Source organism: Benincasa hispida, chromosome 1 (genome assembly GCF_027475165.1).
Source record: "Benincasa hispida cultivar pf3 chromosome 1, pf3_genome.v1.1, whole genome shotgun sequence".
In the NCBI taxonomy this organism is placed as follows: Eukaryota; Viridiplantae; Streptophyta; class Magnoliopsida; order Cucurbitales; family Cucurbitaceae; genus Benincasa; species Benincasa hispida.
Genome location: NC_143478.1, coordinates 77,465,091 through 77,537,179, shown reverse-complemented (window position 1 = coordinate 77,537,179; position 72,089 = coordinate 77,465,091). Strand labels below are relative to the sequence as shown.

At 35.1% G+C, this 72,089-nt stretch overlaps 3 protein-coding genes across 9 annotated transcripts in view; 1 reads left to right on the top strand and 2 right to left on the bottom strand.

Annotated features, from left to right (window-relative positions):
* LOC120072738 (Tetratricopeptide repeat (TPR)-like superfamily protein) overlaps positions 1 to 27,401 on the top strand; it is a 61,644-nt gene extending 34,243 nt beyond the window's left edge. The window contains exons 9-12 of the mRNA XM_090314300.1: positions 1,931 to 2,038; positions 10,327 to 10,443; positions 21,475 to 21,531; positions 27,142 to 27,401. Coding sequence (XP_090170426.1) covers positions 1,931 to 2,038; positions 10,327 to 10,443; positions 21,475 to 21,531; positions 27,142 to 27,198 — 339 coding nt within the window. The 3' untranslated portion in view covers positions 27,199 to 27,401. The remainder of the gene's footprint in view (positions 1 to 1,930; positions 2,039 to 10,326; positions 10,444 to 21,474; positions 21,532 to 27,141) is intronic.
* Positions 27,402 to 43,637: 16,236 nt separating this feature from the next.
* PUM5 (pumilio 5) lies at positions 43,638 to 54,000 on the bottom strand. Of its 4 annotated transcripts, none has more exons than XM_039027783.2 (10): positions 53,730 to 54,000; positions 51,283 to 51,955; positions 49,375 to 50,810; positions 49,131 to 49,272; positions 48,770 to 48,877; positions 46,593 to 46,805; positions 46,341 to 46,451; positions 45,796 to 45,990; positions 44,480 to 44,651; positions 43,638 to 44,191 (listed from the first exon to the last, which is right to left on the bottom strand). In XM_039027783.2, the coding sequence occupies exons 2-10, from the start codon at positions 51,928 to 51,930 to the stop codon at positions 44,169 to 44,171; spliced, it is 3,048 nt and encodes a 1,015-aa protein (XP_038883711.1). In that variant the 5' UTR covers positions 51,931 to 51,955; positions 53,730 to 54,000; the 3' UTR covers positions 43,638 to 44,168. The 4 variants fall into 4 exon arrangements, with proteins under 4 accessions (XP_038883711.1, XP_090174321.1, XP_090174237.1 ...); XM_090318195.1 differs by having other exon boundaries at positions 51,283 to 52,157; positions 53,730 to 53,954; XM_090318111.1 differs by lacking the exon at positions 43,638 to 44,191 and having other exon boundaries at positions 44,394 to 44,651; positions 53,730 to 53,956.
* Positions 54,001 to 58,427: 4,427 nt separating this feature from the next.
* Positions 58,428 to 62,282, bottom strand: LOC120085484 (Plastid-lipid associated protein PAP / fibrillin family protein). Of its 4 annotated transcripts, XR_005483968.2 has the most exons (10): positions 62,087 to 62,269; positions 61,665 to 61,813; positions 61,461 to 61,574; positions 61,198 to 61,332; positions 60,209 to 60,304; positions 59,820 to 59,900; positions 59,567 to 59,676; positions 59,041 to 59,127; positions 58,897 to 58,952; positions 58,428 to 58,776 (listed from the first exon to the last, which is right to left on the bottom strand). XR_005483968.2 is itself a non-coding variant. In XM_039041470.2 (9 exons), exons 2-9 carry the CDS (start codon positions 61,809 to 61,811, stop codon positions 58,656 to 58,658), a joined length of 837 nt encoding a protein of 278 aa, XP_038897398.1. In that variant the 5' UTR covers positions 61,812 to 61,813; positions 62,087 to 62,282; the 3' UTR covers positions 58,428 to 58,655. The 4 variants fall into 4 exon arrangements, 3 of the variants coding, with proteins under 3 accessions (XP_038897398.1, XP_090168079.1, XP_090168082.1); XM_039041470.2 differs by lacking the exon at positions 59,567 to 59,676 and having other exon boundaries at positions 62,087 to 62,282; XM_090311953.1 differs by lacking the exon at positions 59,567 to 59,676 and having other exon boundaries at positions 61,913 to 62,151.
* Between the last annotated feature and the right edge of the window lie 9,807 nt (positions 62,283 to 72,089).

Here is a 72,089-nt window from a genome sequence, read left to right as displayed (position 1 = left end):
GCCAGCATGAGCCGTCCCTCCTCCCTGCTAGCCCCACAATGCCTCTTGTCTTTCCTCATCTCTCTCTTCTTCTTTTTCATTTTTTATTTTCAGATTTGGGCTTCAGAAAAGAAAATTTTTCTCAAAAAGCAAAATTTATCACATCATTAACCAATATAGAAGCCATGCATCAGAAAGCAAACAGGATTCGAATTTCCAGGCTAAATTATCAAATCCCACAAAATTTCACAAAGCACCAAAATCAAAATCACTCTTCAAAACTCAGTAAAATGATGAATCACCAAACACAAAAGGTTCAACAAAGATATATCTTCAATTATTGAAGAACCTTTTGAACTAGCCACAACAAATTGATTAATTTGAACTGCAAAAAGGATCAACAAAATCTTCATTCGCTGGATCTCAAAATTATGACCCAAGTTCAGTTACTGCCAAGGATCAACAAAATCTCCAAACTGTTGACAGCCCCACTCCCAGTCCCACATGTCTAGGATGAAGAAAAATTTTGCTAGTGGTTCAGATTAACTACGAAAGCAAATTTTATAGTAGGATGAAGTGGAGGAAATCAAAGTGAAAGCCTACATACCATTTTCGTTGAAAATTCTACTAAAATCCACCATTATCCTGTCTTCAGCCCTTCTGATTGATATCTCTCTCTGGTTTCTACTTTGTAATTTTTCGTCTTTATTTTTTTTTCTTTCTTTTGATTTCAATATGGGCTTGGTTTGATTTGTTTGAAGTTTTTTTTTCCCCATAAAACACTTCACTAACAATCCGGTGTTATATCCTTCTTTTCTGTCATATATATTCATGATTTCTCTTTCTCCCTATCAAACACATATTTTCGCTTTTACACTGTTTATTTGTAGAATCGGTACAAGGGGAAGGGAAAGGGAGGGGAATGGGAAGAAGAAGGGAGAAGGAGACAGGAACAAGAAGAGGGAAGGAGGGTTGGAGGGAGGAGGGAGAATTTTTTAATTTAGAATATCATGTCAATCACTAAAATAATAAAAAAAATTACTCAAAGACACTGCTTGGGTTCGTTTAAACCTATTTTTAAAAAAATTTGAGGACTAAAAATGTACATTTTGAAATCTCAAGGACCTAAAACACCTATTACTAAAAACTTGGGGACTAAAAAGTTAACTTTTGCTTTATTTTTTCATGTCTAAAAAGTATATCTACTAATTTTTTGTTCAAAGTAAATAGCTTATACCCTTTATCCCTTATGAACTACGTTTTCTTTCATAAATTGGAATTTATTTAAATATTTTGTTTAACTGATAGATAATATTTATTAGTTTAAATATCTTGTTTCAATTTCTTCTTTAAATTTTGTGTAAATAGATCGAAATGCATTTCTTAAAAAAAATTAGGGAATTTTTAAAATATTTTGTAACTAATACATTTAATTGAATTGAAGTTCGGAGTGGCCACCACTAGACAGGACATGGTTGTTGTAAACTTCTATTTCATCATTAGCATGTGTGGGAGTGGTCTAGTTTTGGTTAGTTTGCTCTTGTTTCAATTATTCATAAAACAGAAATGTATTTTTTGATGCAACATAACATAAATGGAAGAGTATTATTACCCCTAATTTTTCCTTCATCTACATGTTGTGCTACTTAGTAGTCGTTACTCATCTGTCTACCAGCTCGAATAATTAGTGTGCTCCTTTGTTGCTCTTTACGTAATTGCCTTGAAAAGAGTAACCAAAATTAGAGATTTTTTACCCATTGATGCTCGAGTATAGTTTATTTTCAATATGTACGTCCTAAATCAAATACTGGGCGGTTGTAATAGTTTGATTTCTTTGGCTCTTGACAGTAATTGACCTATTGAATCTTGTACATCTTATGGATATAAATTTGTTTGCATTCATGATTGTGTTTAATTCCGTTGATTTCACACATGCATTCTTTCATTGCAGGCTGTTCAATTCCTTTTGGACTGTCGTGAACGTCTTAAAAGTTTAAAATTAGGAAGTATGGCTGAGGGCAAGGAGATGGAAACAAAATTATCGATTGATCCTATTCAAGTGAGTTCAGTCAACCTCAACCTCAACCTTATCCATTGAAATTAACAAGTCAAAGACACATTTGTAGGCTATTTATAAATGGCAATCAATGAAGAATAAGATGAGGCAGCCCCAAAATTGCATCATGTTAGGTAGAAGTCTAAAACTATAAGTGTGTTACCAATTTAGGAAGATATTTTAGTTCCTTGTTCGGTTTAGGTGTACTTAGTTTTTGTTATAATTCTATAGTTAGGGTTTTCCATTCTTGTAAATATTTTGTGATATTTTCCTTTTCTAGGCTTTGTACACTTGTATATATTCATATCTTTGGTGAATGAATAGAGTATTCTGATTCTTTCTCAAACCTAAGTGTTTTACATGGTATCAGAGTCCTCTAAACAAACTTAGGGTTTTGTGAACCTTAGGGTTTGAGAATTTAGAACCCGTTTGTGATACGTTTAGGGTTTTGTGGAGAGGTGTTTACACTTTTGCTCACAGTCGCCGTCTTTGGTTTGTTCGCCGTTGCCGCTGTCGTCGGGAGGGAAAAAAACTATTTTTTCGACACCGCCCAGTCCGTCGAGGAGCCCAGCCGCCAATCTACAAAACCCCAAAGTCTGGATCCCATCTGACCAGCGCATGAGGCTCACGCACCAATCGTTCCTTTTTGCCGTCCGTCCATGTGCCGGCGCGTGTGCCATTGTTTTTGGTTCATCTTTTGTGGGTTTCCTTAGTTTTGTTGACTTTTCTCGGTGGTGTGTTTGTTTGGGATATATAGGTATACTCACTGCTTGTAAAGACACCTCTTCGGTAAATTAGGGTTTGATTCTCTACTGTCCGGTGTTTATTTTTTTAGGTAATGGCTGATAAGAAACCAGTAGTCATGTCTGAGACTGTTCCTATGGTATCAAAAGTAACTGAACACCGTGAAATTGTTGAACTAGTAAATCACTACAAATCAGTCAAGGAACTATTGGAATATTTGGATTTCCTTTATTCAAGGAAAGAGAATATTAATAGAGTGTTTGATGTTTGTAAGACTCTATATCAACCTGATCAAGGAGAAAAATCTCTTACAAGCTACTTTATGGAGGTTAAAAATACATGCACAGAATTCAACGCCTTGATGCCAATCAGCACGGATCCAAAAGCTCTAATGGCTCAACATGAAAAGTTGTTTATCACGAGCTTTTTAGTAGGTCTTGCACCTAAATATGAGATGGCCAAAGATCAAGTGTTGTCAAACTCAAATATCTCATCGTTGGAAGAAGCCTGGCCATACGAAGCGTGAATGCAGAAGATTGCTGAATAAGGGTCAGAGGATGCCATCACCCTCTGCACATGTCACCTCTACTCCTGATAATCTTGCAAGTCAATTACGATTTCTGCAGAGGAGTTTGCTAAATTTCAGCAGTATCAAGAGTCATTGAAGGCATCATCTTCTACTCCCATTACGGCCATCGCAGAGACAGGTAACATTTCTAAATGCCTTTTTTCCTCCACGTCAAAATGGGTCATTGACTCTGGCGCTACAGACCATATGACAGGTAACCCCAGTTTATTCTCTAACCATTGTACATCTACCTCTTCACCTAATGTCACTATAGCTGATGGAACCTCCACTCCTGTTTTAAGATCAGGAACCGTCCATATTACTGAATCAATTTCTTTGTCATCAGTTTTAAATTTACTATATTTCTCGTTTAATTTGATTTCGGTCAGTAAACTCACTCGTGATCTTCATTGTTGTGTCTTCTTTTTTCCTGGTTGTTGCTTATTTCAGGATCTTACGACGAAACAGACTATTGGTAAAGGGCGTGAATTTGGAGGTCTTTACATCTTTGAACCACAAACACCTACGGCTATCACATGCTCAAGCGTGCCGTCTCCCTTTGAAGAGCATTGTCGTTTGGGTCATCCGTCTATCTCTGTGTTAAAGAGTCTTCGTCCAAAACTTCAACATTTATCTTCTTTAGATTGTGAGTCATGTTAGTTTGCTAAATTTCATCGTTTGAGTTTGTATCCTCGAGTCAATAAACGAGCTAGTGCTCCTTTTGAATTAGTCCATTCTAATGTTTGGGGTCCATGTCCTGTTGAGTCCAAAGGAGGGTTTAGGTATTTTGTTACTTTTGTCGATGACTATTCTCGTGTTACGTGGTTATATTTAATGAAAAGTCGTTCTGAGTTACTTTCTCATTTTCGTAACTTCCATGCTGAAATTCAAACTCAGTTTAGTGGTGCTCTTAAAATCCTACGGAGTGATAATGCTAAAGAATATTTCTCTCATATACTCAAGTCTTATTTAGATGCCCATGGCATTCTTCATCAATCTTCTTGTGTCGATACTCCATCTCAAAATGGGGTTGTAGAACCAAAGAATCGTCATCTCCTTGAGACAGCCAGGGCTTTGATATTTCAGATGCATGTTCCAAAATCCTTTTGGGCTGATGCTGTTTCCACAACTTGTTTCTTAATAAATTGCATGCCCTCTTCCATTCTTAAGGGTGAGATACCTTTTCGTATTGTATGCCCCAAGCAACATTTGTTTCCCATTCCACCCAAAATATTTGATTGTACCTGCTTTGTTCGGGATGTTCGGCCTCAACATACCAAGTTGGATCCAAAGTCCTTAAAATGTGTTTTCCTTGGTTATTCTCGTGTCCAAAAGGGGTATGGTGTTATTGTCTTAGTTTAAATAAATATTTCGTCTCTCCTGATATCACGCTTTTTTTAACATACCCCGTTTTTTTCATCACCGTCTTTCTCTTCGAATAAGAGTCAGGGGGAGCATAAGGAATTAGAGGATGATTTCCTTGTCTACACAGTTATTTCTCCTTCCGGTCCTCTTCCTGATTCATCTCTACCTATGGCTACCTTTACTCTTCCACCCATCGTTAAGGTCTATACTCGACGACAACCTCCTTCAGTTCCATGCCCTGTACCAGAGTCTTCTTCGTCATTGGATCTAGAAACGAGTGATGATCTTCCTATTGCTCTTCGTAAAGGTAAACGTACATATGCTCATCCTATTTCCTCTTTTATTTCATATAACCATTTGTCGCCTTCCACATGTTCATTCATTGCATCCTTAGAGTCTGTATCCATCCCTAAAACTGTTCATGAGGCTTTGTCTCATCCTGGTTAGTGTACCGCAATGGTGGAGGAGATGACTGCCTTAGATGATAATTGTACTTGGGATTTAGTTTCTTTCCCTGAAGGAAAGAAGGCTATCGGTTGCAAATGGGTGTTTGCAGTTAAAGTCAATCCTGATGGTTCTGTTGCTCAGTTAAAAGCGCGCCTTGTAGCGAAAGGCTATGCACAAACTTATGGCGTTGACTATGCTGATACTTTTTCTCCTGTAGCAAAAATGGCATCTGTGAAGTTGTTTATTTTATTAGCTTCAATCAATCATTGGCTTTTACATCAGCTTGATATTAAAAATGCATTTCTTCGTGGTGATCTTCAAGAAGAGGTGTATATAGAGCAACCACCAGGGTTTGTTGCTCAGGGGTAGAATGGAACAGTGTGTCGCATTCGTAAATCCTTGTATGGATTAAAGCAGAGCCCTCGAGCTTGGTTTGGTAAATTAGTAAGGTAATTGAAAGCTTTGGAATGTGGAAGAGCATGTCAGATCATTTAGTCTTTTTTAAGAGATCTGAGGGTCGTGTCATCTTGTTAGTTGTATATGTGGATGATATTGTGATTACTGGTGATGATGCTTCAGTATTCAGTCTCTAAAGACCTTTCTTCATAGTCAATTCCATACAAAAGATTTGGGCATGTTGAAATACTTCTTAGGAATTGAGGTAATAAGAAGCAAGAAAGGAATTCTATTATCGAAGAGAAAATATGTACTTGACTTGTTGACTGAAACATGAAAGCTAGGGGCTAAGTCATGTAGTACCCCAATGATGCCCAACTTACAGCTCACAAAAGATGGAGAATTGCTAAAAGATCCTAAAAGATATAGGAGGTTATTAGGAAAACTTAATTACCTTACAGCAACTCGACCCAACATAGCCTATTCAGTAAGTATTGTGAGTCAGTACATGTCATGCCCTACAGTTGATCATTGGGCTGCATTGGAACAGATTCTATGTTATTTGAAGGCTACTCCCCGGCGTGGTTTATTATATAAGGATATGGTCATACTAATATTGAATGTTTCTCAAACGCCGATTGGGCAGGATCTAAAGAAGATAAAAGATCAACCTCGGGGTATTGTGTTTTTGTTGGTGGTAATTTGATTTATTGGAAGAGTAAGAAGAAAAATGTGGTGTCACGTTCAAGTGCAGAATCAAAATATAGAGCAATGACACAATCTGTGTGTGAATTGATTTGAATATATGAACTTCTTGTTGAGTTGGGATTTGAAATCACTACACCGACAAAGTTGTGGTGTGATAATTAAGCAGCACTTCATATTGCGTCTAATCCAGTATTTCATGAAAGGACTAAACATATTGAAGTTGATTGCCATTTTGTACGTAAGAAAATTCAACAAGGGTTGGTATCTACAGGATATGTGAAGACTGGAGAACAATTAGGAGATATCTTGACGAAAGCATTGGATGGAAGATGTATAGATTACCTATGTAACAAGTTGGGCATGATTAACATATATGCTTCAACTTGAGGGGGAGTGTTATAATTCTATAGTTAGGGTTTTCCATTCTTGTAAATATTTTGTGTTATTTTCCTTTTCTATGCTTTGTACACTTGTATATATTCATATCTTTGGTGAATGAATAGAGTATTCTGATTCTTTCTCAAACCTAAAAGTTTTACAAAAGGTGGCTACACGAAGATAACGAAGCTTTGAAAATTTTGCCTTCTTCAACATGATTGATAATATTTTCAAATTTACCTTTATTGATCATATCTGCAACAGTTTTCAAGAAGGGAAGATGCACAGTCTTCCTTATCTAAAAGTGTCTTCAATTTGGTACAAGATGGTAGAACAAGGCATATCAAAGTCAAGATTTTATTTATTGACAAAAGTAGAGAAAGAAAGAAAAAGAAGGAAAAATCATTGAATAACTCGTCGACATTCTCACAAAAACTACACATAGACAGTTTGTGTTTCCACACCAAAAGTTGGGTGTGACCAAGAAAAACCTCAAGGAGGAGCGTTGAATTATGAATTTTTTCTTTTTCACCTTTCGTTTCAAATGCATGAAGTTATTTACTTTATTGTTTGATTTATTTTTCAGTTTTTGATTTTAAGTTATTAAGTTTATGCTTTTAATATGCCTTTAATTTGTAAGTTATTAAATTTATCATTTGTTTCTATAAAAGGGTGATTTCTCATGTAAAATATTTTGTGTATCACAATTTTGTGTACCACATTTTGTGTATCACAATTTTGTGTAACACATGTTGAATATCACAATTTTGTGTACCACATTTTGAGTATCACATTTTTTGTATCACAATTTTAGTATCATATTTGTTATCACATTTCTTTTGTGTATCACCAATTTTTTCCTATTTGTTTGAATTTCACTCTCATTTTCATTTTTCTTCTCTTTGTTTAACAAACATTGAGATATTGATTTGCTTCTGCAAATATTTATTCTTTCCAACAATTTCATTTTTCTCAATAGTGGTATCAGGGCTAATTTTATTTTTTCAATAGTGGTATCAAAGCTAATTTTATCTTTGCAACAGTGGTATCAGAGCTACTTTGATTTTTTCAACCATGAGGAAGGAATAACTTACATTCCTTGAGCAAACCCACATCCACAACCACCATTTATAATCAAAACCTTTCCTCTCTGAGACTTTATCCAAAAAATTCCAATCCACATGGTCGTATGCTTTTTCGAAGTCGATTTTGAAGAGAACTCCTTCCTTCTTTTTGGCTCTAAAGTCCTCAATCGTCTCGTTAGCTATTGGGGCTTGATCTAAGATTTGTCTCCTAGCCACAAAAGCCCCTTGCGAATTAAAGATAGTCAACTGAATTAGCTAAAATTTTAACAAGAATTTTGTACACGCTTGGGATTGGACCAATCGGTCTAAAATCCTGAACCCTAGTCACGTTCTCCTTCTTCAGGACCAGACAAACAAACGTTTCCAACATGGACTTGTTTAGAATGCCTCTTTCGAAATTCCTAAAAGACTTCAATTGAGTCCTCTTTAATCAAATCCAGTTTTCTTGATAAAAGGCCAAAGAGAACCCGTCCGACCCAGGGGATTTAGAACTGTCACTCCCAAAAACAGCAAGCTTAATCTCCTCCACCGTAAAGAGCTAGCATAGGCCAACCCTTTCTCCCTCAGAAATAAGATTCCACTCGATCCTTTGGACAAAAGGTTTTGAAGAAACTTCCGGCCTGTAAAGATTAGAAAAGAAAGAGATGACTGCTTCCTCAATCTTCTCTCATCCCTAATAGGGGTGTTCAAAAAATCCGATAACCCGACCAACCCGGACTACCCAATCTAAACCTTAAAGGTTGGGTTGGGTTAGATTTTTTTTTGGGTTGGGTTGGGTTGAAAAATTTTTAAAAATGCATTTCTAGGTCAAGTCTTGGGTTACTCAATTTCTTGATCGGGTCAACCCAACCCGATCTGACCCGGATATATATAATATTTTTTTAAAAGCGTCAGTGCATCTTCACGCCTCATGGCCACCCACACCCACCCTAAATCGCATTCGCAGTCGCACTCAACGTGTCCATCATCTTCACGCCTCACAAGTAGCAAAACGTCAATGCATCTTCCATCTTCAACTCGTCTGGCTTTCGTCCGTCCGTCCTCAACTCGTCTCACTTTTCATCTATCCTCCGTCCGTTCATTAGATTTTCCTTCCATCCTCAACTCGTCTCACTCATCGGAATCAGCCTCCTTACAGCTTTCGTCCTCCGTCAATCTCGTCTCACTCGATCTCTTCTTCAATGGAAAAGGAAGGAAAAAAAATTCTTAAAAAAAAAAAAAGAAAAGAAAAAACCCGGTGACTCAACCCAACCCAACTTGGAAATATTGGGTTGGTCTGGGTTGGGTTGACCTTTCGAAAGTCAACCTCTCGATCTCTCCTTCATTTAAAACCATCCTGAATTTTCGGGTTGGACCATAAAATGCCTCCAACCCGGCTCATATACACCCCTGATCCCTAATAGTTTCTCTCGTCTCATTAACCAAAGGCCCAATCCTATTTCTGCTCTTCCGACCACTAGCCACTTTGTGGAAGAGATAGGTATTGCAATCACTATCCTTTGCCCAAGCCACCTTAACTTTTGGCCTTCAGCTGCAAGTTTCCTTCCGGACCACCTTCGCGAAAAGAACATTAAGGGAATCTCTTTCGGCCTTCATGGCTTCATCCAGAAGACCCTTCATCTCTTTCTCGTCTAGACCCTTTATCTTAGCCAAAATCTCCTGCTTTTGAGCCCTCACATCACCAAAGACCTCCCTATTCCATGATCTAAGCTTCCCTTGCACGTCCTTTAACTTGCCCATAAAGCAAAACCCTTCCCATCTCCCTTGCACAGGAGCATTCCACCAACTTGGAAACTTGGATTAAAAAGAAGGGTACTGGAGCCACATATTCTCAAAACAAAAGGAACTAGGCTCCCACCTTAGACAACTCGACGTGAGGTTAATAGGCCAATGATCCAACGTAACTCTTGGACCCAACATCTGCCAGAACTCCCCAAATACTTTAATCCAACCTAAAGATAGCAAAAACCTATCTATCCTGCTTCTTACTCTAATTGGCCCAAGTGAACTTACCATTCAACAGGGGAGGATCTACCCAATTTCCTTCGTCAATAAAATTGTTGAACCTCTTCATAGATCTATTTCTCCTCCTCTGAGGGGCCCTCTCAGCATGAGAGTGAGTCATATTGAAATCTCCCACTAAGCACCAATTCGAACCACAAAGGCCAAAGAGGTCGCCCAACTCGTTCAAAAACGGTCTCTTCCTCTAATTCTAGGAGGCCCGTACACTCCCATCACTCAAACACACTCACCATTCTCCCAACTGAACGAGATCGATAGCGAGAAGACCCCCATAATCACTTCCAAGGCACCAGTATTGTATTCTTTGTAGGAAAGTGGTTGAGGGCCTGAACTAGCTTCTTTGGTCGTGACAGTACACTAGATCATTATGGCGTGGGTGTTTTTGAGGCATTTTTCCTAGAGGAGTTTCTTTCCCTTTCCCCCAGTGGGCTAAGGGTAGCAGGCTTTGGTTTGCTTTGTGCTATTTTGTTGGGGTTTGGGGAAAAAGCAACAATAGAACTCTTAGTTACTGCTTGGAATAAAATCTTTGAATAAATGTTTGAATAAATGTCTATCGTTTGGCATAAAATCTTTTGCAGGTTGAGTTACTGCTTGGAAAATCATACTCAGATTGGGGACATGTTGGTGATGCTATATCTGTTTATGATCAACTTATCTCCAGCCACCCTGATGACTTCCGTGGTTACTTAGCTAAGGTCTCTCTCTCTCTCTCTCTCTCTCACACACACACGCACACACTGATGCACACACAAGTGAAGATAAAATACCTCAAGTCTTATTCAATTCTCCAAATGATACAAAGCAGCCCTTTATATAGGGTGCCAGCCGGTTACAATACACTAAAGATGACTGGTCTAGGAGGTAACCGGTTATACAATCAAACTTAAAGGAAAATACAATTAAACTTAAATAACTAACAAGAGATTATGTTTCTACATCAAATCCTTTCCCCTAGGAAGAATAACACGTCCTCGTGTTAAGTAACGGAAATATGTCAGGTACATTGAAGGTTGGACTTATCCGAAGGTCAGGAGGAAGATCCAACTTGTAAGCATTGTCACCATATTTTTCCAAAATGTGAAAAAGGTCCCATCTTTTTGTTTGTTAATTTGTTATGTGAGCTGGCTGGTAATTTGGATTTCTTCAAATGAATCATGACTAAGTCTCCAATAGCAAAGGATTTTGGTTTTCGATGAGCATCAGCAGCTTCTTTATACTTGGCGTTGGCTTTCTCCAAATGAGCTCGAACTTCATCATGTATGTCCTTAATCCGTTGAACCATAAAGTTTGCTTCTCTGCTAAGATCAACATTAGAAGGTAAGAGAGATCAAAAGTGATTCTAGGTAATCTAGTGTATACAATTTTGAAAGGAGACTTTCCTGTTGATCGATTGGCCATATGGTTGAATGCAAATTCTGCTTGAGCTAAAGCAATGTCCCATTGTTTGGGTTTATCTCCACTAAGACAGCGGATTAGATTACCAAGAGTACAGTTTTTTACTTCAGTTTGTCCATTTGTTTTTGGATGATTAGTTGTGCTATAGAGTAACTCTGTACCAAATCTTTTCCATAAGGATTTCCAAAAGAAACTCATAAATTTGACATCCATATTGGAAACTATGGTTTTAGGAATTCCATTAAGACGAACAATTTCTTTGAAGAATAAATTAGCTATATTTAAAGCATCGGCAGTTTTTTTACATGCAAGGAAGTGTGCCATTTTACTAAAGTGATCTACAACTATCAAAACTGAATCATCACCACGTCGAGTTTTAGGGAGACCGAGTATGAAATCCATGGAGAGGTCTTGCCAAATAGTGTGTGGTATAGGTAAAGGTGTATATAAACCTGTGTTTTGGCTAGAACCTTTAGAAGTTTGGCAAATATAACATCTTTTAACAAAGTTAGTTACATCTAGTTACATCTTTTTGTAATTGTGGCCAATAGAAACGGGAATTGATCAAAGTGATTGTTTTATCCCCACAAAAGTGCCCAATAAGACCATTAGCATGAGCCTCCCTTATAATAGATTCTCTAAGGGATATGTGTGGTATGCAAATAGTGTCTCCCTTAAATAGATACCCCTCTACATTGTGGAAGTCTTTCAATGGGATGTGGTTAGCACAATTATTTCAAAATTTTCCAAAATCAAGGTCGGTACAGTATAAATCACAAATATAGTCCAAAGCTATAATTTCACCATTGAGAAGAGAGAGAAAAATACCTTTGTGGCTTAAGGCGTCGGCTACTTTATTATCATTACCTTTAGTATGCTTAATGACGAAATCAAACCTTCGAAGAAATTGCAACCAACGAGCATGCATCCTGCTGATGTATTTTTGAGATTGTAGAAACTTAAAAGAGAAAAATGGTCAGTGAGAAGAACAAATTCTTTTCCTAGTAAATAATGTTCCCAAAGTCTTAAGGACCCTAACTAAAGCATATAATTCTAGTTCGTATGTGGACCATTTCATTAAAAAATTCAATGGGGTGTTTGTTTTGCGATAAGACAGCTCCGATGCCAAAGCCAGAGGCATCAATGTTGACTTCAAATGGTTTTTGGAAGTCCGGTAAGGCTAGAACTGGACTAGAAGCAGGAAGTGTTTTAAGTGTATGAAAGCTGTCAATTTGATCATTGCCCCATTGGAAATTGTTCTTTTTAAGACAATCAATAAGAGGTGTGGCAATGGAACTAAAATTTCTAATGAACTTTCTATAAAAAGAAGCAAGACCTGGGAAATATTGGACTTCCATAACTGCGGTTGGCTGCTGCCAATTACTGATTGCCTCAATTTTCTTAGGGTCTACTGCTATTCCTTCCTTGCTAATTAAAAATCTTAGGAAATGAATTTGAGAACTGAGAATACAACATTTTTTTAGATTGATGATTAATTTGTTATCATGCAATACATTAAAAATTGAATGTCTTGAAAAGTTGGGGGAAAAATAAAAAACACCAAAGTTACGTGGAAAACCCTAGACCAGGGAGAAAAAACCACGATAAGAGTTTTTATTTTTAATTCAGATACACAGTACACAATACAAGAACATGTATAAATAACCAAACAATGAGAAACCCTAGACTGATAAAAGACAAAAACGCCCTTAGGGCTAAAATATAATTTCAACACTCCCCCTCAAGTTGGGGCGTAGATGTCAATGAGACCCAACTTGCTAACATAGGTGTCAAAAGTTTGTCTGGGTAACCCTTTGGTGAGAACATCCGCAACTTGTTAGCTGGACGGAACATAAAGAATGCAAATGCTACCATTATCCAGTTTTTCTTTGATGAAGTGTCGGTCAATCTCAACGTGTTTGGTTCTGTCATGTTGAACCAGATTGTGTGCAATATTAATAGCAGCCTTGTTATCGCAGTAAAGTCTCATCGGGTCATGACTTTCTTGATGTAGATCTACCAAAACCTTCTTCAACCAAATCTCTTCGCATATACCCAAGCTCATAGCCCTATATTTGGCTTCGGCACTGCTTCTAGCCACGACGCCTTGCTTCTTACTTCTCCAGGTAACTAAGTTTCCCCACACAAATGTACAGTATCCTGAGGTAGATTTCCTATCTGTAACAGAACCGGCCTAGTCAGAATCTGTGTAGGCCTTGATACACCTTTCATCATGCTTTCTGAAAACCAAGTCCTTTCCAGGAGAAGACTTCAGATACCTCAGGATCCGTGTGACTGCCTCTATGTGTCTTTCACACGGAGCCTGCATGAACTGACTGACCAAGCTAACTGCGTATGATATATCAGGTCTGGTATGTGACAGATATATCAGTTTCCCCACAAGTCGTTGATATCTTTCTTTATTTACAGGAATATCATTTGCTGACTCTATCAGATTGAGGTTGGCTTCTACGGGTGTATCTGCAGGTTTACACCCTGTCATTCCAGTTTCTTTCAACAAATCGAGTGTGTATTTCCTCTGAGACACTGAGATCCCTTCTACTGATCTTGCTACCTCCATTCCTAGAAAATATCGCAAGGTACCGAGATCTTTTATCTCAAACTCATCTGTCATTCGTTGTTTCAACCTGTTAATTTCTGCTGAATCATCTCCTGATAGTATAATATCATCAACATAGACAATCAATACTGCTATTTTTCCTGGTGCTGACTTTTTAGTGAACAAGGTGTGATCTGAATGCCCTTGAACAAACCCCTGAGATTTAACAAAGGTGGTGAATCGATCGAACCAAGCTCTAGGGGACTGCTTCAGTCTATACAAGGATTTTTTCAATTTGCACACCTGATTGCCAAACTGGGCTTCAAAACCTGAAGGTGGGTTCATATAAACCTCTTCTCCCAGTTCACCATTCAGGAACGCATTTTTCACATCCAACTGATGAAGAGGTCAGTCTTGATTAACAGCCACAAAAAGGAGGACACAAATAGTGTTAAGTTTTGCCACAGGTGAGAAGGTTTTTGAGTAATCCACTCCATACGTCTGAGTGAATCCTTTTGTAACCAATCTGGCCTTATATCTGTCGAGAGTTCCATCTGACTTGTATTTGACAGTAAACACCCACTTGCACCCTACGGTTTTGTGCCCTCTCAGAAGACTAACCAGATTTCATGTTTTATTAGTCTCAAGGGCTCGCATCTCCTCCATAATTGCACCTCGCCATTCAGGGATTTTTGTCCGGAATTATCACATTATCCAGGCTGGTGGTGAAAGCTCTAAATCTCGTAGACAGGTTACTATAAGACAAAAATCTTGTCATAGAGTGTTTGGTGCACAACCTAGTACCTTTTCGCAGAGCTATCAGCAAATCCAAGGTAGCATCAACCTCAATCTCATTGGTCTTGTCAACCTATTGATATGTACCCAACTGTTGTTCATTTTCAGTCCCCTGAGCACCACTGGGCGCTTCATTATTGCCATCATCCCTGACTGCACTGTCATCATCTCTAATTTCACCTGAGTCCCCTATATCACCTTCAACATACTCATTGTCATTATGACTAGGGGTACCTTGACCCTGAGCCGGTTCCGGTTCTGACTCTTGAACACCTTCCGGCGGAGCAATAGGGGAAACAATTTCGGGAACCATTTCCTTTCGGAGATGCTTTCGATAGTAGGTTATCCAAGGCACTTGTTTTGTAGGAATGATAGGTTCATTTGTTTCTGTTTCAGGAATAGGTTCGGGAAACAAGTCTAAGGGAACAGAGTAGGTGAAAGTGTTAGCCTCTTCACTCAAAGTCTCCCCCTGAAAAGGACTAACGAGAAAGAATGGCTTGTCCTCCAGAAATGTGACATCCATGGTGACAAAATACTTTCAAGAGGAAGGCTGAAAGCATTTGTAGCCCCATTGATGGAGCGGATAACCAACAAAGACGCATTTTTGGGCCCTAGGAGCAAATTTACTTTGAGGACCATGATTATGGACGAACACGGTGCACCCAAAAACTCTAAGAGGAACATCAGGGAAAAGGCGAGTGGACGAGATGGATTCTTTAAAATGTTCTAAGGGGGTTTGGAATTTGAGCACACGGGAGGGCATTCGATTTATGAGATGAGCTGCAGTAAGAACAGCATCTCCCCATAGATACGAGGGTAAGGATGCAGGTATCATGAGGGATCGGGCTACTTCAATGAGGTGGCAATTTCTCCGTTCGGCCACCCCATTCTGCTGAGGTGTATAGGCACAGGAATTTTGGTGGACAATTCCTTTCGAGTTTAAGAACTCACGAAGGGTCTGATTAACAAATTCACGCCTATTGTCACTTCGAAGAACGGCGATTTTGGTATTGAACTGGGTTTCGACGGTAATGTAAAACTGTTGAAAGACCGTTGTCACTTCAGACTTGTCTGTAAGAAGAAACACCCATGTAAGACGAGTGTGATCATCGATGAAGGTAACGAACCACCGTTTACCTGATACCGTTGTGACATTCGAAGGGCCCCAAACGTCACTATGTATCAGGTGGAAGGGCTGGGAAGGTTTGTAAGGTTGTGAGGTAAAAGACGCCCTAGGCTGCTTAGCACGGATACAAACATCACACGACAAAGATGACATATTCACATTACGAAATAAATGGGGAAATAGATATTTCATATAATGAAAATTTGGATGTCCAAGACGAAAATGCCATAATAAGAAATCAGTTTCAGAAATAGTAAGAGAAGACCGTAAACAAGTGCTAGATAAACTTCTAAACGAAGCATCGTCGGAAAGAAAATAAATGGGGATAAGTGGCCTTTTCCTGCAACGGGGGCAAATGACCCATCTGCAATTCTTATTCTCTCATTTCCAGCACTTGGATAATAGGAGAGGAATTGGTCAGATGATCCAGTTAGATGGTCCGTTGCTCCAGAATCAAGAATCCAGGATTCATCTCCCTCAGCAAAGAAACTAAAGGAATGGGGAGTACCTGACTGTGCAATACTGCCGATTCCGACTGTACCTGGATCCACCTGGCTCGTCCCTGGAGGGGCACCATCAACAGCTTCACTAACGAAGGCGCGACCGGACTTAGATTTGTCGTTCGGAGGACGCCGCTTGCTATTTGGAGGTCGGCCATGTAATTTCCAACATTGATCTTTCGTATGCCATGGTTTCTTGCAATGCTCACAAATTGGAGGGTTCTTTCCATTCTGTTTGTCATTTTCTGAACCCGATGACTTGACTCCAAATGCAACAGAGTCCAGGGTATTAGGCATTGTACCATTCATAGCGCTAGTTCGATCTTCTTCCAATCTGACCTCAGAGCAAACTTCCATCAGGGACAGCATTGGTCTTTGTCCCAAAATTCGGCTTCGAACACCATCAAACTTCGAGTTTAAGCCAGCCAGAAAATCATAGACATGGTGAGCCTCCTCAATCTTCGAATACTGAACCCCGTCAACTGGGCAATTCCAAACTATTTCCCGACATAGATCCATCTCCTGCCACAACAGTGATAATTTATTGAAATAGGATGTTACGTCGAGTGTCCCTTGCTTGCACTCATGCACCTGTTTTCTCAAGGTATAAAAGCGTGAAGCATTCTGCCTCTTCGAGTAAAGTTTCTGGACAGCTTCCCAGATATCCCAAGCAGAAGCTGAGTAAAGAAGAGGCTTACCGATCTGAGGCTCCATACTATTTATTAAAATTGAGCGAAGGAGAGAATCCTCCCCCTTCCATATTCGTTCCTGAGGATCCCCGGGGTTTGGTCTGGGTATTTCCCCTATTAGATACCCGAACTTGTGCCGCCCCTCGAGAACCATCCTCACAGATTGTGACCAAGAAAAATAATTTTGTCCATTAAGTTTTTCGCCAATGGAAATTCCTGCAGAATTGCCTACAGACCCAGACATAATGTTTGTGAAAGGCAAAATAGGGTAAGTAGTTACCGGAGTTTCTGAACATAACGCAACCCCCGGGTATGTATCTGGTAGAAAATCTGTTGAAGGATTGGCCAAAGATCTAACAGCTGCTCCACGTGCAGAAATTTGGTGTTGAAGGTTTGCCAGTTGCTGTTGAACACTAACAGTCCCACCATGAATCGTTGTAGGTTGTTTCTGCCCATAAACCCCTGAAGATATCGTTTCTGTCGGTGTGGGAAAACCAACAGGAGGAGCTGGCTGACCAGAGGAAAAATAGTGGGAGACAAGAAGTTGCTGTAAAGGGTTCGATTGGACCGGGTTCGGCTGGATTGGGTTCGGTTAGACCGGGTGGTTCAAATGACGTTGTGGGTTCTAGTAGACCGATATATCGGGCACATTCAGAGGGCTTGGAAGATTCGAATATGGAAAACTCGATGATGAAGGAAGACTCGAAGATGGAAGATTCGATGGGTAGACAGAACTAGGTAATGTCGGAAGGGAGAACGACTGACCTGAAACCCTTCCGTCGGCGGGATCTGGAGCAGAATCAGCGGCTGTAAAACCCGGCGGCTGGAAAACATAGGAAGTCGACAATGGACGCTCGTATCTGGGCTGGGCTGACGGCGGATGGTCGAGTCTCGACGGCAGCGGCGGCAGTGTGGTTGAAGTCGTCGTCGGCAGTGGCGGGGATCCTCCGACGGCAGTAACGGCTGGATCGATTAGGGCTGGTTGAATCTGAATCGGTCCAAGTAATGACCGTAGGTATTGATCGACAGTAACCCTAATTTCAGCACTGTTAGAGTTTTCTCTTGGAGTTCCATCCTCTACTAGAGTCGATGACTGAATCTCTTCTATTCCAGTACGTTCTCATCACCAATCTCTGATACCATCTTGAAAAGTTAGGGGAAAAAGAAAAAACACCAGAGTTACGTGGAAAACCCTAGACCAGGGAGAAAAAACCACGATAAGAGTTTTTATTTTTAATTCAGATACACAGTACACAATACAAGAACATGTATAAATAACCAAACAATGAGAAACCCTAGACTAATAAAAGACAAAAACACCGGGCTAAAATATAATTTCAACAGAATTTAAATGTAATAAATGATCATCATAGCAACTATAAATAAGAATATCATCAAAATAAACAACTACAAATCTTTTTATAAATGGTTGTAAGAGTTGATTCATTAATCTCATAAATGTACTTGGTGCATTAGATAGTCTGAACAGCATAACAAGCCACTCAAATAAACCATCATTAGTTTTAAAGGCTATTTTCCACTCATCTCCTAGTTTAATTTGGATTTGGTGATATCCACTCTTTAGATCTACTTTCGAAAATAGGGAAGCTCCTCTTAATTGATCTAGAACGTCACTAAGCCAAGGTATAGGGAATCAATATTTTATTGTGATCTTATTAACGGCCCTACTATCAACACATAATCTCCAAGACCAATCGTTTTTAGGAGCGAACAAGGCTGGGACTACACAAGGACTCAAACTAGGTTGAATAAGACCTTTATTTAGTAACTCTTGAATGTGTTCGTGTAAATGGTGTATTCTTTAGGGCTTATTCTATAGTGGGGAAAATTAGGTAAAGTACTACCAGGAATGAGATCTATTTGGTGTTGAATGTTGCATAAAGGTGGCAATGAAGAAGGCTCCTCGGTTAAAATAGGAAACTTGTCCATTAAAGATTGCACTTCCAAAGGTATAGGGGCAGGTGATTCTTTAAAGACATCTTGTTTTTAAAGGCAACCAGGGGTCTTTTTATTTTCAAGAAATCAGCTTTGGTAGTTAATGTAAAAAGTTGTGACTGATGCTTTGTAGGTTTCTTATCTTCCCCTTTTTCCAAAGGTAGGAGGACAATTTTCTTATCTAGCCACATGAACTCATAGGTGTTGCTTCTTCCCTTATGGATTGTTTGATTATCGTACTGCCATGGTCTTCCTAAAAGTATATGGCAAACGTCCATGTTTATAACGTCACAAACTACTTGGTCCTTATATTAATTTCCTATAGATAAAGGGACAGAGCATAGTTCATAGGCTGAAGCTTCTCCATCTTTTTTAATCCAGCTTATCTTATATGGATTCGAATGAGCTTCAGTTTTGAGGTTGAGGGCATTTACAAGTTTTTTAGACACAACAGTTTCACAGTGACCACTATCTATTATTACTTGGCATACCTTACCATTTACCATGCATCGAGTCTGGAAAAGGGTATTTCTTTATGGATGACTTTCCTTTTTAGGTGTGAGGAGGATCTTTTGAATGATACAAGAAAACTGGTCCCCATCATCTACTTGTAAAAATTTGGCATCTTCATCCGACTCTTGGTGTTCTTGGGTCGAATCTTCCTCTTCTTGAATGGTTAGAGTTCTTTGTGGGCACTTGTTTGAAAGATGTCCTTGCAGTCCACACCGAAAGCATTTACCTAAAGTAGGATAGTTATAGGGGTTAGAATTTTTTCTAAGAGTAGTACCATAATTACCTTTGCTTGTGGATGCTCCCTTCTTGGATTGGTCTTCCTTTCGGGCCATGGAATTTCTGTCATGAGGAGTAGAAGATTTGTTGGGTTCAAGATTGGGTTTCTTTTAGGCATTCTATTGCTTACCCCATGGGAAACGATTGGAGTTCTTGACTGAAGTTGCTTCTTTCTTCTTTTTCAATCTTGGTAGCTAAAGCAATGGCATCTGCAAGATAGGCTAAAGGATGTAGATTAACGATTTTCTTGATGTCTTCTCGAAGTTCAGACACAAATCTTGCAATTTGTTATTGCTCAGTTTCAGGCAAGTTATTTCTTGCACCAAGGCGATAAAATTCCTCGGTATAATCAGCAATGGAGCATTCCCTTTGACAACATTGTTGGTATTTACTATAAAGTACTTGCTGATAATTCATGGGAAGGAACTGCTTTTTCATTAAATGTTACATTTTAGGCCAACTTCGAATGGGAGATATGCCATAGTACCTCCAATTGTTCTCAATTTGCTCCCACCATGCGGAAGCACCACTTTGAAGCTTGTATGCAACCAATCGAACCTTCTTTTTCTCGGCAATGTTAGTATAAGCAAAGAAGTTTTCTACGTTCTTGACCCAATCGAGGAACCTTTCAATGTCCATACGACCATTAAAAGGTGGTAGATCCATCTTGATCTTGTAATCGGGTGTTCTTGGAATTCTTGGTCTCCCACCTGCGTTCTTGAAAATCTTTGATGCATTTCTTGCACTAGTACTTCATCATCTTCCGAGGAGCCAGAATCATCTCCCATAAAACTGGGTAAAGAAAGGTCATTAGACCTCATCAACCTAAGTTCTTGAGAGCTATCTTGAAGATGGGCTCTACCTTCGGTGGGAATTCTTGGAGCCGAGTGGGTGGAAGTGAAGGAAATAATCTGAAGTGTAAGGTTCTCTATGGCTTTGGCGATGGTAGTGAGTTGTTTATTGATGTCCACGACTGCTAGTTCAACATCATTCAAGTGGCCTTAGAGAGTGGATGAAAGCTTCCATAATCATGATGATTGAAGGGAAAAAGGATCCGAATTTGACAAAAGTCGGCCTAGATTGGGGCTCTGATACCACTTGATGCACACACAACACACAAGTGAAGAAAAAATACCTCAAGTCTTATTCAATTCCCCAAATGATACAAAGCAGCCCTTTATATAGGGTGCCAGCCAGTTACTATACACTAGAGATGACCGGTTTAGTAGGTAACCGGTTATAAAACAAACTTAAAGGAAAATACAGTTAGACTTTAAAATAACTAACAAAAGATTATGTTTCTACATCACACACACTCACAAGTAACAGGCAAACTGGCAAACATACGATTTCATGAGAAAAGGAGAATTTCATTTTTTTCTTTTTTTTAAATACTAAATTCCTGTTAAGTATAAAGTAACTGACATTATGATCTTACTGCTTCATTGCTTGCTAAAATTATTATTGTGGGCTTGTTAAAAAAAATTCCAATGCTTCTGTCTTCTTAGGAACAATGTACTACTACAATGCTGCTTAATCTGTTTCGTTAACGTGGTATATTTTAAGAGGGGAGATCAGGGTTGAGATGGGTCATGTTTGCACGTAGAAAATGGGATGTAGAATCAATTTTGGCTTTAAGAGTATAGAACACATTGATGCCGTATGACAATGAATCATTAGAATACAATTACTTGTTTCTAATGATCTCATTTCCATCCCCGTGTACCTTTGTTGGTTGATGTTATGTGTTTAGGCATTTAATATTTGAAGGTGAACGCACCATATGGTTTGTATATAAACCCTCTTTTTTTAAAATGTCATCTTCAAGTTCACTTGCTTGATAATGGTGGCATGTCTTGTATTATGAATTTACAACAAAGAGGTTTATTAGCTTTCTTTAATGAATGCTTCAACAGGGAATTATTCTGAAGGAAAATGGTAGGTCTGGAGATGCTGAGCGGATGTTCATCCAAGTGAGTATAAGAGTATCTATGTGGTGATTTTTTTTTACCACACATGATAATATTCATCCGATACCAAATTCTTGCATAGCTAAAGTGACATTATATGCACAGTTCTAATTGTCAGTCATAGGTGCTATTTTACATAGTACATGTAATACTTAACAAGTATATAAACATCTTATTGAAAAAAACAAAACAAGTATTTGAGCATGGCTTCTCATTTTAGGCTTACTAGGTTCTTGATGTTGGTTAATAAGTGGTATATGTACTAATGAGTTCTAGATCCTGAACCAAGGGGTCTAATCAAGTAGGATGCTACTGTTCTATCTTCTTGCAAAACGAGAAGTGAATAGTTTCTCCCATTTGGCTCTTGTATAAGAAACGAGTGAAAGAGTTTCCTACATGTAAGCTTTGAAACCCCAACCCAATCAGGGTCAATTGATATTTCTCTTAAGATGTTACATGGTGTATACACAGTTGATGAATGCTAAAAAAACATTATTTTTTCTCTTATTATTCTTATGAGGAAAGAGTTTCTTAAATAGAAGAAATACCCAATTACAAATAAAAAAAGAATAAAATACAGCAAATATAATACAATAAGTACAATATAAAATTTCACAATAAAGGAAATAATCAACACTCCCCCTCAAGCTGGTTTGAAGATATCACTCATAGCTAGCTTGTCAATCAACTTGTTGAATTGCCACTTTGGAAGACCTTTGGTTAACACATTTGCGGATTGTGGACAATGGAAATTGCTGACTTGTTATCATAATAGATGTGTATGGACATTGTCTGAGAGAAATTCAATTCTTCTAATAGTCTTCTTATCCATATGTCCTCACAAATACCATGGGCTAATGCCCTAAATTCTGCTTCAGCACTACTTCTTGCAACCACACATTGTTTTTTACTTCGCCAAGTAACCAGAATTCCTCCAACAAAAGAGCAATACCTCGAAGTAGATCTTCTATCAGTCGTGCTTCCTGCCCAATTAGCATCAGTGTAAACCTCAATGTTTAGGTGGTCATGCTTCGTGAATAATATACCTTTTCCTGGAGTACCTTTCAAATATCTCAAAATTCTATAAACTGCTTCAAAGTGAACTGACCAGGGAGCATGCATGAACTGACTTACTACACCAACTGCGAAAGCAATGTCAGAACGTGTGTGTGAGAGGTATATGAGTCTCCCTACAAGCCTCTGGTACTTTTCCTTTTCTTTTACTTCTTTTTCAGTTGTAGCAACCAATTTTAAATTTTGCTCAATAGGAGTTTCTACTATCTTGCAACCAAGTAAACCTGTCTCATTCAGTAGGTCAAGAATATACTTCCTCTGGTTTACAAGAATGCCATTTTTAGATCTGGCAAACTCCATTCCTAGGAAATACTTTAAGGTTCCCAGGTCCTTGATTTGAAAATCATTAGCAAGGTTTTTCTTCAAGATATTCAGTCCTCTCTCATCATTACCTGTAAGAATGATATCATCAACATACACCATCAAAACAACCAACTTACCACTTCCAGTATGTTTATAGAACATAATATGATCAGCTTAACTTTGACTAAATCCATAGTTTGTGGCTGCCTTTCCAAACCGTTCAAACCATGCTCTAGGAGATTGTTTAAGCCCATATAATGATTTCTTTAACTTGCACACTTTGTTAATCCCAAGATCCACCTCAAAACCAGGTGGTAAGTCCATAAAAACCTCTTCTTCAAGATCCCCATTGAGAAAGGCATTCTTCACATCAAGTTGATAAACAGGCCAATCAAAATTAACTACCACAAACAATAAGATTCTAATAGAATTAATTTTAGTTACTGGAGCAAATGTTTCTTGATAATCAATGTCATAGGTCTGAGTGAACCCCTTGGCAACTAATTTGGCCTTGTACCTTTCAATACTACCATCAACTTTATATTTTACAGTGAACACCCATTTGCATCCCATCGTTTTTTTATCTTTTGGTAGTTCGACTATGTCCCATGTGCAATTTTGTTTCATTGCATTGAACTCTTCCATCACTGCTAATTTTCAATTCAAATCATTTAGGGCTTCCTGTATATTCCTTGGAACAAATAGCTTGGTTATTTGGATGTGAAGGCTTTATGACAATCGGACAATCTATGATAAGGAAAATAGTTTTCAATGGATATTTGGTGCATTTACGAGTACCTTTCCTATGGGCAATTAGAATATCAAGATCAAAGACATCAGGTAAAGGATTAGAAGGAGATAAGAACTAGGAGAAATAGGAGTAAAGTGTTTAATACCTGGATCTTCAGGATCATTCATCGAAGTATTTGATTGGTCCTGTGATAAGTCAATTGTCCGATCTCGGACTCTTTGAATCAAGTTTCTTCTAGTATAAACCTAAAGCTCAGAATTTCTACTTGTTGAGTCATTTTATAGTGTTTCTCCCCTGAAGAAGAACTCTCCATACTTGGTATCAAAGGACTAGTGCTCATAATTGCAGGACCACTAATGTTTGGGAGAGATAAAGTATCCCAAAAATTATCTTCAAGGTTAGATATCTCCATCTAAAGAAAATTTGGGCAAAAAAATAATGATTTTCCAAAAAAAGACACATCCATACTCTCAAAATACTTGTGGCTCAAAGGATCAAAACATCTGTAAGCTTTCTTATGAGAAACATAGCCTACAAAAATGCATTTAGTGGCTCGAGGATCAAGCTTAGTTCGAGAAAAAGGAGAAGTGTGGACATAAGTAGTACACCCAAACAATTTAATCGGTAAATCAGAAGACAACCGATTATTAGGGAAAAAAACTCATTGATGTGATTAAGATGAGTTTTAAAATTCAAAACCTTAGACGACATTCGATTGATCAGATATGCAGCTGTAAGAACAGCATCACCCCACAAATATTTTGGAACATTCATAGAGAACATAAAGGCACGAGCAACTTCAAGTAAGTGTCTATTCTTTCGCTCAGCAATGTCATTCTGTTGAGGCGTGTCACGACACGTAGCTTGATGAAAAATGCCCTTTTCTTGCAAAAAAAAAAATGGTTAATTGTTCATTGAAATATTCAGTGCCGTTATCAGAGTGAAAAATTCGAATTTTTGTTTGAAATTGAGTCTCTATCATATTGTAAAATCGAACAAAAACCTCTTTTATCTCTGACTTTTTTGGTAACAAATAAAACCAAGTTAAACGAGTGTGGTCATCTATAAAGGTAACAAACCAACGCTTACCACTATGAGTTAAGACTTTAGACGGACCCCAAACATCAGTATGAAATAAGGAAAAAGGTGATGAAGCCTTGTACGGTTTAGGCAAATAGGTGAATTGATGATGTTTGGCAAAAATGCAACTTTCACGTTGAAAAACTGAACAATCAAATCCTTTAAATAAATCGGGAAACAAATACTTTAAATAAAAGAAATTTGGATGCTCTAATCTACGATGTCAAAGCATGATAGTTTCTTTAACAGAAGGAAAACAAACACTACTCAAGCCTTGAACTTTTTTATGATTGACATAAACTTCATCAAAGTAATAGAGTCCATCAATCATCCTAGCACGTCCAATCGTCCTCCCCGATTCCTGATCCTGAAAGATACAAGGAATTTCACAAAAGATAACACGACAATTAGCATTCTTAGAGAGTTTACTAACAGACAACAAGTTACAAGCTAATTTTGGAACATGAAGGACAGAACGTAATATAAGTTTTGTAGTCAAAGGAATAGTTCCTTTTCCTGCAATAGAGGTGAAGTTGTCATCGGCAATGCGAATTTTTTCATTGCAATACACAGGAGAATATGATTCAAATAAATAAGAGGAATTGGCCATATGATCAAAAGCTCCATAGTTTATAATCCATGGAGATGAATTACCACATGAGAATGTCTTAGGATACCTATTTAAGTCAAGGAAACGTATGAATTATTAGATGACGAATTGGTAGGGTTTGATGAATTTGCTCTTGCAACATGGGCAACATGGTAGTAATTAATAATGGGAAATAGTAAATCTACCAAACCAAGTAAGTCGAAAACCAAACCAAAATTATTGAACCAACAATGAGTAGTGAACTGAACCAGTGAACAACCCCAAATAGTGAACCAAACCAAGTAATGAGCTGAACCAGCTAAGACCAAGCTGAAAAAAAAAAAAATCAGACCAGACCGGTTGAAACAAAACTGAACCAGTTTACACTGATTTTATATGGCCTCTACGAACACAAAACAACAAAACTCCACGATGCAAACTCATGAAGAGGAACATTGAACAAAGAAGAGGGGGGTTACCCGATTCCGTTGAGATTAAGAGGATTCCACCGATGGTTCCATTGGAACAATCACCATTCACCGGATCAATAAAGGTGCACAAACTCTTCTGAGGTGCGCAAGCTCTTCATAAGGTGGGGTTGAAGCTACAACACTTAAAAACAAAATCCAAAAGACAGGGACAATGTGATGGTGTCGTGCAACTATGGCTTGCCTCGTTGGTTTGTACTTGTTCAAGCTAGATCAGAATCCCCAACTTGAGAAGACGACCTGCGATCGGAAGTAAGGTGTGCTATTTAAGACAGCAGGTAGGGTTTTGACAATGATAGGCTAGGATTCTGGCTATGGCGGTAGGTTTTTAGGATTTGAGACATAACTTTGATTTTCCAGCTTTGATACCATGCTAAAAAAACATTATGTTTTCTCTTATTAATCTTAGGAGGAAAGGGTTTTTTAAATAGAAGAAATACCCAATTACTAATAAGAAAAAAATAAAATAATTACAAATAAGGAAAGAATAAAATACAGCAAATATAATACAATAAGTACAATATAAAATTTCACAATAAAGGAAATAATCAACAATGAATATGTCAACTTGTATAATATTCAAAGAAAAAATACAATTTTAATCCTTGAAGTTTGAAGTTTGGTGTCTATTTGATCTAAAGGAGAGGAGAGATGAAGAAAGGAAGTAGAGGGGACGAGACTCAAGAGAGAATGTCTAATCAGAACAAGAAAATACTAAATCGATATACTTTGATAAATCAACACATATAGTCAGTCTACTAACGGTTCTAGAAGCTCAGGAATCATTTAGAGTTATTTTTCAAATCTCAAAGACAAAAGTCCATTTTAAAATCTCAAACACCAACCCCGACCTCAGAGGCTAAAACTGTATTTTCTCCTAATGTTTATGTCAAATTTTCTATTTCTTTTGGTGAAAGAAACAATTCATTAACATGAAATCAAGAGAGAATCCCAAACATTACAAGGTATTACGGAAAGGAGCGCCAATTAATGACTAAAAAAGATAAATTAAAATGAGTGAAAATGTGCTTTGTTTTACCCAAAAAAGTGGTAGACAAAACCAGTTCCATAAAACGATTAAAAGAGGAAAAAGAATCACTATAGGCCATTAATCATCAAACTAGGCTTTTTTTTTTCTTTTGGTAGTTTACTAGGTTTATTTTTCTTTGCCCTCCCACACAATTTGTGATTTTGATAATTTGGACAGCTGCCATTAATTAAAGATTACATTAAAACAAGATGTTTGAATTTCGAAATGTAAGACGCAGGGTCAATTATAAATTTTGAAGGGAATAATATAATAACAGGTTAATAATGGCTATGTGCAGGCCCGATTCTTTGCTCCGGAGAATGCCAAGATGCTTGTAGACCGGTATTCTAGATGACCTTAGCATCGCCTACATTCCATTTATGAAAATCTGAAGCACAACTGGAGAAGATAAAAGGGTGCGTTGTGATCATGTACAAATAGAAATTCGATAACAATATATTGAATAGAAAAGCCAGTTGTATTTCATGTTGTTATTATTATCATTATTTGGTTATACACAGTGCTCATCTCTAAATGGAAGCAAAAAACAATTCTCCAGTGAGCGGGTTGCTTGGGCCATTTCCTTCCGCTAAAATGGTCTTATGGTTGCGTCAATCACATAAAAATTTACCCATTCAGCCCCAACATGCTCAAAAAGGTTTTGTTGGTTAATGCATGTATGGCGGAGTGTACACGTGATAAAATTCCTGCTACGTGTCTTAAGGTTACTTGATGTACAGCAGGTGTATTTGCTTTGCTGTGTATATATATTAATTACCAATGTTTTATAATTTTTTTTTAATCAATAATGACAAAAATAGGGTTAGAGGGAAAAATAGGATTTGAGGGAAAGTACTCCAAAAAATAAGTGTTTAAATCGTGTACCGGGTACACGAGTACCTGGCCATCTGACACACCCAGTCTGGCGTGGCAGTCATGCAGGTTTGACTGAGGGAATCGTGTACCAGGTACACGATTACCCGAAGTCGTATACCCAGTACACGACTTCCTCGCATTAAAAACTTCGCCCGTCCTTTCTTCCTTACCGAAACGGCCCCTTCTTCTTCCTCACCGAAACTGCCACTTCTTCCTCACTGAAATCGTTTTAGATTGTTTTTGCATGAACGATTTATTCCTCTTACCAATTTTTTCTTTCGATTTCTTCTTTTATTTTGCTTTCTACTTTCCAAAATCTCGTTGATTTTCCTCACCGAGGCCTCTATTTCACCGAAATCTTCCAAAATTTCGATTTTGCTTGATTTTTAGTCCTCCATTTGATCCTCATCGAATCCTCCATTGTAGTTGTCGTGTTGCTCGATTTTCATACCTTTTTGGCTGCCAATTTTTGCTCGTTTCTATGGTATTTTTCTTTCTCTAGTTGTTTTTCAATATATTTTAAACTAGAAATATATGTATGTTTTTTTGGAGTTCTTTCTCTAGTTTATGTATGCTTTTGGGCTGATCTATATTTATATGTATGTTTTTGCTTGTTTTTGGACTGAGTTTATGTATGTTTTTTGGCTGATCAATGAAATTCTTATATTTTTTTTATTTGTATGTTTTTGGGCCGATTTAGTTTATGTATGTTTTTGGGCTGATCTAGTTTATGTATGTTTGTAGATCTTAAATCTTATATCTTATATTTGTTTATTTGTTTGGGTTGATTTAAATATATAATTTATAAATCTTAGATTTGGTCTGATTTAAATATATAATTTATTTCTTTGTGTATTTATAATGAATTTATGTAATAAATTTATTTTATGTAATTGTATTTTTTTTATGTACTTTTTATGTATCTTTTATGTCATGGATTTTATTATGTAATATAATTTGAACTTTTTAGGTAATAGAGTCTAGTCCTTCTAATCCTGTACAATTGTACACACGCATCGTTCACAAACAGTATGGGATAGTTCTTCTACTATAGTGTTGAGTTTTCGGAGAATGAAGCGACTGCACAACATACTATCCCATTTGATCACCGTATTATTCCATATGTTCAGGAGGCAGGTTTTCTTGGTGTTGCACAGATTGGTTTCATCCAATTTGATTGACACCTTATTACTGCTCTAGTTGAGCGTTGGAGACCAGATACCCACACATTTCACCTGCCCTATGGGGAATGTACGATTACGCTGCAGGATGTTGCCATACAATTTGGGTTACGAGTGGACGACAACCACTAACAGGCTCACTACAGTATGACTAGAAGAACATTTGTGAAGAGCTCTTAGGCGTTCTACCAGAGGATCTGAAGGGATCAAGATTGAGTATACCTTGGTTGGCGTCCCAGTTTCCCGAATTACCTCCCAATGTTGACGACATCAGTGTATGTAGGTACGCACGAGCATACATCCTGCAGCTAATTGGAGGATTTTTATTTGCCGACAAGTCAAATACTCTAGTGCATCTCATGTTCCTCCCATTATTGTCTGATTTCGAGCACGCTAGTACGTACTCGTGGGGTGGTGCATGTCTTGCATGGTTGTACAAAGAATTTTGTCGGGCTTCCAATGCACAAGCGTTGGAAATAGCGGGGTCACTGATACTATTACATATTTGAGCTTATGATTGATTTCCAATTATAGCACCACAAGTCCAGGCCCCGGATCATCGTCCACTTAGTGTCAGGTATTATTTTATTTATATATTTATTTCATTACCATTTTATGTAAGAATATAAATTAGTTGTATTTTTTATAATTTTAGATGGAGTGGTATATTAGCTGCCTCTAAACAGTCAGCAAATATGTTGCTCGTGTACAGAAAAATATTTGACATGTTGACGCACAATCATGTAGTAAATATGTATATAAATGAATTAAAACATTTTATATGTATACTTATTATTATTTTTTTTTTTTTTTGTCAGGTTATTTAGACGCCATACACACAAATTTGGTCATCTTTACCTAATTATTGTCGTGATGGTGAAGATATCTGATTGACTGTTAGCTCTCTTATCTGCTTTCATATAGTAGTGTGGCATCATCCAAATCATGTGCTGAGACAGTTTGATATGCGACAAACGATACCGTTGTCCAGCACTACACCATATCAATTTAAGAGGTAAGCACAACCAAGACTGACGTCGAATCCATGTGGAATATTTATCCTACTGGCATGGACGATGTGATCGTTGTGCATAGGGAGAATTAACAAATGGGCCAGCTGTATCAGACGACTACTTTCCTTGGTACAATTCGATCACGAGGTGATTTATCTCACCTGACGATGTTTACTATTACTGCATGGTAAGAGATTTAAAATCAGACATTTTTCATATATATGATATTGTTTTAACATTTATTTTTTTTATTGTACAGAATAATTTTATCAACGATGTTCAACAATATTCAGTGCAGAACAACTTACCAGAATTGGGATTAATGTGTCAGCAAACATTGATCAATGTAGAAGGTATTATTCAACAAACAAGACGACTTAATATTGCTGACACCGATCGAAGACGTATTCGTCGTAGACGACAGCGACAACGGGCTGAACCTAATTTAGAGGGACACGAAGACAACCCCATGAGGAGTAAGGACCAGGGGGGTCGTTTTTAAATCCCACATTGTATCATTTTCAAATTGTAAATTAAAGAACTAATTGAAAATATTCTTTAATATCATTTTTTTTTTTTTTTTAATATGAGTGCAAGATGTTTTCATTGTAGATTAAATATATAATTAAGTTTAATAACGAAGGAATTAAGTTTAACAACTAAAAAAACAATTATAAGCAATAATGAAGGAATTAAGTTATATAATTAAATTTAACAATTAACTTTTTAAAAAAAAATTATAAGCGAATCGTGTACCGGGTAAACGAGTTCGCTTGACCGATCAACCAGTCAGCCGACGTGGTCAACTGATTGGGTTAAATGGTACTCGTGTACCGGGTACACGAGTATGCCACATGGAAATTGTGTACCCGGTACACGATTCCACTACCTTAATTTTGTCAATACTTTTCCAAAATACATATTCTTAGAAATTGTTTCCCTCCAACCCTATTTTTATCATTATTTATTAAAAAAACATTATTTCAAAAAAAAAATCAATGTTTTAACTATCCCATCTTGATTTTAATTTGTTCATAATTTACTTTAATTTACAAGAGTTTAATTTTATTTATCATGAGAATAAATTATTTTCCTATAAACATATTATTCACTAGCCTTGGTGCTCATCTATTCTTCAACTTTTTCTAGCTGCATTAGGGTTTCAATTGTGTCAACCCAGAGATCTGTCACACCTATCTCCATAGATGATACACCATTTTGAATGTACATTACTTCATATCAAGGTGGTTTAGAATGTTGATGTTGACAAAAATATCGAGATCTTAATTTTATAAAAAATTTAATTAAAATATTGATGAAATATCAATTTCGATAGATATTTTTTAAAAAAATATAAAAACAAAAAATCAAAAAATAAACTTGAATTAGTAAAACTAAACATTTAGGAGGTGTTTGGCCCTCAAATTGAGTTGGATTGGGTGGGTAAAAAAACTCACCCACTATTTAGTTCACCAATTATTAAAAAGGTTTATTATCTCGTTATTCGCGTTAACTCACATTTCACACCTCATTATTCGCATCAACTCTTCCAATTACTCTCCTATAATAATTATCAACTCACTCAACTTCGCGTGCCAAATGTCCTCTTAATGGTTTTAAACAAGTTAACATGTCTATTAATTATATTATATTTATATTAGTAACATTTTATTGTTTATTTCTTATTTTTCTTGGATTTTTCTACGATATAATAGAAATTTCGATTCACCCCTAGTGTCGATATCAACTCATGGAAACATGAAAATATCAACATGTTGATAGAAATTTAATGCTATCCCTCACGTACATATTTGTAAAAGAAAAATACTTATGTACATCTTAAGCTACATCTCTTGGTGCATCCCACCAAATTGTCAAATCAAAATTAGTCATGTGGCAACTTTTTTTACATCTTTTTTTAAATATTTTAATCTTTTTTGTGTATATGATGAGAGTGGAATACATAAAAATAGATATATCTTGAAATACATCCAAATATTGTTATACTTAGAATATAGTTTCACGGGTTTGTTAGTATAGAATCTTGTTGAGTTGCTAGGTTGTAAGTTAAGAGGTACATGTTTGCCATAGATGGTGGTTGTTTGGTTGGAGTTGTTTCAAATTTCTAGGGATGAATACTAAATTCCTCTGCATGTGTGATTATTTACTGTTTTCCAAAGAAATTTTTGCCAAATTTTTTATAAAATTTACTTGTACAAGTTGAAGTCTAGAGAGAACATTTTCAATTACATGGAAAATGGAGAAAGCAGGGAAAATTTTCTCTCTATCAGCTTACAAAAAAAGGGGTGGAGATTATATTCCTCATTCCATCTCATTTAATTTTGTTTAATTTTGTTTATATAGATATATATATAATCCCTAAAAATATTATTACTTAATTTATTTTAAAATTTTTGTTACTAATTTGTGATTACTATTAAAAACATGTGATGTTTTTTTAAAAAATGGAAAATTTTCACAAACAAAAAAATTGTCAAAGTATTTATAGAAATAACATCGATAGATTTCTATCAATTTATATCAATAATGATATTCTATTATTTTATATCAATGATAAACTTTTATAAATTTATATCCGTAATAGATACAGATAGATATGGATGTACTCTACACGGTAGGACGGTGTACAGGTCTAGTTTGGTTTATAAGAAGTAAGAACTATCAAAAACCGAAAAGTCTCATTTTCGGTTTGCGAACCAAACCAACCTTATTCGGCTAACGTCGATTTTAAACTCTTTTTTTGTCTTTTTTAATAAGAAAATAATAAATACAATGGACTGAATTCAATCTAAAAAGAGAATTTCATTGTAGAATAATAAAAGAATAATGATACAATACTTAAAACGGAAAAAGAAAAAACAAAAAACAAAACCTTTTCGTTAGGTGGACTGAACTCGATCCGAAGCGGTGGTGAATGGAGCTTCGGATGGCTAAGTGATGAAAACGAAGGTCTGGGCGAACCGGGGTTAACTGAAGAAGTGAAGATGAGGATGTGGTCGTGGAGGCGTGAACTAAACCGCGTCGTGCGCGTACTGAAGATGAAGAGAAGCTGAAGGCTTGGTCATGTAGGCGGTCGAAGACGAAGGTTGCGATAGCTGAAGGCCAGGTCGTGTAGGCGCGCGCCGAAGATGAAGGCTGCGATAGGAGAAGCGTAGAAGATGAAGGCGTGGAGGGGAGGCTGAGAGCGACTGCGAGAGGAGTAGAGACTAGAGAGGCGGCGATGTAAAAGGCGACTACAGGAGAAGGGAAAATTTCACATAATCACCCAAAATCCAAAAATATTTCTATCAATAATCTCTTCTTAAAAACTTTTCTACAGGTGAGTGTGAAATTCCAAAGTTATTCTCAGTTTTTAAAAAGCATTCAAACCACACCACATTTCTTCTTCCTTCAACGATTTCTTCAACCCTTCGTTTAAGATACGATTTCTTGTCCCATATTGCTTTTAAGTATCGTTTAGCATTAAATTACAATATGATCGTTTATATATTACAATGCGATCGTATATAAAGTACTACACGATCGTTCATAGATTACAATACGATTGTATAGTAAATTATAAACGATCGTGTATAAAGTACTACACGATCGTATAGTAAATTATAAACGATCGTGGTAATTTATACACGATCGCATAGTAATTTATACACGATCACATAGTAAACGATCGCATAGTAATGTGTAAACATTTATAAACGATCGCATAGTAATGTATAAACGATTGTTCACTTATCAATGATTTGTTTATCTCGTTGTAGATCAATGACAGTACTTCGCATCTTTATACGATTTCGTGGGGATTGGGATGAGTCCGGAAGAAATTATATTGGTGGTCATATGAAAGGTCTGAAGGTCAGAAATGATATAACAGTCAGTGAATTAGTGAGTATGATGCACCAACAACTGAATATCGATCCGGATATGTTTGATATATACATCAAATGTTGCTACAATCTATTGGTCCCGGCTTCCCCAATTGACATAGTCAACGATGAAGATCGTAGCTTCTTTTTAGAAGGCAGTGATGCATCTAGATGCCGTTATTTGTATCTGTTATACCTTGTGAAAGTCATGGAGAACATACGGACAATATGTACCAGCATTGCAATCCAACTGATCAACCCATTTCAATTAGTCAAAATTATGGGTTTGCAACCATTCCGACACGCAATATTCATACCATGTCTTCACTTGATGATCATATTGAGCCATGTAACTTGGGGGATGACCGAAGTGAAGCTTGGTTTGGTCAAAACAGTGAACTCAGATGTACTTCACAATTCGATACTGAACATGGATATAGATAATCTTCAGGACTACAATTTTCTCCAACACCTAACATCCATGTTCCAACCCCACTTGCTCCCATTCCACCAGTTGTGATGCCTTCGGTTCTAATGCATTCCACCGTTCCAACCGAACCATTTTTTGATATACCCAGACCATCAGAGGGCCCATCGTATGACTACTTCATGACTATCTGAATGACGAGGATATAAAGGTCAGTCAAATTTTCTTTTCGGAATATGATTTGTCAGTTAAATTATCGATGCTTGTAATAAGAAAAAACTTTGACTATTGTGTAAAAAATTCAACAAAGATCTTGCTAACTATCCGATGTTCAGTGGAGGAATGCAAGCAGAGGGTCCATGCAAAAAAAATTGAAAGAAAGTGATTCTGTCAAAATGAAAAAATATCCCAGCGAACATGTATGTTCTCTTGAAATGAGAACTGGTAATCATCGACGAGAAAAAATTTGGGTTATTGGACACTTAATCAAGCCCAAATACGAACAAGTTGGTTGAACCTACTGCCCAAGGGATATAATTGAGGACGTTCGACGAGATTATGGAGTGAACATAAGTTACGGGCAGGCTTATCACGCTAGAGAGTGCGGATTGGAATATGCACGAGGGTCACTAGAAGGATCATATGCTATTGTTAGGGCATATGGCGAGGCACTTAAGCTTACAAATCCAGGTACGATATTTGAGGTTGAAGTAGAGGATGGACAATACTTTAAGTACGTCTTCATGGCACTTGGTCTGTGTATCAAGGGTTTTCTAAACTGCATCCGCCCAGTAATCGTTGTTGATGGAACCCATTTGCATGAGAAATACAGGTATGTTGTTAATAGTAATGTGTATCGATGGCAATAACAATATATATCCTATTGCCTTCAATATTGTAGATGGTGAGAACGATAGAAGACGTTCCCAATTTAGTGATTATATTAGATCGTCACATCTCAATTGCAAAGGTTGTTGCAAGTATATTTCCTGATACATTTCATGTTCTATGTATATATCATATTCGGAACAATTTTGTTGACAAATTCAATAATAAGGACATAATCCCACACTTCTACCTAGCGGTGGAAGCTTATAGAATGTCTGACTTTTAGATGTATTGGGCTAAACTCCATCAGTATCCTGGTGTGACAGCCTATCTTGAGGAGGTTGGATTACAACGGTGAGGAAAGGTTTATCAAGTCCATTGTAGGTATGACAAGATGACAACAAATATAGTAGAATGCCTCAATGGAGTGTTGAAAGATGCACGAAAACTACCAATTACAAAGCTATTAGAGCATATCCACGAGTGGCTACAAGGTTGATTCTATATCCAACGTACACATGCAATGGCATGCACAAACATTGTAATTAATTACGCAATAAGTATTCTTAAGGAATCAGAATTAATGTCTAGAACATATTGTGTTTCCCTGGTGGATATGTATATAATTAATGTGGACGTTGGATATTTAGGGGGGTTGGTATCTTCGTTCACGGGCAGGTATGTGTATGGAGTTTAATTGCCTCGAGATCCCATGCTCCCATGCAATATCTACAGCGACCCTGAGAAACATTAATGTTCAAACATTATGTGCAAAATGGTTTATAGTTGAGTGTGTGCTTGCTGCTTACACCGAATCAGCCTTCCCAGTCGGACACAGACAAGAATGGGTTCGAAGACCATATGTTGGAGATTTTGAACCAATTCTACTATCGCAAAAGGTAGTAAGTGTAGGTCGACGTCAAACTATCAGGATATCTTCAATTGGAGAGGGACGACGATAAATACACAGGTGTACACGATGTGGTCAAAGAGGACATAACAAGAAAACATGCAGACAAACATTGATAACACTTGGCACTGGCCCATTTAGACTAAATAATATGTAATTTTCGCTTCGTTTTTTTTCTATGCAACACCAATTATACTATACAAATTTAGCACAAATTTATCTAAACGATCGCTTAGTTATTTATTTGCTTAGCTAAATGTACAACACCAATTATATTCTACAAATTTAGCACAAATTTATCTTAACGATCGCATAACAAAAACTAAATGATCGCGTAACAAAAACTAAACGATCGCATAACAAAATCTAAATGATCGCATAACAGATATCTAAACGATCACATAATAGATATCTAAATGATCGCGTAACAAAAACTAAACGATCGCATAAATATATATCTAAACGATCGCACAATTGTTAACCAAACGATCGCATAACATTTAGCCAAACGATCGCATAACAAAATGTGCAGACAAATATTGATAACGCCTGGCACTGGTCCATCTAGACTAAACAATATGTAATTTTCTTGGGTGATCGCTTAACTTTTCTATACGATCGCTTAGCTATTTATTTACTTAGTTAAATGTACAACACCAATTATATTGTACAAATTTAGCACAAATTTATCTAAACGATCACTTAATTATTTATTCCCTTAGCTATTTATTTGCTTAGTTAAATGTACAACACCAATTATATTATACAAATTTAGCACAAATTTATCTAAACGATCGCAAAACAAAACCTCAACGATCGCATAAGAAAATCTAAACGATCGCATAACAAAACCTAAACGATCGCATAACAAAACCTAAACGATCGCATAACAAAATCTAAACAATTGCATAACAAAACCTAAACGATCTTATAACAAAACCTAAACGATCACATAACAGATATCTAAAAGATCGCGTAATAAAAACTAAATGATCACATAACAAAAACTAAACGATCGCATAAACAGATATCTAAACGATCGCGTAAATAGATATCTAAACGATCGCATAATAGTTAGCCAAACGATCCCATAATGGATATCTAAACGACTGCGTAACAATTAGCTAAACGATCGCATAACAGATGTCTAAACGATTGCGTAACAATTAGCTAAATGATCACGTAACAATTAGCTAAACGATGGCTTAATATTTTCTATATGATCGCTTAGTAATTTCTATATGATCGCTTTGTAATATCTAAACGTTCGTTTAATATTCTCTGAATGCTCGCTTAGTATTTTCTATCTGATCGATTAGTATTCTCTCAACGATTAGGAAATGAACGAAATGGAGGGAGATCCTATCGTTATAAAGTATTCGTATAGACGTGCGTTCACCAAACGGTCTGAGAGCTTTTTAAAAACTGGGGGTAATTTTTGAATTTCGCATGGACAAAAGGTCAGTGTAGAAAAAATTTTAAGAAGAGGTCATTGGTAGAAAATTTTTTGGGTTTCGGGTCATTTTGTGAAATTTTCCCAAGAGAAGACCAAGAAAGTTTTTAGCTTTTTTTTTTTTTTTTTTATTTAGATCTTTACGTAAATAGTCATCTTTTCATCATTATTTTCAAAAATGTCTTTTCTTTTCTATTTTTCCAATAAAGGTTTTTTGTAATTTTTTGGACAACTTTACCCTTTTTTTATTTTTGTGCATTATTATTTTTTTGTACAATTAATCCCTTTTTTTTTATTTACTTTTGTTTTTCCTTATTGGGTGGTGTATAATCATTAATTGAGCCTTCTTTTATTGTTACACTTTTATTATTACTCGTGTATTGTTTTGTGTCCCAAGAATGATGTTTCAATAAACCCTGGTACATAGCATTTGTCTATAGTAGTATCATAGAGGGGTATACCTTCTCCAATGTCGTCGTTGATTGTCGTAGGTATTAGGGAAATACTATGAATTTTTCAATTTTGACGTCGATTGTCGTAGGTATATTCGTCGTCGTTGGCCATCGTTCGCCGATACAAGAAGAACGAAGAAGAACGCTCGCCGAACGAAGAAAAACCTTAGCCCGCCTTCAATCCGTCCGCCTACTTTCCGCCATCGATGTTTCGTCAAACATTCACCTCAGTCCGTTCGCTGTTTATATTCCGGTAGCCTTTGTCCGCCATGGGTTTCCGTCCAATGTCCGCCGTGGGTTTCGTCCAATGTTAGCCTTCAGACCGTTCGACGACGATAAATTCTGTCCAACGTTCGCTTACAGTCCGTTGGCCTTTGTCGTCGATCGTTGGTCGCCGGTCGGAGAAGTTGAAACCCTTGTCGTTGGAACCCTGTCGATTGAAAAGAGGTGGGAGGTGGGGGGAACTGGAAGGAAGTGGGAGGAGTTGAAAAGACGTGGTTTTATGATTTATGTGAAATAGGAACATTTTAAAATAATAATAATAATAATAATAATAATAATTTTGACAGCTGAACGGTTTCGGATCTTTTTTTTTAAATACTATACTTCAAAAAACTATTTAGAAAAGTATAATTGTTTACAAAATATTTATGGAAATATGGCTATTTTTCTTGATGAGATCTGAATGAAAAAAAATAAATAAAAAATAAAAATAAAAATAAAAATAAAAATAAAAACAATGGTTGCTGTTGTCAGTGTCACAACTGGCGTTTTTGTGGAAGGTGGATCGCATGTTGAACTTGCGACCTACCCTTTTTTTTTCTTTCCCTGTTTGGATTATTGGATGTCCATGTGGGGCAATTTTGATGAACAAAATGGATTAAATACTTATTTTCTTTGTTTGATTTTCTTTGTCGTTTATGATAACTATATTCTAACTTAATATCAACCATAAAAAAAACTTTATTTAATTTTTGGTTTCAAGCAATATATCTTATACTCAACTTTTATATTTGTATCAAATAAATATATAAAACAGTTAAGTTTATATTTAATAGATCTCCAAATTTTATAAAGATTAAAAATCACTTTTAGTTTTTAAACTCTCGTAAAAGTAATAATTTAGTCAATAAATTTTGGTTTGTAACGATTTTGGTCCTAAACTTTACTATGTAAAAATTTAGTTTCTTGTATATTAAATTTTGTAATAATTTAGTCCCTATTGTAGAAATTAGTGTTAAGATTTAATGAGATTTTTTTTTTTTTGCATAAATAAACCGATGAACAAATTAGAGACTCAATGTTTTTATATACTAAAATATCTACATAATAAATTAATAAAATTTGCCATCTAGTTTTGATGAATTTTTCTATGTTAGGGACTACGTTGTTACAAATTTGAAAGTACAATTATCAAATTATAACATATTAAGTCAAAGGGTTAAATTGTTATAAAATTAAAAGTATAGGACCCAATCATTATAAACCAAAGTTTATGGAATAAATTGTTACTTTTATGAAAGTTTATGGACCAAAAGTGTTTTTTAACCTTTTGTAAAGTATCTAAGTGTAACGACCCAAATTTCTAATATGTTTCTAGGACGCTACATGCATAGGCTTGACAATACATTTTCTCAAAGAATAATAAAATAAAAGGATAAGAAAAAAATTATTTAATTCAAATAATGCTCCAATAAGAAAAGGTGAAAAATCATTAAAAAAAAAAAAATTACCGTTCGGGTACCCCTAACCTAACTTTAAAATGAATAACAAGTAAATAATCAATAAATAAAATCACTGAATATTTCAGAAAATTCTCTAAAAAACACTTAACTTCTAAACCAGACTCCAATACTTAAATCCTAAATGCAGAAGCAGTAAAACGTCCAAATGGCCAGGTCACGGATCCCTCTTGTCATGCGCCGGTCTATCGTTACCCCTACCTGAAAAGGATGAAAAGAAAAGGATGAGTATATAAATATACTCAATAAGTGACCCACTACTGGGCCCACTCAGTGATCTGTTAGTCTTCCCATTGGGCCAAAGTGCACAAGGGCATCATAGGCATAAGGGGCGAACCCGAAGGCACTCTTTCATAAATAGTGACCTCCGTGGGCACTAACATAAACATAGGTGGTAGTCCCAAAAAGGGACACCGTACATAAGCATAGGGTGTGGCCCGAATCACAATATCTGAGGATGACAGTCCCAATAGTTGCAGCCATAGCCATATATTCTACTGGAATTTCTGAGGATGACGGTCCTGGCGAGGGCACAATCGAAGCTCGAGGCCTGCTTCTTGGTCTAACCTTCTGCCAAGTTGACCCAGAAGGGTCACGAGGTGGCGGGTCCCACACCTCTTGGCTCTGCATCTCGGGTTCTTGCAAGTCAGGGTCCCACTCCCCAACCACTTAAATTGCTTATTGGAGCATTATTTAAATTAAATAATTTTTTTCTTATCCTTTTGTTTTATTATTCTTTGAGAAAATGTATTGTCAAGCATATGCATGCATAAAGTATCGTCCTAGAAATATATTAGAAATTTAGGTCGTTACAGATGATATCAGAGTGGAACCTCTCCCAGTAAGATGTTGGTTCGAGCGGAAGCTGGTGGGCATGTAACGACCCGAGTTCAGGAGGGTACATGAATAAACTGATATCACATCTGAATGAGAGAGAACCTGAGGACATGAAAGTATGGTTTAAAAAGGCTTAAAAGAATTGAAAGTTACTACCTATACCAACAAGGTGCACCTTCCTTTTTGGTGACTCAATCATAGGAACTCCAAAGTTGAGTGTGCTTAGCTTGGAGCAATCCTATGCTAAAAGGACCCGTGTTGGTTTCTAAAAAAAGCATTCAAGGCAAGGGATGATGACATAACCAGGTCGCAGGGGATGTAAGAAAATGTCGGGGCCATCAGGGGTCGAATCCGGATTCCGAATCCTAGGAATGGGGCGTTACACTAAGAATTTATACAATTTCACTTTTGTGTTTAATAAGTTTTTTTTTTTTTTTTGTGTTTAAAAATATATGTAATATTTTTTATGTATACACATTTGGGTTTATCATTTTGGATTTCACTCAATATTTTTTACATCTATATTTATCATATGAGGGAGCCTAAAGAGTCTATATGTATACCATTTTGGGGATAAGACCGAGTGGGAGCTGGGAACATAATAATACAATATGGATTTTGCTCATTCCTGATTTTAGGGTAAGTAGATGATTGTTTCCGGTGTTTCTAAGATTTGAACAAAGGGTCCCTACCCACTAGTCCAAGAGGGGTTCTCTTTAATAGTTGGACCATAAAAGGTTGCTCATGAGATAAGCACTAGTACTTAAGAATACAAAGATAAATACAATTGAATATGACTCACATGTAGGTTAAATTAAATTATGATATTTAATTTAGTAATTAATTAATTGAAAGATTAATTAATAATTAATTTGATTTGATTTAATTGAATTAAAACTATAGATTATGTGAGAGATGTTCATCTAAATATGATTTAAATAAAATTATTAATTAAATTAGATGAAAACTTGATGGGTTTAGTTCAAATAACCCAAACCAATCCGAACCAATGGGAAACATTAAGTTATTATATTGATAATAAAGTTATTGTATTGACAATACATTTTAATTAACATTGTATTTATTTTCTAATTCTATAAAAAATAATTATAATAATAATAATCATCATCTATTTTATCTATCTATGCTATCTAAAAGGGACTATGGAGAAGAAATATTTGATTTCCCTTTTAGCCTATTTTAGTGATTGATTGTAAGGGTACCATTCATTTGATTTTCCCTTTTACCCCTTTTAGTTGACGGTGGATATAGGAAGATCATAGGTAATTTCACATTTAAACTATTAAATAAATTGTTTTTAAAAAAATACCATATTAAATATTTTGTTTTATCATTGAAAGTAAATAATGATATTTTGGTTAAAATTAAAGTTTGAAAATTTATTGAAATCAAAATAAATAAATAAGTTCATAAGTTTCAAAATATTACAATTTCACTCTTGACATTTGAGTTTTCTTTCAATTTGGTCTCTAGATTTCAAAATTTATATTTTTAACATTGATTTTTTATTGAATATCCATTTTTTGTCTTTAATGTTAATGTATGTTAATGTATGTTAATAAATTTAATTTAATTAAACGTACTATAATTAATTGAGTTTCACTGTTTATTATCACTTTTAAAATTGAATTTAAAATTTCACATAATAATTATTTTAGATTAATTGTGATTAAAAATGTAAATCATTTAATCTAGGGACCAAATTGAAACAAAACTCAAATCTTAAGTGTAAAATTGCAATATTACTAATTTGTTATCAATTTAATTTAGTAGTTAGTAATTATTAAATTATATATTAGCTTTTATTTCTAATTGCATTAAACCATAAAGTTTGTTTTATTTACAACATTTGATTAATTTTAGATTTTGCTACAATTTTTAATTGTGTTCACATTATATTTAAAAATATATAAGTCATCTTTATCTAAGAAAAGATATATAAATGAATTATTTCAATTTAAATTTTTTGAAGTTTAAGAAAGAGAAAGGAAAAGAAGAAAGAGAATAAAATGTGAGTCATGAGTGGAGATTATTGGAAATTAGGAGAGAAGAGAAGAATGTAATTATTGCAAAACTACAATGTTTTTTAAAATATTTTTAAAAGTACCACATTTTCATAAATACTTTTAAAAATTACAATATAAATCCAATTTTACCAACGGTTTCTATGTATATATATTACAAGGGTTTATTTGTAAATAGCCTATTACATTTGTGTTAAAAAAAATAGGGTAAATAGGATTTTTTTTTTTTTTTTTTTTTTTGTAAAATATAGAATGTTAGAGACATTAGTGTAAAATGGGCCCATCTTAAGCCATTTGTGTAGAAGCCCCTTTTTTTTTCTAATTATTTAGGAGAAGTTTGATTGGGCTGGGCCTAAGTGAGATTGGGCTTAATATTCAGGGGTGATTAAAATTAGTAGACTAGACCTCGCTTCCGTTTGATCTTTATTGATTTTTTGGACCGAACCGAACCAACCAGTTTCAAGTTTATTTAAAGAAGGAAAAAAAAAAAAACAAAAAAGGAAAAAGCAAGATTGGTTGTTTTGTATAACTTTTACACACTCCTATACAAGGCCTCTGCTTAACATCTACCGTTGGTGGAAATCTTTGTGGGGATTGTGCAATTATATACTTCCAACCAGAGGAATTTTTCTTCAAAAGAAGATTGTGTAGTCCCATATTTGTCCAAAATGCGACATGGATGTTGAAAATGAAATCCATGCACTGTCATCGTTTGAGGCGGTAAGAAGACACTGGGTTCGTTGTCAACATTTTTATATCTCAATTTTCTGATTATCCTGATTTGGTGTGCAGGTTGAAAAGAATTACCATGGAGGTCCTCAAAAGCTAACGATAAAAGATCACCCCTCCATAGAAACTGTTTGTCTCATCATAAGGAATCTTCTCTCCGGAAACCAGCAATAGGACTTGATTAATGAAACCCATGAAAGGAAAACAAAATTATTCATGCTTTAGCAATCCATGGAGAGTCCATGGAGTCCTTGGGCAACCGATCGGGATATGCTGACTCACTCTTTCAACCTCAACAATTTGTTTAATGCTCTGTTTTATTTCTGTTTCTCTATATATGTGTATAAGTGTATATATATATATATTAAACTGCAAATTTGAATAACTTTAAAACCTCATGCAAACTACTAGTGGCAATGAATTTAAATAGCATTTCTTATAGTTTCTGCATTATTTAATATTGTTATATTATTCAGTAACATGAACAAGAACTATTGTTGTCTATAAGTAAAAACAAGAACAAGAACTTACGCATTAGCATTTAGAGATTTTGTGAAAGAAAATAAGTCCGCTGGAAAAGTCCTACTCTTGCATGCATTAGGATTTGGGCATAGCCGAGCAGCAGCGATTGGCAGTAGAATTATGGCTGTCCTATCTACCGGTTGTTTAGGTGAGGTGGTGAGAGTTGATCAAATGAAACTCTACACGCACCAGATAAGCAAGCAACTCTAGCCTGGACAGCCATTCATTCCATTCCTACTGATCTTCACAGTTAACATCATTAACCATTTATATACACATTAATATACATACATACAACTCATATACCATTAACTAAGAATCAAGCAGTTGAGTTAACAACAGGACTACTACTTCAACCAAAGAATGGAACTCGCCTCTATCTCTTTGTTTTGTTTCATTTGCATTCACTCGCAACTTCCAAACTCCTCAAGCTGCTGACGCTTGGCTTTCTGCACCCAACAGACTTATCTTTAGTGGTTGTAAAATAAAATATATAAAAAAGAAACACCACAAGCTGATTGGAGACTCAGTAATCTCCTATAACAATGTACAGATGAAAATTTAATTGCCAATTTCTGGTAGAATACTAATGAGTGTTGCATTTAACAGAATTCATAGAATTCAAGACGTGCATTTTTCACAATTTTGGTCAGTTTCCGTGTGTAGTTAGTGAGGTTGATGATCTATTCTGTGGTGTTGAGTTGCAAGCAGTTTGTTAGGGTAAGATATAAACGCACCTTCACCCGACAACTGTTCTAATCGAGCAACTATGTGTTTCCCGTAAGTATACTTCTTCAAAGCTTGAAGATGACCTCTGATACGACTCAACAGCCTCTCTCGTTGTTCATTGGTGCATATTTCAATGATCTTCTGAACAACATAATTTGCGAACTGGTCTTTCATCATTGCCTATGACAGTGAACAAGGAAAAAGTCAGTCACAACCGAGTATCAACTTGCACACATTAGGAAGCTTAAAGAATGAATGGATATTGTAGTATTGGAAGCTATATAAACTTTGAAATAAACAAACTACTTTTGGGATGGAAACTAGGTCTAAGATTACATTTTACTACCTACTTAAAAAACACAAATAACAATACGCTTTTAGGCTATTTTACATATCACATGGAAAATAAACTTCAAAAATATTAAGAGTGCAGCTATTAAATTCCTGCACCAACTGATAAGAATCATTTTCTGGCAAGAATATAACCAAAAATACCAAGAAATTAGTTGTACAAAGATTTACTCTCATGGACAGTCACGGCTAGACATATAACTAGTATTATATTCAGATGAATCAGATCAGACTTTCATGGCCGTGTGAACACTAAAATCATAAACAAACATCCCCAAATTTTTTTTAAAAATTTATTCAATTTTAGTCCTTGTATTTATATGAAATATTAAGTTTAGTCCATACTACTTGTTCATTATTAATTTTTTCTAAAACTATTTGTTATGTATTAGCATTTTTACTCTAAATCATGAAAACATCATATCATATTTCTTTGCAAGTAAATAATTATTATTATTTAGCCAATTTTAATAAAAAATAACTTTTAGGGACTAAATTTAAGATTTAGTACGAAGATAAAGTGGACATGTGAAAGTATATGGACTAAAATTGAAGAAATCTCAAAGTACAGGGACCAAAATGGTATTTTAACCAAAAAGGAAAATGAAAAGAATACAATGACATACCAAAAACCAAATCCCACGAAAACCCCCATGAAAACTAAAGTTCTTACATGCAAGGCACCATTCAAGAGCGTGCCAGTAACCGCATACAAGATAGAGTTGAGTACAGAGCAAGGCCATTCGAAATATTTGATAGGATTCGACTGTAAGAGTTGAGACTTAATGGGAAACTATTGGGACGCTCACAGAAGTATTTGAGACCTTGAAATTAATTGGCAGAGACAGGTTTTAGAAGTCTAATGGATCAGGCATCTGACCATACAAATGCATAATGCTCTATTGATGGTCGAGGAACAGAACCAAATTACTATCATATTATCCTTAGTATCTTGAAAGATTTACAGACATACCAACAATGTATCATTTTCTTCAGAATGCCCCATAATTTCCTCAACTATCAGCTCTCTTTCAATCGTATCACCATGCTCCAAGCACTTTTCAACGACATTTGATGCATATTTATGCTGGCTCATCCGCACAAACTTTCCAGTCAACTTACTGATAATTTGGCTTCTTTCATGGCACATCCCCCTCTCAAGAACATGCTGTTGCAACAAAACATAGATTACACACGCACATATTGTTTATAAGGTCTTAAGAGCAATTTTTAATTAAATCAAGTTCCAATGCGAGCTTGCTAGGAAATCTTCAGTTTGGGCTATATAACAAACATGCTATCTAATATTTCATCACAAAGAAATATGCAACTTATAAATTGGCATATTATTAAATAGTTTGTTCGTAAAATATCTGATTCTTAGATTTCCGTCCCTGAAAATCAAATATTTCTTTATGAATATAACACAAATGGAAATTAGATGAAAGACAATGAAAGGGTTTAATAGGATATCAAATCTAGGGAAGAGGATTGCATTAGGTGAGCATAAACTAAAACCTGAATGACATAGTTCCCATATTGGTCTTGAGCAAGACCATAAACAGAGTCCAATATTTCGTCCACTATACACCGACTCTGGGCCTCATCTGAACAATGCTCCAAAATTCTCTGTTGCCGCATTGAAAATGAAAAACAAAACCAAAAGAAAATCAAACTTTTTACTTCTCAATTAAAAAGAAAAGACAAAAGAAAGAAGAGACATAACATTAAGTTTATCATATGTCACATCCACTTCATGTTCATTGTTACCTGGATAACACGGCAGCCATACGGATGAGTGGAAAGTGTGGCAACTTGACCTTCAAAAGAAGAAATGATAAAACCAATTTCTTCTGAAGGAACACATTCTATACACTTCTGTATAACGTGATTCCCATTTTGATCACGCACGCATCTCATAACATGACCATCAAGTTCTCGTACGAGATGTGTCTTCTGATCCAGTTCAATAACTTCGAGTGCCTAAAGAAGCATCAAGCATACGTGAAGAACTTAGGGAATTATTACCATTAATTCACCATACAACAGTAGATGATATGAGTCTGGCAAAATTCATTATACCACGGTAGACTATACAAAATTCATTTGAAGCATCTTGAGAAAACAGCTGATCAAACACAAAGTTAACCAACAATTTTCATTCCCTCTTTATTCAAAATAAGCTCTATTTGTTAGTCTCTTTAAATCACATTCGCTAGATAGTTTCTACCAGAATAGTTAGACTCTCATAAAGGGCAACAGGGGACCAGCAAACACAGACCAACTAAGAGGCAAGCTTCAAAAATGGTAAGCCCTAAACAGGAGCCAAACAGGAAACAACCAAGGGCTCAAATTCAAAGTCAAAAGAATAAGGCCTGATGAATAGTTACATATGTCTCTAAAAATAAATGGTCATTACAAATTCAAGCTTTTAGGAGCTGATGCTCAAAAAGGTCTTGTGTCTTTTGTAAGTCTTTGTAACATCAGATGCCCAATGCAAGGCATTAAACCTAAAAATAAATCAAACTTCCTCGAAAAACTTCTCCAGATCCCTATAGTTTCTATTGTTCCTCTCAATCCAGTGCAACATAAAACAAGGGAAAAAATCAGCCCTCAAGACAACACTACCTTCCCTCCTTATGGAAGGATGAAATAGAATCTTGTCCATTGTACAAAAATAATTCCTATAACAGACCCAAAAAAAGGAAAAAGAAAAAATAACCCCAATAAACACGAACAAGTAATTCCTAATCAGATAAGCAAATTGGCAACTCCAAAGGACATAGCCCAAATCCCCAAACTCTAGAAAGAAGAGCTTACAAAGGATATAGTTCAAATCCTCACACTCTAAAATACTCAGTAACATCAAATGCCCTTTATGAGGCATTAAACCTAAAAAGGAATTAAACCTCCTCGCAAAAACTCTCCACACTACCAAAGATTCTAATACCTCTCAATTTTGATGCTCCATAAAACCAACAAAGTAATAAATAAATAAACCAGCCCTTTGGAGAACACTACTATTCTCCCTAGAGAAAGGATGATGAAACAGAATCTCAACCACCATAGGAAAACAATTCCTATTACGGGCAAAAAAAAAACCCCAAAATTCTCAAACAAGAAATTTCTAATCAAACAGCAAATTGGCAACTCCAAAAGATATAGCACAAATCATCAAACAGTGTCAAACTCGGGGAAAAAAGTTTACAAACAATGATAAGTGGGTGTTTGGCCCACCGACTTCATAAGTCGGTGTTAAATAACTCAACTCACTAACTTCAATAGTATTCACTATTGAAGTTTGCACATTTATCAAGGAACTCAATCTTCCCCTCTTTCTTTTTTGCACATTTATTGAAAATCTCCATTTTCACAACTCTACACCCTAAACAAAGGCTTCCTAACTCCAACATATTAACTCCATATTTCACAACTCCACTTAGCACCCCAAACGCCCCTTCAATGTTAAATAATGTCTTCTAAGTTCTAACGCAGCCTCTAATTTGCCATATATTCCCATATTGGTGCTATTCCTAACAAGATTGATTCTTTAGTCTCCCTTTCCAGGCATGTGAATACACTCTGGCTCTACCTTAGTTGACCCCCTTAATTAAGGGTCTAATGTCAATTACCAATAAAAGTTATTCATAATGCCAGAACACCACCTAATTCAATCCATCTGTTATTCTCTCACAGTGTAGAGAATTAAAATTATCAAGTCATAAAGAAATTTTGGAAGTTAGAACCCAAAGCCTCAATATTAAAAAGCAGCTAACCGTCATACAACACCACCTGCCCAAAATCTCCAGCAACGATTGAAACTATAAATCCCTCCAATGTCCAAAGTTGATGCATTGATAACCAATGAGTCTTCTCAAATGGAAAATGCAAATATGAAAAGCGATAAAAACTTATCACGCTTTGCCATGTGGTTTATGACTATCTACCTTCTGAATCACACGACAACCATACATCTGCAAGCTTAGAGGCAATATCTGTCCAGCAAGTTGATCGGCAAGTTCCTTCCTCTGCTCATGAGTTCCATGTTCAAAGAACTGTGCAAGGCATATGAAAATTAGTCGTTGCACATTCATCATTGAATGCAAAGTCGGGATAAAATATTAGGAGTGGAAAATGAAAAAACACACATATCACACACACACACACAAAAAAAAAAAAAAAACAAAACATAACAAAACAAAACAAAAAAACAAAAAAGAAGAAGAAGAAGAAGAAGAAGAAGAAGGGGAGAGAGAGAGAGAGAGAGAGAGAGTAAACAAGGTGCAAATTTTTAGGATTAGAATATACCTTTTGGATAACATAATTTCCAAAAACATCAGTAATTAATTTAGAGGCATGTGGAAGAACTTCCTTAAACACAGATGCTTTCTCTTCAGGACTGCAGTGCTCGAGCTTCTGTTGAATAAAGCGACTCCCATGTTGATCAACACTGAAGTAAAATAGGTGTGGAAAATCATGATCCATATGAAAGTAAGTTATTATTCTTATTGTACATTGCAAACTTATTGAGAAAGATGCTCAAGAACATTGCCTGAATTCAACAATACGCCCGGCAATATCAGAAAGTTCAAACTTTCGTGCATTGCTTGACTTCAGTTCTTCAAGAAAAGAGTGCCTCTTGGAGTCATCAAAGATGTTGGAGCCCCTCTGCCCCTGCCATCCAGAATATTCCCCTGCATTCCGAACTAAACCTGAAGGAAACCACATTTCATTCCGTCGGCCTAGATGATTCACCCCACCTACCGGAGATGAGGGTGAATCAGGGCTTGCAAGAGATGGGGCTGAAAATTGAATGATGCCGCTCATGTTAGAAGGATTTCCATAATTACCACCAGTAATCCCTTTTCTGGGACTCAAGAGGCTAAAATTCCCATTTGTTGGTGACTGAATTTTATTATCATTCAAATAAGCATCAACGTTTGAATCTTGTTGCGAACCAAAAGAATTAATCTGCATATGACTAAAACTTCTAGAGCCCAATTGACCATGATGAGCTGAACCACCATAAGTATCTTCTATTGGACGTTGACCATATTGTACATGAATAGGATCCACAAAAGGTGGGTAAACAAATCCAGGTTGGGCATAAAGCTTGCTCATGTGTTGTAAGTCACCCACAGGTGGAATACTTTCCCCTATTGAAACACCAGCAGTTCGACCACTGAAGTTTGAAACAGAAGGCTCTGGCAATGGAACTGCACCGTGTGTAGGATACCCAGACATGAACGGAGGAAAAAGTGGGGAAGCCAGAGCATAGCCTCCCATATTGAACTGAGGACTAAATAAACCTGATGGCTGATAATTATGATAAAATGGATTTCCTGGAGCCACAAATGCTGCTGCCGTAGCATACAAGGGAGGAGTGAGCGGTGATGAATGAAATACTGTTTGCACCTCAGCAGTTGAAAAACTATGCTGTCCATGTGAATAGTTTTCAAGTCCAACTTCTAGATGGCTAATTCCTTGAGGAACCATCTGGGACTGAATATCTGGAGCCGGACATGGAAACCCTTGTTGCTTTGACAAAAAATTATGTGGATGATTTCTCCCATAAGATTGATGATCTAGTTTGTTCCTATTACTCTCAAGACTGGATGCTTTCGCTCTAGATTCTAATTTTGGAATCTCATGCCCAATTGTCCCAGATTTTTCTGCAGCGTTCTCCAGACTAGCATTTTTCACCCTTGATCCCTCTTGTTGTGGGCTACTTTCTCTGTTGGATTTCTCTGCATTTTGAGACTTCTTCAGAGGAGCATCATCGGCTATTAACCCCACTGGATCCATAATCACATTGCTTGGCTCCAGGCTGGGAGAGCATGAATTTGACTCCAGTACTTTCGAAATGCTTATAGATGAAACACCCAAGGCAATAGCGTCCAAATCATCCTCAACTGCTTGTTCTGTTGTTGAACTGCTTGCTAAAAGTGATTGATTGTACACAGGAGAAGGGGTCCGAGGAAAGTCTTCCTGCACATACCCGAAGTTTTTTTGTCTATAAGAGAGAGGATTACAGGGTTGGTGCGGAATCTAATATAATAAATATCCAAATGTAACTACCTGAATAGGTTGGAAGTTCAGAATTATACAGGAGATTTCTTTTTTATATAACAGGTACCGATATAAATGATATTAGCATATTACAAAGATAACTTTGAGTACCAGACGGTAAAACCAGAAAATAAAGATAGTTTTGGAAGATTTAGTTTTAAAACAATTAAATAAAAGGAAATAATAAAGAACTATTGCAGTCTGAAAAACAAATATTAAAGTTGGGAATGTCATTTTTCCCTAACATCACAATAGTCTCAATCTCAACTTAGAACTCAAGGACATAGTTGTACAACCTATAGAACAAATCCTGTTCAAGTAAGGTTGTTAGTCTCAATCTCAACTCAAAAAAAGCATCACAATGGTCTGAGCTAAAAATGGTACACAATACCTGTATCAAATCAACCAAGCTCTTACGTTGACTTGTGGTAAAAGATTTGTTCTTTGCAGGCAAAGCAGCGCCATTCTTCTCTATAAAGTTTTCTGAAACTTGCTCAGACGATCTATCTTCTGAAGTCTCCTCCTGATGAGTAGAAAGGGAGCCTTGGGAAACATGTAAAAATTCATCGGCAGTATCATCTGCAGAGCTCAATCTCCGATTTTTGCCTAATCCACCAATATGCCGCACTAATCTACGATTCTCTCGTGATATAAGAGGAGGAGGAAGCCTTGGATTCAAGTTAACATTGGCCCAGTAGTATTTAAAATAAGCTGGATGTGAGCGTAGCTGTTCTTCTGACACACAATTTTCTAAAGCATCACATAAAGTAGACAAGCTTGTGACTAGACTAGTGTCCTGCTGAGTTAACAGGTTGCCGATAGCTGCAAAAGAACCCTCCATACTTGGTGGTGCACTGCCACTTCGATTGGGAATTGAATCTGATGTATTTCTATGAAAATTATGCCTCTCTAAGATTGATCCCAACTCCTCAGACGCAATGTTTTTAAATGGAGATCCAAAGGTTGCAACATCTTTAGTAGAGGGCCAGTTTCTATCACCCATCCTGTCCACTATTCTGGTAGGGCTCTCAGTTGCCATCCTACTATTAGAATGATATGAAATCCTTCAATCAGAAGAAAGATCTCTTTAGGACAATCACTTCATCAGCAGTGTTCATATATGATAACACGATGCCAAATGAAACAGTTTATATCATCAGCTTATCAGTTCATGGCAGGATGATAATAAATCATGGTAAAGGTAAACACTGCACTTGATATCTTAAGCTTCCTAATTTTCTAGCAAATGCCTGACAAAAGTTTTTCCTGACAGGGGGCAAAACTTTCTGTGAATAAAGATAAGTTACAGGAAAAAAGAGAGTGCATTATTTCACTGACCAAAGCACAAACACACTCACATGCACGCACGTAAATGCAATGAAGCTCAATACCCAATTCTACAAATAAAAATAATAATAATAAAGTACAAATATCTTTAAATGTTTACAGTTACCTTTGAACTAGGCCAAATAAAGAAAACTCTTAAGTAAAACGTATACATTTATGTGGAGGTAGAGATGATGGGTCCAGAAACTGAGCCGAAAAGAAAAGGTGATCATAGAAGAAGAAGAATCAAACATCTAAACATATATAAGAGTTTCATGAAAAAGGTTGTTTTTGTGGAAAGATGGAGTTTGTTCCATTTTGTGGGGGTCTTTGGGGTGAGAAAAATAATAGAATCTTTAGAGGGCAAGAGAGGTCTTATCGCCATGTTGGTCCCTTGTTATATTTTACGCTTCTCTTTAGGCATAAGTGACTAAGTCTTTTTGTAACTACTTGTAGGTCATATTATACTAGACTGGAGCCCCTTCTAGTAGTTTGTTGCTTGGCACCTCCTCTATCTCTTTTGTATGTCTTCTTTCATTTATTCTCAATGAAAGTTTAGTTCATCATCAACAAATATATCTAATATATAAAAGGAACAAGAAGAACATTCTCGTTTTCATGCTCAAAGCGATAGTCAACTAAGCAATGCTTAGATATTTGATCCTACAAACAGGAACAATCATTCGAATCTCCACAACAGTGACTGAGTACTTGGAACAAATAGGTGAGGGGTTTTCAGATTCTTGTTTCCAGTCTGTTAGAAACATAAGACTTCAGTATTTATCATTTGTTCCTACTCCTAGTTTGTTGTTTAACTGTTTATGAAGTTTATAAAAACAAGTATGCAGTTTCTCATTTCGTTGTTTAACAAAAAAGCAGAAATTTATCATTGTTAATTATTAAAAAAACATAATAAATATTGAAAAATAAATACAGAGGATAGGTTTGAACATTTTGTTTTTTTAACAATGAATTGTAATGTAAAATTTTGAATTTTTTTAATTAAAAATTTGAAAGAATATGTAATAAACACATTTCTATTTTCATTTTTCTTCGTTACCAAATTTATCAAACATTTTTTTTTCTGTATCCTTCAAAAGAGGAAATAGAAACAAGACATGAGAATCCCAAGATCATGGCCAACTTATCGATAGCACAGAGTTTGACCATAATTGAACTCGTAAGAATCAAAACCGAAGCTAAGTGCAGCTAAAATAAACAGAGCAGATTATTCAACACCTACATATTCCCTCTAATTCTTGAATTCAACAAATTCCTTAGAAATTGAACCAAAAAGAAACAGTCTAAAGTAATTCAATCAAACAAAAAAAAAAGGTCAAAATGAAATAGAAAAGGATGATAAAAGAAGAAGTAGCCGGAGTAAGAAACTTCCAACAGTTTGGGCAATAAACAAGTTCACAACTATCGATGAATTCAGACACTAACGCAACATAAACAAATATGGAGTTATTGATAAACAAAGCAGTAAAAGATGAAGCAGAGGAGGGTTACCAGTATTAGAAGAAGGAATTTGAGACTCCCAAGTCTATCAGAATTTCTGCAGAGGCAGAGGATAAACTAAGAATGAAAAGCTTTGGAGAGAAGGAAAGATTTTAGCTGTTTTCAAAGACAAAATTAATGGTTTGCTACCAAAACCCATAACACAGTGCAGGCACGGAGGCGCAAGGGTTGGGAACTTCAACTTGGGAGAGAGAGTTGGTAAAATAAAATAATATTATGATTTTATTTTTATTATTCATATTAAATATTTTTCTGACTCCCAATTTTCTATACTTTCTGCCGATAAAACCAATTTTTACCCAAGTTTTTATATGGACTCAATTATATTCTTGTACAGATGCAAATGCGGTAATTTTTGTTTTTTAGAAAAAAAGATAAATGTGTTAATTAATACTGTCGGATTGAAATGTATTTTCAAATATTTAATTAATTATTTAATTCAAAAATCAATACTTCATTTTTTTTTATTTTTTAAATATTAAGTCTATTTTTTCTACCTTTCTTATATTAATTTGCATATTTCTTAATTATCATGGTAGAATTCTTAGTCAAATTCCAAAAACAATATAACTTTTGATAATCTACTTGTTTTTAGTTTTCAAAATTTGATTAGTTTTTTAAACCATTAATAAAAAAAAATATAACAAAGTAAGAAATTTGGAGGTGGGAGTATTGTTCGTAGGCTTAATTTTCAAAAACAAAAACAAAAAACAAAATTATTACTAAATAGAGCCTAAGTCATTTTATAAAAAAATTAGTGTTTGATAACTATTAAAAAAATAGCTTTTGAAGAGTATTTTTAACTATTTTTATCAAAAAAAATTAAATAAAAATAAATTTTCATGTTTTTTTTTCAAAGTCAATCCAAATGGGTTTGAAATTTTATATGTAGTCTGATTATAAATCAACCAATATACTTTCTCTAAAAAAAACCAATTAACAGAATAAAATTTAATTAATGTTTCAAAAATAGTATGATTGTTTTCGAATCTAAGAAGATGAATCAACTTATTTACAAATATAGCAAAATGTTAATGTCTATCAATGATAGACATTAACAATATCTATCATTGTTTATCACAAATAGACAATAATATTTAGTTATATTTGAAAATATTTTCTAATCGTTCTTCCCTTTAAAACAAAAATACATAATGTCACAAAAATATCCAACTAATCGTGGAAATCTAACTTCGAAGAGCGTTTAATAACAAATCGTTTTTTGTTAAATGAAAATTTATCTAATTAAAGTTACTAGTTACCTTACTTCTTCTGAAGTATTTGAATAGATAAAATTGAAAGCTCTATATCAAAATTAAGCCTGAAAAAGTTCATATAAACAGACTCTTAATTTGTTAACTAAAGTTGAAGTAATTTTTTTTCATAAAGAAATGAACGATAAAACATTGAACTGATTTCTTTTATTTATTATTTATTATTTATTTTTGTGTAAATAATCACTTATAATCGACGCCAACTACTCTTTGTTTGTGTTGTATATTAATATTAATTTCATAGGCAACATTTATCTTAATGGATGGAAAAGAAATATATGTTTGTTAAATTTTTTCTGAAAAATACAAACCAAGATAAGTTAAGCTAATATAAATAATTTGTGGTTAAAGCACTCTTTTTTCCTTTTCCTTTTTTCCCCCTTAAAATGGATGTTCTTCGTTACGAGAAAAATTGAGTTAAACTAAAAAATTGGAAAATTTTTACGGATAGAAAAAATGTCAAACTATTTACAAAAATAGTAAAAAAAATATTAATAGACATTGATAGACTTCTATCTACATCTATCAGTGATAGACTTCTATCAGTTTTTATAATTGATAGATACTGGTAGGCTTCTGTCAGCCACTTTCAAATAAAATAAAAAAAATTTATTTTTGGTAAATAACTTCTCTTATTTTTCTATTTTTAAAAATCTTAAAAAAAATCAATTTAATTGTGCTTCTAAAATTATGGAGTACAAATTGAGCCATAAGTAGGGAACAATGAATTAGGTTCTTATAAAAATAGAATAATAAGATTTTTCAACTTTAATAATTATGTCAATGTCAAAGTCAGCATAAATTAATTGGCATAAAATGTGTACCGTAGATCAAATCTTTTCACCCATGTTATAGTAAAAAGAAAAAACATACAACCTTCGAGATTAAAAGATGTTCTAACTGTTTGTTACGATTAATTAGACAGTGTAAATAACTATGATCAAATTAAATTATACCCAAAGTGGAGATGATGGATGCAATCTAAAAGCAGCCATGAGTGGAGGAAGGAGAATTTAACTTTAAAAATGATAAAATTATTTTTTAGTTTTTAAATTTTAGATTTAATTTCTATTTGATATTTTAAAATCCTACACTTTTCTTCTTAAATTTTAAGTTTGATTCTTATTTAGTTCGATTTTTGAAAATGCAGCATTTTTATTTTTATTCTTCCAAATTTCCACATTTAACTGTAACTTTATAAATTTATAATAGTTAAATTAGTTTTTACTAATTTTTCATTAATATTAAAATTAATAAAAAAAAATTTACACATCATAATTATTTTAAATTAATTAATTGAAAGTTGATATAAAAAACGAGAGTGAATTTTAGTGAAAACACAAGGTTAAAAGTATAAACTACTAAAACATATAGAGCAAATAAAAATTAAACTTGAAACTAAAAGATGAAAGTGTGATGTTCTTAAATATTGTTGATCAAATGTACTATCTGAAATAATATAATATCATTTTTTAAAGAAAGTATTAACTTCACATTTGAATGATTTCATATAAGACTAAAAGAAAAGAAAAAGAGAGTAAACTTATAGATCAAAATAAATAGAGTGAGTACGAATACGAATATAACTTAATAAAAAGAATATCATTACTTTTTTCAAAGCTAAAGATAAGGTTACTTTCATTAAAATTAAAGGTTTGAATCTTCCTTTTGAAATTCGAAAAATGAGAAAGATGAAGGGAGAGAGGGCAAAGGGCATGAATTTGAATTTCTCAATCACAATGATATGATATAATATGGGTTAAGACTTAAACCTATCATTTCAGTCATTATATTTAGAAGTTTGTTCAATTTTAATTATTGTACTATCAACTATCTAATGTCAGACCATATATCTGTATTAGATCTTAAATTTAATCTCATAAAGTTAATTTTCACCAAAATTGATTAAATAATGATATAATAATAATAATAATTTCATGCGAATAAATATAATATGTGAGTATGTTTAATGTATAGTAAAAATATTAATTGATAACAAAAGGAATTTAAAAACCAATAACAAATTAACATTTGGGATTAATTTTAAGACTTATTAAATAAGGATAATTATAAATATAACAATCAAACTCAAAATATTAGCCGATATAGTATAATGTAAGAAAATTACAAGTAGAATAAAATTTAGATAGTCTATCAATGATAGAGCATATCTCATATTATTGGTAAGAGTTTTTATGGTTGATAGACTTTTTTATATTTTTAATTTTTTTAAAAATATTATTATATACTTAATTATTATTCTTAAAAATATTATTCATCGCAATTCTTTTATTAAATATATACATACTAGAATTGAATAGTTAAAAATATAAATATTAAAATTGAATAAAATTGAAAGTACGGAAGGAGAATGTTATTTTAACCTGGTGGAAGGGAAGGGAAGGGAAGCAGGGAGTGAAATGACGGAAATATAATAGAAACTTGAGAAGGCAGCAACAACTAAAGTTAAAAGTTAGAGATGAGAGGAGAGACAAAAGTGGCATCCTACGTAAATTCGGTGGATGTCCCACCACGCGTCAACTAAACGACACGTTTAACAACACGTGTCCGCCACATGAAGGCTGCGTTTGGAACATTCACATCTCGGTCAACCAAGAGCCAACGTTGTAATCCGCTGCATTTGCTTCTCTTCTCTTTCTTACTCATTACTAGTCAACCCCACATCAACAATCCACGATAACTGAGCTTAACTTTTTTTAAAAAAAGTTATGGGTAAAATATCATTTTCATTACATACTTTCAATACGTTCTAAAGCCTCATTTATCGATTCATAATAAAAAATATTTTAATTATAATAAAATTTTATTGATAGATTAATTATAATAATCAATTTTTTTTTTATCATGCTTATTTAAATTTATGAATTTATCACATTCATTGTTATTGTTATCATTTAGGACCAAATGATAACAGTAAATATAATAATTCATAATTCTCATTATGTAACCGACAGAATTTTCAAACGCAATAGATTTAACACCCACCGCTCATCAATCAACTTGCATTTTTCTATTATAGATTTGAAAGTGGACCCTAAATATTAGTACGAATATAAAACACAAATAACACAACATCAGATGTAATCAAATGAGATCAACTTTTCAAATTAATGTTGATTTTTATTATGTTTCTTATGAGATAAACGTGATCTAAGTTTAATCCTCCAAAAGTAATTTCATGCTAGAAAAGGTATTAGATAATGCGTTTCTAAATTTATATAAAAAGGGGAAAAGACGACTATTAGATACTAAGTTTCATTGGGAAACAATATCAATAATAAACTAAATAATGACAACTATTTTTCAGATTTATTGAAAACTACGAAGACTAAAATTCAATCAATCCCATAGAAACAAAATAATATGTTAACCCAAAGAAAGAAAAAAAAAAACATAATCAACATACTGTACAATATTTATAGTGCATCAATGCACAAACAATCTTAATCCATAACCATGAGAATAATGGCGATACCAATATTAATTAACTAATCAAATTTATTGGCCTAACCAAATAAGCTTTAGTTTCTCATACAGATACTGAAACTGATGCGAGAGGGGGAAAAAATGGTGAAGTCGGCGGCAAGTTGAGAGGCGAGTAGCTGTAATCTGTTTCTTGGGTTTAACATTGGAGAGGTTGAGCTTTGGTGAACACAAAAACTCCGCCGCCACCTACTGCACGACCCAATAGCATGTTCCCGTCCAAATATGAAAGGTAATAGAGTCCTCCTACTCCTCGCCTTCTGCAAAGTTCAAACCCAACCATACTTAGCATTATCATCTAATTTTAGTCCCCAAGGCACCAATTTTTACAATTCCATTACATAATACATGGGCTACTCATTTTCATAGATTTAATTTACCTCCCTGAATTTCTCACAGGAACCCCAGCTTGAAAACCCCGAAGAAATTGCAAGATCTGAGCATTAAACATTTAAATCATCATTTCATTTTCAGCCAAATAGATCAAGCTTCGACCAACACTATTTTTGTCAGCTGTTGTTTACCTGAAGACTTACAAATGACCGTGGGAGTATTGCTGGAGCAATTAAAGCCTGCAACTCTTCGCTAATCTTTATATTCTGGAGACTGATCTGCCAAAAACAGCTTGCATCCACATATCTCACAATTACAATACTTTAAAAGTGTTTCCATAGCATTTAAAGATGCTCATGAATCTCTCTTGGTAAGGAGACATTATAAAGTTCCTCAGATTTCTCATAACTAGAATACCTTTTGAAGTGTATCCAAAGAATTTAAAGATGTAGATAAATTGCTCTACGAGACGTTCAAAATTCCTTGGCCAGGACATTACAGTTGAAAGATGCAAAAAATGTCTCTAATTACCTTCCCTTCAATGTTTCTCACACGTTCTAAATAAATATTATATTACAAAAAGTTCCAAAATAACCAGTTGAAAAGTTTGGGTTTAAATTTTCTTGCTACTCATGTCATTTCAAGTAATCATAAAATGAACTTGGTGATCAGAGTTTCAATACTGCTGATAAAAAGAACAATTCTTGTACAGAGCACCTGATTAAGGGCAATTCAGCACATCTATTGAATATGGAAGGCAGTGGAAGTTGAAACATGGGCAAACGAAAATACTTGAACTCCAGAAAACCAGCAAAGAATATATCTAGCTAATAGACAACATAAAGCGAGCACAAGTAAATATACAAAGAAATACATATTTCTCTGCAGGCCATCAATTCTCACATATCCATACTCACAGGGTGATACAAACCAAATGGAAAGCAAAAGAGCACCAGATGCAGAAACTGACCTCCTCAAATTCGAGGTAGATATTACGCAAAGAAACAACAGAAAATTTTGCAGATACAAGCAGAGTTGCTCCTTCATGTTCCTGAAAAGCCAAAAATAAAGTATTGCTTTACAGAATCCCAAGGCATCCACCAAATACCAACTACATTCTCACCATTTTTTCTCACTGGGGTGAGGAGTTAAAAGTAGAGCCAGGAACCAAAAAGCTCAAAAGAGAAGAGAAAGTTCTAGTCTTTTTAATTCCAATTAGGAGGGTAAGAGAACATATTATTAGATTTCTTTGATAACAGTGGTTTGAACTGCAAGAAAATGAAAATGAGCGGATGCCAAAGAGCATCAGTCCAGCTTATAACTACAATTCATGATTGCTATACTTTGTTTATGGTATACCTCTAACAGTGATGGGATACTCCAGCGAACAACATTTCGAACAATTCCTTCATTTGAACTGTCACGACATTCAAATTTCTGGAAGATTTGCCCAATCTACCAGTGCAGCCATGAGTCAGGTGTAGCCAAATGACAAAAACAGAAACACGATTAAAAAAAAAATACTAAGAATAACAGTGTTATTTTTCCTCTTAACAATAGGAAATGAAAACTATAACAAAAACGTCAACATTGATGTCTTGGGAGTACAAAATTTCAGGTAAAGGAAAGAAAACAAGATTACACTAAACACAAATCCCTAGATCAACAAAGAGATAGTGGCTCACCAGGCCGGATATCAGTAAACCTCTCCTCACAGACGACTTAAATGATTATTGCAGAGAAATTGAGGGGAAATAGATTGAATATATGTTTTGGAGTGATTTTCAAAGAGTTAAAATCACTTTTGTTGGGTCAAGATCAAATTGATATCGAATGATTAAAAGCATGTTTCGGAGTAAGTTTGAACATGACCTAAATCACAAGCTGTGGAGCTGTGAGTTTGCAAAGACAGTTTGGAATTATCGTTTTGTGTCCAGTCTACTAAACAACAGAGATTATAGGGAGATGATCGAGAATTTCCTCTATCACCCTCCTTTTTGTGATAAAGGGAGGTTTGTACTATTTTATGGGGTCTTTGGGGGAAGAAAGAATAGAATTTTAAGAGGTTTGGAGAGAAGTCCTTGTGATGTTTCATCCCTCACTATGTTCTATGTTTCTCTTTCAGCGTTGGTGACAAAATCATTTTGTAATTATAAGTTAGATTTCATTGTGCTTGATTGGAGTCTGTCTGTGGACTATTTTATTTGGATGTCCTTGAATTATATTCTTTCATTGAGCGGTTCTTTAAAAGAAATAATATGAAATAAACTAAATAAACAAACATGCCCTAGTTTTTTAACAAAAATAAATGTATTTTGCGGCGATTGAGAAGTAGGAGAGATTAGAACCTGAAAGAAAGGGAGTCTGGCTGCAGCTTCTAGAAGAATAAGAACATCAGGAGCCGACGTATACTGTAGCCGCCATGTGCCATCCAACTTCATCAGGTCAATAGGGAGACCCATGTTATACGCCTCTACATTGACCTACAGCCATTACTTGGAACCCGCATGGAATCAGACTCAAAACCCCTTCTTCGGAAAAATTGCACTGGCTAAGCCGAAGGATTATGATTTATGAATAGAATAGAAAGGGAGAGAGAAGTAAAGCAGACCAGAGCCTCCTCAATGACACAACGTTGATCAGATGATGCGACAAGCCCCCGTTGAGTTTCTTGAACTGCAACCAGAAGATTGTTCTTCTTGGTTTCCAACCCGTAATTATATGTCTGATAAAATGGCATACCACGAACAAGATGAAGTAAAAAGCATAAGATTAAAATGAAATGGGAAAATTATCATAAGAAGAAGAAAGAAACCTGAGTTGTTTGGGTGGCAACGGTTGCCAAACATTGAAACATTCTTCTATAAGATTCTTCTCTACGCACTCCGCAAAATCGGCTATGTCCACTGAAGGCTTTCTTTTGAGTCGATGGATACAATGGGGAGACGAACGGCAAATCCATCCCTAACGATTGGGGAACAGAAAAGTCTTTCAAATTTCAAAAGGCAATGATCATAAGAGAATTCAAAAACAGAAATGCTTGTTATTGAAGCAGAGAAATACGTGGTTGTAATCGTGAAGCAGTTTATGAACAATCATGATTCGAGGGATAATTCGACGGTACAAGAGTAGAAAATCGAAGTGAAGAATTTGGTCATATAATCGGGAATCTGATCGGAGAAGCAGAAAATTGACAAACCAAAACAAAACACAGAAAAGAAGATGAATCGAAGTTACCGAGAGAGATTATTTCTTAACCGGATTCCTTGGTCGGCTTTGGATCACGATGATATTCTGGGTTTAGTTCTCAATCTCATCACCGCATTATTCCATAACCTCCTTAGGCTTCTATAGTTCTACTTTGACTTCTGGACGAGCTATCAGAGTACGGCTTGGATTAAGCCCAATCCACATATTATGATTTATGAATCACATTTTTTCTCCTTTTGTCGATGGGAGTTTTTTTTTTTTTTTTTTTTTTTTTTTTTTTTTTTTTTTTTTTTTTTTTTTTTTTTTTTTTTTTTTTTTTAGTTGATATACCCAGCCAAACGGTGGGTCTTCTTTAGCTCAATGACACTTTCAATTGCAAATTTCACATTTTTATGAATGTTATCACCAACCGTCACTCACGATAGAGATGATTATCTGGGCCCGATTCTCTAATAAATTTATTTACTGTTGAAGCCTGAAACTTCTTTCCGATCGTGATGGGGATCTCCCATTTAACCCGATGAAACCTATAATCCTCTTACCTGAATTCAAAAAGATATCGCGATATGAGATTTTGACCACTATACAATAAGATACGTTCAAATAAGGATCGGTAACCCTTCATCTCCTAGCCATGATAGGGATGCTCAATCTAACTCGATCAAACCTTCAAATCCCTATCCTGATTTTAAGCAAAAGTGCGATTCAAATAAACCCAGTTGACTATCATACATTCACCGTGAAGGATCAATCGGACGGGATAGTCAATATTAACGCTTGTCAATGCACATGTAAAACATGCAATAGTCACCGAAAGGTCAAGGAACGTTAACCCATATACTCGAGCGTACAACGTGGAGTCCCCGATCTCATCCTACGCAAAACCAATATTCTCGGGTGGACACGTGTGAAGAAACCACCAGGATACGTAGAGTGTGTGATCCTACTATCAAAGATAGCAATATGTGTTGGTAGGCCACGTATAAATAGGATTCCATCCCCTAAAGAACACTACCCAACCCAAAAGTGTAGTAGGTGTGGGCAGCTAGGACACAACAGATCAACATGCACCCAGCCTTTAACTTATAATAAAAATACCGACCAACGATGATATAGGTAATAATCATACAATAGTATATTCAAATTTCTTAAAATTGCATTTTTGCTTAAAATCGGAGTAGGGATTTGCAGGTTTGATTGGGCTGGATTGGGTGCCCTTATCGTGACTGGAAAGTGAGGGGTTACTAATCGTTATTCGAATGTATTTTATTGTATAAGGCCCAAAATCTCATGTTGAAATATCTTTTTGAATTCGGGTCAGGACTTTGCAGGTTTCATTGGGCTAAGTGGGGTATTCCTATTGCGATTGATACGTTATTTTATGTGGTGAAATTATGGAATTAATTGCGGCGATGGGAATGTGTTGAGCAACAAGTTTTCTTAGCAGAATCCAAGTGTAAACCCTACTGAGTTTCCTGACAAGTCCAGAGTCGAACTCAGGGACTAAGGAAAACGGTATGTGGTGATAATTTTCAAAAAGACTTTGCGATAACCAGTAAATCACATAGTTGTTTTGGATTGTTGTTTACGGTAAAAAATAAATGTATGCGGCAGAGTTACGAAAAGAGTTGATAATACGAAAGATGTGATGAATATATGGGGAACAGGTTGAGAAAGGGTTCGACTAACACTTCCTAGGATGTGTTCATGTTATGCGATCATGCGACACACATACAATATCAAATCATCTTTCAACGAAAATGATACGGCTTCTAGTACTAGAACGCATACGATATATGCGATGAGTCTATAGGACCTACACATAAACCTCTATTCTTATTTATGCGATGACAACATGACACACACATAAATAAGGCGATCACATAATATCATAACCTATCTCTAGGGTGCATGCGATGTATGTTGGCAAACAGAGCTTATCTCTAAGTCTCTATCTCTTGCTTATGCAGATCTAATCTTGCTCTCTCGAGTCTAGATTCTAACCTAGCTCTCTCAAGTCTTAGGTTCTTTCTTTAGACTCTCTCTCGAGTAGCTCTAAAGGGGTGTTGGGCGCAACATAAGACAAGATAATCACATGCGATGAAGATCCTAGGTCATGTTAGCTTAGTTCTTCTCAACCCATTCGATAAAGTTAGCTACTCATGCGTGCTTTTAAGAGAGTGAACAGATGTAGAATAACAAGTTCTATTTTATAAATAAAGAGTTGAATACAAAATAACAATGCAAGAAGAGAATAAAGAGCCTAGTAGTAATCTCTTGCTTCCCAAGGCTTTTATACTGTCTTTTCTACTCTGTTTAAAAGATAGTCTCGCTCTCGCGAGAGTCAACCCTCTCTCTGCTTTTCATGCCTCTGGGTTATTTCTTGAACTGACCAGAGCGATCTTCCAGCCTCCATTCTCTTCTCTCGTTCCACCTTCTAAATAAAAAGGAAAACTATGAGCAAGGCTATTCTATCTAAGGGAAAATTCTCTAACTGTCTGAACTCCTTTACTGAAGGTTGCTTTCAGTATTTATACAGCTTCGGGGTGAAAGGCTGCTTCTCTCTTATGATTTCACTGATGGGATGACATTAATTCTCTGTCTGATGTGCCAAATATTTGTCACCGAAAAGTTAAGTGTACTTGCTATAGTAGTTCATTATCGGCTGTCGACTTAATTCGGAATCGACCGTCATCAGCTTTATGTCTCATCGTGAGTTATTATGCTTTTCACCCAGATGCCCCCACCAAGTTGCGGCAGCTCCATGTGACAATCCTTCTTGAACAGATATTTATGAGCATAAATCACCGCAAAGCCTTGCGGTAACGCTGCGCTCGACCGTTGCTTTCTTGTGATCGCATTTTATGCTTTGTGTCAACATATATTCTACACAAAAATACAATAGTTAATTGTTTTTATGCGATGAACGCATGCGACTGCAATGTTATAAACTTAATGCTTTTTGGATGCAATCTTATATATTTTATCAACGCAAACCTGCATTGTTTAATAACTTAGCACTGTAATAACGTGCATTTCTACCCGTTATCAGCGATCAGAAGAAGTTTTAGGCTTCAACAACGAACAAATTAAAACATTAGGTTGCGTTAGAGAATCAGACCAAGGCTTCAGAAAATACGTTGGGCTCGCATAATAATTTCTATCACAAGTGGCAGTTGGTGGCAACATCCGTTAAGATGTGATGTTCGCGATTGGAAGTGTCATCGAGTTAGAGACGATCCACCATCGGGCTGGGCATATCAGCCCGAATGCGAGGTCATCTTCAATGTGAAAAAGGTCATATGATGTCACCAGAAGGTTATACAACATGCTTTTGCATGAGTGATAGAGTTAGCATGCAATTATAGAAGAAATTCAGTAAGCATTTTAATTCATTAGTTTTAGAGTCAAATTAAGCATGTTCGTCAAATAAAAAAGAGGGTTTCATAATAACTCACCTTTGAAGACTTCAAACTTCAAATTGAACTTCAATCTTCTCAGCAACAAGGTGTAGACCACCAATAGATCTTCTCTACTATTCTTTTTGGACCTTAGATTGAGTTGTGTGACTCAAAATGAACTTAATTGAGGGAGTTTTGAGAGGAGAAGCTCATTGGTTTTTCCTCTCAAATTGAAGAACACTTCTTTAACTAAAAACTCAGCAATCCAACTTTTACATGGCCATTTTTCAACTTATCCAGCTGAGTTTTTATCTTCTTCAGCATGCCAAGTGATTCATCAAATGAAGACATCACATACTTGTGCAAATGGTGGAATTTTGTGTTGTCCCAAATTCAAATGTAGAATAAACCCACTTAAAAGAAGAAATTTATTTAAAAAAACAAAAATTTCATTGAAAATCAATTTTCAAAATTTAATTTAAATTTCTAAAACTTAAATTAAATCAAAATTGATTTTTTTCTTGAATTTTCATAAAATTCAAATATCCAATTTAAATAATATTAATTCAAATTATTATTTTATATAAAATTAATTTAAATAAATAATTAAACCATTTAATTAATTTAAATAATTTAATATCCAATATTAAATTATTTACACCACCAATTCCACAAATATGAATCTCTATTCATAAAATTAATATTTAAATTGAATTTAAATATTAACCAATTCTCCAATTTCATTTAATTTGGTGACTAAACGTGTTAGTATATCACATATAATTACTAATTCCCTTAATTTGAATTTGAACGTTTCAAATTAAATTCATCACTCTATTTTAAGGTTGATTCCATTTGTAAGCTAGTAGGAGGACCTAATGGACCTACAGATCATGCGCTCTGACAATCCGAGATTAATCGGTTAAACTCTTTAAACTGAACTAATCAACATTCGTTAACTTCCAGATCACTCCACTAAAGTCTAGTAGTTGCACTCCCCTCATTGTAGATATAATTGTGTCCGCTCGATATAACCATAATTAGTAAGTTAACCTTTCATAGGTTGTTCGTAATAATAACTATGTCAAATGTTGTTTTACCCTCGAGATTACATCTAGCTCCTTAAGTTCTATTGATCCTCTAATGAATAATTAGTTTATGATCCAATCACCAAACCGAGTCCCTCTCGGGTCAATGAGAGGAAGGGGCCCCTTGTTCAAGACCCAGAGTCAGCACTTAAAGGAACAACTTCTCTACTATCCCTAAAAATGGGTAGGAGTGAATTCCATCTTGCACTCTATGTCCCCAAATATCTATTCGATCTTATCCCTGAAATGGAAGGTTTATTGAGCCGGTACTGTAGTACTAACTCTCACCTATGCAAATCTAAGGATAATCCCGAATAAACAAGAGTTCATGGTTAGTTCAGGATTAAGATCGAGTTACCTAGGTCATTGATTTGAAACAGTCAGTCTTAACCATAAACAGTTGTAAAGTAAGAGTGACTCGTTTCTTGGTCCGATCTTATACAAACTCTTTGCATAGGACGCCCCCATTTCATGTCACCACATGAATGATTTAGGATCATATTGTTTGTACTAAATACAAAGTAGATTGCATCCTATAGTGTTACCAGAATAAGGTACCCAACCTTATTCATATACTATAGATCATTTTAGCAATTTACTCGAACTTGATTCATCTTTATGTCTCCACATAAAGTCCAAGTACTCATGTAATAGCTGTAGATCTTAGTTTATTGGATTTAGGACTTTAAAAGTGCAATTTAAATATTTATTGTATAAACTTCAATAATATCTTTATTTCAAATAGAATATGTTTAATGAATATTACAAACTGCGAGTTTAAGGACATACAACCCAACAAGGAGGTGGGTTACGAATCAAACAAGCTATTGAAAGAGGTCATCCATACAAAAATTCCAACACAGATAACTCGAATTTAGCAACGCTAATCTCAAATGTCTCCAAATTCTGAAAACAATAAAAACTAATATTTCTTACAAAGCACGTTAAATTCTCCTTAGAGGCTTTTTGTGGTCATAGACCCACCTATGGTAAATTGTTGAGACCTTGAATGTGACTTCAAGGTACATTGTGATTTGTATAAAAATACAGATTCTCACAAATTATTAAAATTTAGCGATCGTATGACATTTCTCAAACAGGATCACGTCTAAGACTCATCAATTCATGATGGGTGAGACTAGCGACCATAAATGAACAATTTTTTGGGCAATGCTTTATGTCATAAGAAAAATGTTAGTTTGAATCATTTGACATTAGCACAACTAAATTTGGGTCATCTATACAAAAGTCTTCCGAAATGCTGTTTGAGGCTTAGCCAGTTATGCATTACAATATATGAGACACGTGATTTATAGAGAATTTCACCCATTTAATATGGATTTAAATATTACTTTGGTTCCTGTTGATTTTGTTCATTTTAGATCATGTTTGTTGCTCTGTAATCAAAATTGCAACAAATCATAATGGACTATTTATTATTATTATTATTCATGATTCACAAAATTGTTGGGATTGGTATCCTAAATATCTTGTATTCTCGTAGTTTGTAAACATTGTATAAACAAATTGTTATTAATAAAATAATTGTTATTAATAAAATAATTGTTATTTTATAAGCATACACTCTCTCCAATAAACTAAGATCCTATGTTATTTTATGTAATTTAAACAAGTATGTAGAGACATACAGATGAATCATGTTTAAATAATAACCTAAACGATCTGTAGTAAATGGATAAGGTTGAGTACCTTATCCTGGTGACACTACGGATACGACCCGCATTGTAGATGTTACAAGTGTTGTTAAGTGCTACAAATAATATGATTCTGATCATTCATGTGAAGACATGTGAGCGGAGGTATCCTATACAAAGAGTTTGTATAAGACTGGACCATAAAATAGTTAGTCTCATTATATAACACCATTAATAGTAGAGACTTACATTTCACCAAGATGGCTATAGGTGACATGACTTGAATCCTAAGTGAGTTGTGAACTCCTATCCATGAAGGCAGTCCCACTAAAAGAAATTCGGGCTTTAATGTCGGTTTTAAACTAACATTAAAGGGCTTTAATGTTGGTTGGCAACCGACATTAAAGGGCTTCAATAACACCAATAACACAGCTTTCAATGTCGGTTGCAACAAACATTAAAGAACCAACATTAAAGGTTTTTAGTGATTAAAGCCTGTTGGTTGCAACTGACATTAAAGCCTTTTTTTTAAAAAAAAATTCTTAACCGACATTGAAGCCCGAATCTGTCCGTTTTTTAAAATTTTGTTGTCGAATCCATTTTTTTTTGGTTAAATAAGTTAAAAACGAAATTATATGTCTCGTATTGAGTCTGAAAATGTCCATCATTGTTTTATATTAAAAAGTATAAAAAAAATTGCATGCGAGCCCATCAATATTTATCTTCCACCTATGAATTTATCTACAAACAAGAATCAATATTTCCAATTCATTACATATACTCATCAATATTTGTCTTTCACCTATGAATTTATCCATCAAAATTTGCAAAACAATACTAGAACCAGACTTTCATAGAATACAGCTTACACCAAAGCCATCATTTCTCTCATTCACAAATATCAATTAGTACTAATTCCATGAATAAACAAAAATCACAATACCAGAACCAGACTTTCATAGAATACAGCTTACACCAAAGCCATCATTTCTCTCATTCACAAATATCTATTAGTACTAATTCCATGAATAAACAAGAATCACAATACCAGAATCACAATATCATGAATACAGCTTCCAATAATCAACAGATCATGTCTTCCACCTATGAATTTATCCACAAACAAGAATCACAATATCAGAACCAGACTTTCATAGAATACTTACACCAAGCCATCATTTCTCTCATTCACAAATATCATATTAGTACTAATTCCAACAAAGATCATGGTTAGATAAATTTACATTCATTCTAAGCTAGTATTTACATTCTATTGAGACAAAAAACAAGAATTACATCCTTACACAAATTGGCCAACAAAACTTGCCCATTGGGTCCGAATTACGTCGATCTCTCCTTGCGTATATACATCTTTTGTATTGAACTACAAAAAGGAAAAAAAAGAAGATAAATTCAACATAAGTTTACGTCCATTTATTAAATTAAAACTAGTACTATATAAAAAATAAATAATTGTAGTACGAGGCTAGTAATGGGAGTAGTAGGATTATGCACTATTTCGTGTATATACTTTTGCACATAGTACCCGCATCCTACAGAATCTAATTGACGAGGGCACTGCATATAAAGAAGTTGAAAACAATTGTTAAATTGTTATAAAGAAGTTAAATGAACATAAATTGTTAAAAAATGAATACAAATTTATCTTTACAGGTTTCTATTTTGGAGAAGACCGATAGTGTTGGAGATCTGCTTGGCTTGCCATGTTTTCAATCCATTAAATAGTTTAAAAACATTAGTTAAACATAAATACTTCAATTAAGAGCTAAGAAAGTTGAATTACACTTACATATTTATAACTCCACGAAAATCCTCTTGAACCTTACTTCGAAGAGAGTCCAAAACATAAATACATTTTTCTTGTAGATTGATTACAATCAATATCCAATGATAACTATAATAAGCAACAATTTTGAAATATTAGTACGTGTATAATGCAAATTAAAAATAACTTAAGAACTTGTATCTACTTACCCTGTGTTATATGGAATGAGGACTAATTGGTCTAAATTAGCCAATTCTAGTTGATTGGCTAAATTTCTGGATCGGATATCTTGAGACTTCATGTGTGGCGATAGTCTTGCTCGATCAATTATAAAAAACTTCTTCGTAATATCACGACCACATTCATCCCAAAGAAACCTAAACAAAGTAAAAGTTATTATTTATCAACATGAAACAAAGTATACATGAGTGAATCTAGATGAGTAATACTTACGCAATGTATGTCAAAATATACATGTAGCCTTTTTCAATCATATTGTAATATTGGAGCAGATCATTGTGGCCTAAATAAATAAATTTGTCTCTTCCAAATATATGCTCGTCCAAAGAGATACGGATCATGTCTACATCGTTCATGTTATGCATGGCATGTCCGTTCAATAGTTTGATAGTACCATTAGTGTTAGTATATTTGGAGGATTGGCTGAAGCTCTTAATTGGTGAATGATCCTACCATAACCAAAGTTACAAAAATTCAAAGTAGGAAAAATAATAAATAACCAAACTCATATACTGAAAAGGAAACATACTTTTTTCTCGTCAACCATAACTACAAGTTCACGATGTCATTTTATGAAGTTGGCCATTGCTTGCTTTAAGAACTCTATTTTATCCTTCGCAGAAATTTGTATAGGCAAATCTTCTCCAATGACAATGTCAATTAGAACTTTAACAAATAAGCATGATACATCATCATCAAATGTTGTGGCTACTGCAACAATATTATCTATAGTTCCTATAGCCAAGTGGCATGACGTCCTCTTAACAAATTTGAAAGAACTTATGTCATGCATGGTTAAGCACGTACAATATGATTAAAATTTAAAAGTCACAATAAATAAATTACCTCCAAATCTTCTTCAGACATCTTCTCAGTATCTTCTTCTTTAGACATCTTCTCAGTATCTTATTCTGATGCACTTAGCGCAACACTTCCAATAGATGATTTGGATTGATGAGATTGTCTGCTGTGAGTTCTTTCTCTTGACACTTTACCATGTCGAACATTTTTTTGACTAGAGCCTCCTTCAATTTCTTGGATCATAGAGGACTTTGGTTTTACTAATTTGAAATATTGAGAATGGGAAACAAAATCACTCATTCCTCTAACACGACCCTAATGTTCTTCCGTAAACAATGCTTCAGTGAGAACATCTTCACCTTCATAAACTTCAGCCAATTTATCCTGTAAAACACATTACAATTTTCACACAATTTCTATATCATCTTAAACTTATATATATGTCATCTTAAATTTTGCATAATATATATTTACAATCCGATTGGCATATTCTCGAGTAACTTCATCAAAGTATTCATTATTCTTTCCTTTTCTTGCTTCTTTCCATAAAGTCGCCTGATAAGAAGGGTCATTCGATAGGTTCTACATGAACATACATATTTAATTAACATAAACATATTAGAATAAAAGATTTAATTTAAGTCGAATAACTCACTACTTCTTGGGAAAGATTCACATAGCCCTTCCGAGAAATGTGGTGATTATATACACATTTCGCACGTCTTTCTTTTTTAACACGACTGATTTTCTGTACAACAAATCTAGTTGAAGTTACCTATCAAAACATTGATAATGTAACATATAATTTATTGTGAATGACTTACCTCCCATTCTTCACTCAATCGTTCATTGAAGAACGATGTCCAATGATCTTGCTCTATATGAGAATATTGTTAGAGTGGAAATTGCAAGACCGAGGGTTCATCTTTAAATGGACGTATGAACTTTTGAGTCAACGTTGTCTTGAAAGTCCGAAACTTCCTAGATGCAGACATTAGTATACAATGTTTGGACTTAGAGTTCACATTGAACGACATCTGCATAATGAAAAAAGTAGTT

Bases quoted from the DNA above. Each gene is read 5' to 3' on its own strand.
- PUM5 (XM_090318111.1), bottom strand. From the start codon at position 51,930: ATGGCAACTGAGAGCCCTACCAGAATAGTGGACAGGATGGGTGATAGA. The intron at 48,878-49,130 runs GTATATTCTAAT...TGCCTTGCACAG, and splicing joins GAAATTATGTTATCCAAAAG to TTCTTTGAACATGGAACTCA. The intron at 46,452-46,592 runs GTAACAATGAAC...ATGCGGCAACAG, and splicing joins ATGGCTGCCGTGTTATCCAG to AGAATTTTGGAGCATTGTTC.
- LOC120085484 (XM_039041470.2), bottom strand. From the start codon at position 61,811: ATGGATTTGCCGTTCGTCTCCCCATTGTATCCATCGACTCAAAAGAAA. The intron at 59,128-59,819 runs GTCAGTTTCTGC...TGTTTTTGGCAG, and splicing joins TCTACCTCGAATTTGAGGAG to ATCAGTCTCCAGAATATAAA. The intron at 58,777-58,896 runs GTAAATTAAATC...TGAACTTTGCAG, and splicing joins CCTGTGAGAAATTCAGGGAG to AAGGCGAGGAGTAGGAGGAC.